We start from the raw sequence: 65,818 nt of genomic DNA, 5'->3' as shown, positions 1-65,818 counted from the left end.
AAGAGTGGAAGAAAATAACAATGTAACCTGAAGTTGTAACGGAATGGCTTCTTCTTATAGGTATATAATTATATTTGTTTCATTTAAAACGTTTTTTCGTTTAGCGACTCCTTTAGCTATAACAACCTTGAAACAAAAAAAGTAGTAAGTTACAAGGTTTTGATAGCAGTAAGATACTTTCTAAAAATTATATGTTTAAAATTTTCGTTCAAGTTTTCATTCGATAACATAAAAAGTTACATAAACCTAATAAATCCTGAAAAAAAGCAAGATAAAGCAAACTATTTATCTATCCTGTGTCCATGATCTTACCAATGGATTGTTTTGCATATAACTTACATCATGTTGAGCTTATGTCAGTACTATAAACAGGTAGTAGCTTATTTAGCATCAGTATAACTCAAGCAAAAGTTTATAACGGTATTGCAAGTTTTGTTTTGCATAAACAGAATTATGTAGCCTACCGTAAACGATTTATTGATAGCATTAAAAATGATGAGATCTATGCGTCATTCTGTGTGCCAAAAGCTGCAAATTAAAATGGCTAAATTATATTATGAAATTTTGTATTTTAAAATTAATATTTCTTATTTTCAAGCAAATGATCGAAATTGTTATTGCACAGAACTCTTATCGCGGTTGAAATGTTCACAGCGTGATGACATCATAACATAATTCAATCTGCAGTGATGTGCGTCTCAATTATTTACATTGAGCCCACTTGCGGAAAGATTTTTCCCTGCGGATGTTTCCGACTGTTGTGTTGTGCACTAAACAAACATATCTAATGTGACAAAATGAGCAATTGTGCATCATAAACAGATGAGAAACAGCGAAGTAACGTATCAGACTTCACCAATGTTATTCCAACTACAGTAAAATATTGTAAATCAAACCAAAACAAACCAATTTAAACACAAACCATTTCGGCTCGCCATTGCTCTTTTATCAATAAAAATAAACCACTACTTTTAAGAAAAAATAGTACAAGTATTGTTTTTAATACATACGTTGATCTTTACAGTACCAGTAACCGCAAAGTTTAGTTTAGTCCAAGACTTTACAGTTGGATAAGTTATCTTTTAGAAACTGTAAAAAAAATGCTCAAAAAATACTAGGCTATTTAATTCAACAGTTTTTAGTTGGCCAACTGACAACGACTAGCCTACTGGAGTGTATATTGCAAAAAACATCGAGAACAGCAGATCAAGTTAAAAAAAGAGACAAAACAAACGATAAATTTACAACCCGTAATCTCAATTGCTTCCTTACAACCTCGTCTGAAAACCAATTAAATTACCTTGCCAGCATTGTAACTTTGTAACCGGTAAAATATTTTTGTTGCTGTTTCATAAGAAAAAGGTCACTCGGAATAAGTTTGCAATAAGAACGAAGATTGAGATTCTGTGACGCAGAATGAGAGAAGTGGCGTTAGAAGAGGGTCAGGAAGATACATTTGAGCCCGATCGGTGATTACTTCAGGGGCTCGGAAACCGGAAGAAAAAAGCGTATTCTTTGTAGTCCTATTATCCTATCATAATCGAAGTACAATTATTTTGATTTTCCTTTTTGAAACATATTTTTGAATAAAACTCAAATTTTGATGAGTTAGCATCCGTTTGGAGACACGATCAGTTCATTAACAAAGCGTAGCCTACAAACGGCATGTTCGAGAATTATGACGCTAAGTCACGTTTCGAAGCACCCACTTTGTGACGATATGGAGCGAGATTTATGTAGATGTTGGAGTTAAAACGTTTGGTCCAAAATTAAACCAACTTTTAACAACGATAAAAATATTTCAATAGTTTGTTTTTAAACCAAACTAGGCTACTTTTATTTAGACTCTTTTCTTTTATGTCAGTTTGCCTATGACCCTAGCTGTTGGACCAACCATTGAACACAATATGAATAGAAATCAGCAGTGATAATAAACTTTTGTAGTATCTGCTTTGAATAATGTTCCTCTGTCTTGCTTTGTTTTAGATTTATACTAAAAGAAATTCAATGAGGTGTGAGCTTTTGATAGTCAGCTAGATTGTTATGCTGTGTAATAAAACCAATGTAGCTTAGATATGATCTTTAAATAGTCACTTTATAGTGTAAAATGTTTATTAAAATATGCTTTTATACTGCAAATTCATTGTGCTAAGCATGTTTAGACAAGCCGTTTTGATGATGAGAATATTGTCCGACTGCACCAATCCTTTGTCCGAGGATAAATGCTTTTTGTGTCTCTTTACAAAGGTGCATAGTCTACTTCTGGCACGACTGCATTATCAGTAAATATGCGCATACTCGTGTGAAATGTGTCAACAAAGTTGCAATTAATTCTAATATAAAACATGAAGTTATTTGAGATTTTTTTACATAAAAATACTGATTTTTTTTCTTGTAATCAAATTCTTTCCATCTCCCTCCAAACACGTTTCTCTTTATTTGCCGCTGGTTAAATTGATGAAATTTGATTTCAGCCAATTCGTTTTGCAAAAAACAGCAAAAAGGTTTTTGTTTTGTGGAGCCCGTCACCAAACGCCCTTGGATTATTCTCTGCCTACAGTTTCTGTAGATTTTACTGAGATATGTTTTATGTTGTTGTAACTTAATATCTTACCAAACAAGACAAGTTTAAGCATTACTGCTGCAAGCCAACTGCGCTCGTAGTGGGAAATAAAAGAGTTTAGCAATAAATATTAAATTTAATAAGTTTAGTCACGTTTTTTGTTTTTATAACTTCTAAGTTGTATTTGAATGACTGTATTTTACGATAATTCTATTACAACGGCTGCAGTTATATTTTCATATGTAAAAAGACAATCTTTATCACAACACAGTGAAACTAACAAAATACGAAAGTATAACTGAGATAAAAATAAGTCAAATCGTGCCGATTCAACTAAGAGTGATCGTTGGCTTCAATGGTAAATCGCAATGAAGAATTATACCACACTTCAATAACTGGAGCTCCTGTTATTGGCTTTTGTAAACTTTTATTTTAGTTAAAGTTTTTTTTCAGGCTTTTGATTTACTTTTTTTAATACTTGATGAATAAGTATTACAATTGTATTGATGGTGAGACACGATCAATTCGAAATAACAACATAGAACAGGCGATGCTTTCGAGAACTGTGACACAAAGTCACGTTTCCTTTTGTTTTCCAGTTTCACTCTGTTACGTCACAGACGATTTCTTGCTACATTGCTACATCAACAAGACCTCTAGTAACGTCGGTTTGCATAAAAATATAAGTGAATATGACAACAAATAAAGTAGAAGGTAGTTATTCAAAAATAAAACATTGTTGACAAAAAGCTAAAGGCATGGTATCGACCTTCCTTCTGCTTACACGCCCCTGTTGATGCAAATAAATGTAGACTAAAACCCGATTATAACGTAAACCCAATTGGAATTCAGGGTATATAAGGGGATTTCCCACTTTATTAGACCTGCAAAATACAAAACGTTCCGAATTCTTGTTGTATGCAGTTGGAAAGGAAATTTTCTTGTAAAGTTTTATTTTAAGACAATGCTTAGGCTATAATAAATATCTTCCAAAAATAAAAATATAAACTTTCCCAACATCTCAGCATAAACATCACATTTGGGAAGGTAAAGTTGCAATTATTATAGATGTTTCTCAGCTAGCAAGCCTGCAATTGATGTAAACCAGTTGTTGTGACATGTTGCAACAATTTTCGATGTAAGCTGCATTGACGAATAACTTCCCTTTCCGCTTGAATTCTACGAGATCATCTCTAAGAAAGTTTTTGACCAACAATGAGCCCTTACTTTGTTTCACTTCCTTTCAGAGATTAATAATGTTACGATATTTCAATGTTGCTTAATGTTATATAGAAGTTGGTACAATAAATCGAAAGGGTCATTTCCATCGCATTTCCGTCCTGGTAATTATTTCAAAAAACGAGAAATGAAATTTTTGGAAAAGAACTTTTCGTATAATTGGTGTGTTGTTTTTGCCTGCACGTCATAATTGGCGCAATGATGCAGTGCGTGTTGGTGACGTCACGATGGCTTCTATATTAGAAAATCTATAATCGGTGAAAACTTGTTTTTAACTGAACCACAAAAATCTTTAGATGCGGTCAAGAAGGTTTTTAGACACTTTAAATTTTTTGCATTATTATTACCTCACAATACGTTGAACTGTCAACAAACAATAGATCGTGCAGTCGTGAAAGTGTTTCATCACACGCACAATGAGATGCACTTTTCAGTCTATAGAAATATTTCTATAAATATAGACGGACATACATGGAAATTTCCTCCCCTTAGAAATGGTGTTTATTGCGTTTAATCATAATTTATGCGCAGAAGAGATTGTGGAATTGCAGGAAAAGTTTTGAAATGTCTGAGGCTACAGCACATAGAGAGAAGCTTGACAGAATTTGGACAGAAAGTCATTGTGAAAACATAGTGACCATCATGGAGTTGTTTTCAATTCTTTTGCAAATAATTTCGTTTATGTCAGGCTTCTGTTTCAAATAAAGTAAAAAAATATAAAATGGTATCGTTAGTAAAGAAATATACATGAAGTATATAATATACCGTCAACATATAAATAAAATTTATTCTTAAATAATTCTTAAATAAAATTTAAATGTTACAACTTAATCTTATAATTTACTTTGTGGAAATCAATGCTTCATCTAAATAGCCTATTTCTCCACTTGACATGACCCTGGATACGACAACAATTATGGACCAATGCATTCGCGGACAACAAAATCCGCCATTTTTACATTGATTCAAAGTCTTCAAATGTTGAATGTAAAAATGATTGGTTTTGCTGTCTGTGTTGTCGCGGCTCAAGGAACAATTCATGCAACGTAATGAAACGTCAGACCACTGCATTATGACATCGTCAGGTTGGCATTACCGAGAAAAGCAACAAGCTGGCAGACTATCAAAGGTTTTTATCCCAAGAAGACAGACGGGATTTGACAGGCCAATCACTCACTGATAAGTACAAATGTCTAAAACGTATTTCTTTTTCTTGAGTTGTCGGCGACAGTTCGCTCATTAAACAAATGCATACATACTGCATAGCCTACGTTGTTGCAAAAAAGTATGCTTGTTTTGTGGGCAATTCAGTCGGAATGAAACTACAGTAGTTGGTTTTGACAATAAAGAAGTGACTCTAGTTATGTAAACATAAAATATTTTGTGGCTAAAGGCTTTCTCACGTTATGCAAGGTGGACTTTTTCAATATTATCGATCGTCTATTGGCGCAAGAATCAAAGATATTCTGAGAGCGTAAAAAGTATTTGAGACGGCAAACAATATAAAAATTACTGCACATGAGTTTAAAGTTAAAACGTCTGATCAGTTCAGTTCAGTTTGTTTTATTTATGACCATCACAACGAAAAACAATATATAACAAACATAGCAGAGGTTCACAAAAAGGTAGAAGCGACAAAACGCGGACGTTATGACGTGTATGTTGCTAAACCAATACAGTGAGCTGCATAAGCTGCACCGAAACATGTCCAAACTTTAGAGTTTTTGAAAATACACAAGAAACAATATACAATCTGATACACCGTGAAGATAATTGCCAGGTCCTTCACGTATTGCACTGGGCTGTGTTGAATTGCCAAGAGGTTCGGTTGGCTGTAAGAATTTTTCCAGCAGAACTAAGGCATCTTCCTAAAAGCTTAATTCTGATAGAAACGCACAAATTTTCTGTTTGGTCCTTTGGACCACTAACACAAGCTCTTTCAGAATGGATTTTTTATCTCCCCATTTACTTTAATCTTCTGTAACCTATATAGTCTTATCTCTTGTGTAGATAAAACGTTTTATGACGTCATAAACAGCCCACATCAAATTTTCACATGGAGGTGAGAGTCTATTTTGCAAAAACCCGTTGCATTGTATTTGTTTTGTTTTTTATTAGAAAATTCACACTCAGCAGCATACCTGTCGTCTAAGTCCATGCATTTGCATATGCAGCAGTTCTGTAACATAAGTTCAAGTGGACTTGCCATAGGGAAAAGCAGAAGACGCATACTTGAATGAAACAACACAGCAGCAACCATGAGTTGCTTTAAAACGTTTAAAGGTGTGTGGTTGTAACGATCAATAGAGGTGGTCAGCATTTACAAAACCAAGCAGGGTATGGGCGTTGGTTGAAAAAATTATTAGTTTTTAATGACAATTAAATGCTTGTTTACATAATTAGTTTCGTCTAGAAACTGAGACGAATTTACCAAAATTATGACGAATTAAAACTTTCATCTGTTAACGCAAACTGAAGCTAAAACGTTTAAATCGACTGAAAACGTGTAGCTTTTGTCGCAGAGTTTGAGATAAGCGAGATAAACACAGTTGGTTGGAATAGATCAAATAGCCATATTTTTTATCGACGTATCGTAGCCTATTCTTTAAGCATGAACACAGGGTACTTCTGTTTCTACGGTGGACCCTGAAGTGGTTTTTCCACTGTATTTTATCGATTGCACCACCGTTAAAGCTTCCATGGGTTTCACAGCTTTCTCATTACACGATGACCAGTGCCGGTCTTAGAGTATTTCGGGCCCTGTGCGGAATATGTTTTGCGGGCCCCAATGACAATGATCCAATTCAATAGCGTAGCTAGGTATTTTGAAAGGAGAGGGGGTGGTTTGACGGACGGCGGGCGTTGCCTGATGGTGTGTTCGCCGAAGGCGACACTCAGCGGCAGGGGGTCTGGGGGACCTCTCCCGGAAATTTTGAACAATTACTTTGAATTTGGGGTATTCTGAGAGCATGTTCAACAAAAATGTGGGTATGAATATTACTGTAAAATGGTGCTGTCCGCTGTCAACAAAATCGAATTTTAACCTATTTCGTCCCCTGAAAAGATCGAGGAAATTTTGAAATGTTGGCGCCAACTCCGATCAGCGACTTCGGCTCTGTTGTTTTTTTTCTCTCGATCTTTTCAGGGTACGAAATGTTCAGGAGACGAAATAAGTTGTGTCTCTATGTTTTCTTGTTGCTAATTCTTTTGTTGAATTTTTCTATTGGAAATTACAAAAATGACTGCATTTTCTGAGTAAATTGCGGGCCCCCTAATTTGCGGGCCCTGTGCGATCGCACGGTTTGCACACCTCAAAGACCGGCACTGCGATGACAGATAACAAAAACATTTTTAGCATCTATCTGAAGCATACCTTAATTTAAAAAAAGCTTTTTTTACCGAAAGTGCGGAGTATTTCTGTTGCTTTGACTCAAACGAAACAAGAATAACGCAAAACAAATTTTTATTTATCCTCGACCCAACCGCTATCGTGCTATTCGTGGGTTAAACTGGAGCAAGTTTAGTTTCGCAACGTCATAATCCGCTTTGTATCGATCGGTCACGTGACAAGAGCACACACTCTTATACATGTGCAAGATTGCAAACTCGGTTCATTTCCGCGCTTTGGGGAAGTGCTGAGCTAAAAGATCGACTTGCAGACGCAGCGGGACTGGAATGGCTTGTTTACGCATTCAAGACATGATTGGCTGTGGCTGACCGAGGAAAAGTACCGAGGTGATTTTGTGGAAAAAAAGTGAGAAAAGTTTTTATCTCCTGAGTTTGCAGCATAGCGGTCGCCGTGGTTTGCAGTGAGCTTTGTTGAGTTGAGTTATTCACCAAGCGAACACACAATCGGCAAATCAATGACTTCTCATACTAATTCAACGCTTTTACACGTTGGATCAATGCAAAAAGGACTGATTTGTTGGTTAGGTAGAATCGCATATGAGTTTATCATGGAAATAATCTATCAGTTGAGTATTGGTTTCAACTTTCAGCAGTTCCAGGAGCCTTGAAAGAGTGTCTTGAACTACGCACTCAGCTGGGCATTTTTGGTGCTTTTCACAGTTGGTATTGATTCCCCAGGCCGCAGAGTGGTTTGAGGCGATCTCACAGAAGCTGTTTAAACCATGTAAGACAGAGTGTTCTTGTTCGTCATTTATGGATTGACTCGTACTGTAATGAATCCAACCCAGAAAGCAACGTCTGTCCTATTTACATTGATTCAACGTCTGCAGACGTTGAATTGATGTAAACAGGAAGGGCTTTGCTGTTTGGGAAGGACCAAATTGGGGAGTTAATTAGACAAGCACTAATTTAGATTAAAATTTGATTGAAGTTGACTCCATTCCATCCAGCAAATCAATCTGACTTACATTAATTTTGCGTCTGTAAAGTTTGAACCAATGCAAAAGGAACTGAATTATTGGCTGGGTTGTAGATAGCCCTCCCTAACATTGTGGCCTAACCTCAACTGCCATCCAAAGCATACTCGAATGCACACAGGAAAATGTAGGCAAGCTGAGGCAACTAAGACAGGAAATATTAAACTTATAATATAAGTCCGGAAGTCAACCAAACAATGGTTCAAAATACAGAGAAAATTCTTTCAAAACGCATTGCTAAATTGCAGTGAGAAAAAGATTAGCAGTGACAAAAATGGCAAGACCACAAATCTACACGATGACCTGATTGCAGGGCAAGGACAAAGACGATGGCTTCTTTCTTAAAGGATTAACCTATTTCTGAAGCAAATCTTAGAGGGTTTGACTTGTTGTTGAAAGAGCGCACAACCACGTGCGCGCGTGCACGCAAGCTGTGAATTGAACTTTTATCGATTCTGATTTTTTCACAATTTCCAGATGCATTAAGTGTTTCAACTCGATACAAGAAAAGTTTTTGTCATTTTGGTAACTTTGGAAATAAACTATAATTGGATTGCCTTTAGTAGCTTCAATTAGCGATTTGAAATAAAGAGCCTTAAATCTACGCATGGAGCTAACTGCAAGGTAAGGAATATGCTGTGAAGTATTCAGAAATTTGATTTTATCTGCTACTCGTTATGCATGTGTGTCTATTGCATGGTTATCATTGATAAAATACCTTATTAAAAAAAAACTCTCTAAATCTTGTGTCAAATTATAAGAAAGTGGCAACAGAAGTTGTTACGTTTTGTTTCATTGACTTGTCTCGCTGTAGATTCCAATAAAACACAAAGAATAGCGGAGTTCTTACTTTGTAGGCTATTCAATGATCAACAAATAAATGCAATTGACATTAAAAGCAGTAATAAAGGCTGCTGCTTTTTATTTTTTTCGAATGAGTTAACTGTACAAGCTACTCATAAAGAAAGTTTTTTATAAAAAAAAATTATGTTATGGATATTTGTGGGTGTCAATGTTGTGTTTCATAGGCAGATACAATGCAACATGCCTTGCAATAGACATTAATACCAAATATATTTTGTTTGTTTTCCAGAGTACGTGACGCATCTCCTTGCACCAGCCATGGTGATGACGTATATGATAGATTATACAAAATTATATTGGTCGGAGATTCGGGGACGGGAAAGTCCCAACTCGTTGCAAGATTTTCACAAAATACATTTTCCGAAGCTATCCAGCCGACTATAATTATGGAACATACTAGAAAAATATTGATAAAGCGAAAAATATGCGCACATATTTGGGATATGGCAGGACGGGAAATGTTCAAGTAAGAAACCTGAGTTATTTTGTACGATGAGATAATGTCGCAAGTATATATTGCGTATTTATGTGGTCTACTTCCACTTAAGGCTATACTGCGTTGTTGAATTGTATTAGTCAGATTGTCAATATAATCGGGATTTCCTAATTTCCCATACAAGTTTGTGAGAGCAATATTTTTCCAATGCATTTTATTTTTTGTTTGATTCTTGTAATCCGACTACCTCGCTTAGCCAACCTTATGCGACATAACAAACTAGGTTGGATTAGCAACAGCTGAATATATTTAACTTGGCTTGTGTGAAATAAATCGCAATCAGAAAGCGATTGAAATCTCACAGCTTAGTTTCGTTGGAGCTTTGTCATTTGTGACAACACAATGTAGACTGTGTTGCTCACAGTGATGCTTCGTCACAAGACCATAATGTCATATATGTGGAGAGCTAATTAATCTGCAAGTAGTTATGACATCAATATTCAAATGAGACACTGTTTTCTGATCAACCTTCGTTAAACGTAAAGGAGAGAAGTGCTTAGTCTCGCCAAAAGTGGTTACCTTCAGATTCAAGCTCTATCCAATTCTTGAGATTTATTTTGAAACTGTTTGCATTCAAATGGCGAACTCCAACATTCATATTTCCCTGTTGACTTGCCAAGAAACTGCTTGAGCTATCTTTGCTAAAACGAAAGTTGTGCCTGAAAATGTACTTTTTGAAAGATGTGCATTGTGCAAGCAATTTCCAGGCCTCACTTTGAACAAGGTTGTTGGGGCGTTGAGCATGCGTAGAGCGTACCGGCTTATGACGTTGCTAATGCATTATTGTGACGCACGAGACTGGCTGGGCATTTGTATCAAATGTAGCTAGGTCTGCACAGCCACTCAGCCAGCTGTCAAATGGACAGATTATTAAGTGAATAAGTGGTATAAGCATTGTTTGTATGAACAACAATAAAGTGTGGACATGTCTTGTTTTACTTTCGATTGTTACGTTATTTAAAGAATGGAAGTCAACGGTCTAATCGCCCAGCACGTAAATCTTTCCTTTTTTACATTGATTCAGCGTTTGCAGACGTTCAACCAATGTAAGAAAGAACTTTTTTTTCTAGTGATGTACAACAATGATCTTCTATGGTAACGTGCGGTGTCGACTGCAGAGTTTAAAATTTTTGTAATCGACATTGTTTCCTTTTGACTGCAACAGAGCGGACTTAAAGTCACCTCTAATATTAAGAAATTATTGAACCTGTAGCAATAAGGTTTTATCATAAATGTTGCTCTGTTCTTCTCCGATTAAGAGTCAAACCCCAATAGGATGAAAACGTTTTGATGAAACAAGCAAAACAAAAAGCATAAAAAAACAACAGAAACAAACAATTCTCTCAAAACATCATGTCACTGTTGTTTTGGATAGAAATGTTTCCTTCTGAGCTTGTTTTCACAAACAAACGATAGAAATATCACCCCCTGACATTCACCTCGCGTGCTGTTCGAAAACAACGCGATGTGATTGTGTTGACGTCATGACCTTCTTTAAAGGTAACTATCACTGCAACCAGGGTAAATTTCGTTAAACGCGAAACACGATTTTTTTTGTTCCAATTGCTACATTTTTGATGTCAGTTTCAATATTAACAACTGATTTTGGAAAGGAGAACTACTTTTTAAAAATCTTCATTATTTTATTACGACTACTAATATTTCAACGTGAGTTGATAAGAAATTTCTCTGAGGAAGTATTTATATAAATAATTCAAGGCTTGACAAAAAGATAGATTTGTAATCTCGTTGTCCTGAGTTCATGGTGTTGGTCGTGGGGCAAATAGAAAATAAAATCGATTTTTAGCACTGATAAATTGATTGGTTTGTTGTCTAATGTGTTCGTGATTGAAATCTGTTCGAAAAAATACAACTGAACCAAAGCCATGATTTAGTTTGAAAGATAATTTTACCAAACAAGTTGTTTTACAACTTGTAACCCTATAAAACTCCGTCAAAACTCTTTAAGCGCTTGCTAAGCAACTATTTTTTATTTTATTTAGCATCTAAATAATGGATTTGATGTCGCTGCTAAGTCTGTATGAACATGAAAGTTAAGGGAACCTCATCAACCACCTTAAAGCCCATTTTTCCAAATGATCTTGATCGGGAAGGTCCTCTACATCGCTCGGTCTCCCTTAGGAGATGCTAGAGATCGATTTAAGCAGATGAATGACTGAGTTGTCCCAACGGTTCAGAGCTGCCAGATTAACGAGCTTGTCATGCTGGACATGCTCCTGCACTGACATGAGCAAAATTTGATTGAATCGATTTTATGAAACAAAATGAGATTAAGCGTTCAAGCATAAAGTTCAATCATGTCTGCATTTTAGGAGATTCTGAAATTTTTCAGTTCAAAAACAAAATTTTGTATGCTTTTAGAGCATGCAAACCAGCCCTTTCAAATAACTCATCAACACGAGCGTTGGTCGGCTAACAAACTTTATTTTGCTATAAAGTTAAAATGAATCTTAATACACATTCAAGGTGAAATCAATTTTACATCTCTCATTGTGCCCACCCTCATGTTGGGGCTACCCAAGTATCAATAGGAACTGTAGCTTATGTAATTTGCTGCTCTTTGAATGTTAATTGTTCTGAAATGGCCGGAAGACATTGAAGCCGTAATGCTTGGTATTACAATCCTACAGCTTGTCATCATGCATCGCTTCAATGTCTGACAACGTTTGAAAGACGTGATAAGTTGTAGAAAACTGTAAAAAAAGTTTTGCAAAAAGGTTAATTATGTAACCTGGCAGTCCTCTGCAGAAGTGAAAGGCCGTTTGTTAATCACGAGTTGATACATTGCATCCAACCAAGATTTGCCAAAATCAATAAAACAGAAGGAAAATTCAAATTACATTAAGGCAACGTTGGTAGTTTGTCGTTCACACAACGCGCAAAGATGTGCAATCAACGTTAATATAAACGTCAGGTTAGCATGGAGCTAATGAGTCATTTCTCGCTTTTTGGCTACGAATACTTCAAGCTGGCTGGCAACTTTATAAACCTCTTAAACCTCTACCCAGCGTCAGTGACTTGTTTATTTAAACGTGATGATGACAAAGCTCAAAATAACTTAACCTAGCCTGATGTTACAAGCTTGCCCAGTTTGCAAATATACCCCGGGTCACTGACAAAAGTGATCAGACCATCTCTGCTTACACTAAGCGCGATATTTCCACCCTTGAGTTACGTGTTTGCATGTAAAGTTCAGAGCGTTACAGTTCATCCATTAGAAGGTTTTATATTGAATTCACTTGAAAAGGCTTGGAACTTTTTTCAAGAGTACGCCGTAGATTGCAGTGTTGGGTGCTCCAGTCTATTCTTATTGCAAGATTATAGTTTCGTTTTCCAGGTTTGCTGCTGATTCGATCGATCTGATTGCCTCGTTGTGATCAACATAGCCACGAGCTTAATCTATAACAAGATCGACACCCATCTATTTGAAAAGCAAAGTATCAAAATTGAGCTCCATACATTTGCTTAAATTTGTATTTGACCTCACAGCGAGGGGCATTGGTGTACAATCAGTGGAAACGTGTGGTCCAATGTTGCCCTATTGGGAACACAAATATCTTACGGCTCCAACCTCTAGGGTAGGCACATCTCTCTGTTTAATTAAAATGGTTAAACAGCAATTATTATAAAAATTACATTAATGCTCAGGCTAAATGATTTTAACATCGATTCTGCAAATTTTGTGGTCAACATGTTGCATAACATCTTGCGACAAGATCAGCAATACCTGCAGCGTGCAGTGGCCTTTCTGGCTATTGTGTCGTAACTATGCCATGCATGTCGTAAGACAATGGTTGGACACAGTCAGCAAAAACATGCTTGATGGGTTTGGGTCACCTCAGTCTTCATATTAATGTCTTTGCATTGATTCAATGTCTGGACATGCCGCACCAACCCGACGGATTTGCTGGTTAGAAAATTTTAACTGATAACCGCATTCAAAGAAAAAAAAAAAACATCCAATGAATTTCACAAATCAGCAAAACATTTATTTTTTCTGCTGATTGATATTTTCAAACAGTCATTCTTGTATTTATCCGCGCTTCATAATCTCTCATGTTTTGTTGTCCTTGTCCTATCATCTCTGTCTTTGCCGCCACTCCAGCTACCGCAGTCAATAAGTGCTAGAGCTCATTTTTCATAGTTGTTTGAAATTATTGCCTTGTACGAAACGAAATGACAATCCTCACAAAATTAGGTTTAAACATTTTTTGCTGAACTTTCACGAGTAATGGAGAATCGTTTTAAATGAGCGAGAAATGATTTTTCCTTTAAACAAAATTAAGACGTTTGTTTGTGATAAAATATTACAAACTTTATAAGAATTTTGTTCTAACGGTCTCAAAATGGGCACCAGTTTATTGATTGTTGCGCCATACATTTTTGTTATGCTATGTCCTGCTGCCAAGATAACGTCACAACGATTAATAATGATAAATTGATATTCGCTGCATACGTAGACTGCTACTGCGTGGTTGTTCATCCATTGTTTTCCTTATTGCGAATATGGGATGTCGAACAACTTCGATCCTGCTGGATGCGATTCCATCTCTTGGAGGATTCTCAGATCCTTGGGGTTCCCTGATCTGTCGATTGCGAAGTGATGCTCCCTCGACTATAGCCCTTGGCTTAGAACGTAATTCATGAGCAGTACTCTGCTCCAGAGAGCAATGCCAACGACCCTTCCTAGGGTTATGGCTGGCTGAACTCGACGTTAGAATCGTCGCTTTCGCAATGTTAAAAGCAAAATCAAATTGTGTAAAGTTTGTAATGAAATTATCTTATTTTCAGGTCAATCACGAGCTGTTATTACAAATCCGCAGCGGGAGCAATCGTGGTCTACAACATCGCCAAAGTGCGGACTTTTGAACACGCCACCCAGTGGCTAGAACATTTGCGTCACACTCTGGGGCCGGATTGCGTCATCATGTTAGTTGGCAACAAGCTCGACTTGCGACGTCACCGCTCAGTGACGACAGAGGAAGGTGCGAGATTGGCGAAGAGGTTCAATGCTTTGTTTATGGAAACCTCTGCTTGTGACGCAACAAATGTGCAGAAGTGCTTCTTGGATTTGATCGATTGCATCACGGAGCACATTAACCGGGCGGAACTGAAACAAAGGGTGGAATCTGGAGGAGGTCTTGAAAGTGGGTCCAAGGCTTTGTCCGAAACAGACCGAGAGAGCACTGGTGTCATTAAGGTCGTTCAAACTCAACCGACCTCAAAGTTTTCGGTACGAAGAGCAACACAACGATGCCTAGAAGGAGCCAAAGAAACTTGTTACAAGTTTCCTTGTTGTTTTGAATGAACTCTGTAGATTTTTATCTTTTTTGTCTTGTTCAAATTTTCAACGAACAATTGCAGTCTGAATTTACCTTTTTTCACTATATTGTATTATTATGTTTCATTTGAGCTTCCCCCTGAAATTTTTTCAATCACATTCCTTTCTTCACGTGGGCAGCCAACATCACATGAATTCGCGTCTTGCTGCAGCTTACGTGACAAGTCGCTTCATCATAAACTATCCAGAAAACATCTGGGCTAGAAGCGGAACAGTCGTGCTGCGGTAGAGGAACTGTTTTTCAATAGAAACGCTTTGCATCATCATTGTGGGCCGACGACATATGTTTTGTCGTGCTGGGATATGTTCAGTATTGAGTCGTGTTAGCGTAGCATCTCTGCAACTTCTGGCTTGTATTTTGTTATCTAAAGTGGGCTTCATGAAAATAATTTTTTTTTTGTGGCAAGGCGGTTTAGGACTGTGTGTTTCTGAGCTAACATCGATGTTCACAGTTTGCAATTGTGAATCCGCTCATGACGTTGTATGACAGGGTTTCCAATTTTATTTTTGGAGTTTTATGTCATGTAACAAAAAATTTCCTTTGTTAATCAGCTGCTTGTTGTGCTTCCAGCTGCCATTTTTTATGTTTCAGCAATAGTTGCATTTCGTTGTGTAGCATTGCCAAACAAGGTTAGCTGTCAAAGTGCCCCTGAGCAATGCAAGCCAGCAGGGTCGACTTGATAATGAAACTTTGGTGCTCAAGTTAGAATACAATGATAGTTTATTCTAAGTGTTGAGCGCTGTTTATGCGGAGACAGTGCAATGATACCTTGGCATACCATCTGTGAATTTAAACCTTCTTATAAACTTTGATAAAACAACGCAGAGCATATCTACAGCATAGATGAGAAGGAAGAATTCTAAACTGTTTTTATAACTGTTGCAAAATTGAAGTTGTTAGTTTGCAGTGTACAACAAGAGTACTATTTACATGTCATATATTGTTTTGACATTGTTTATATATCTTCTAACGTCGATGCGATGTAGTTATTTGATATTTCTTGTAAAAACTCATGTCATGCGCCGTGCCGTTTTTGTACCTTTTGTAAGAAGTCGATGATGTTTTCAGTCAGTTTTTTCTTGCCACTGTGTTTATAAACATAATGACGCAACAATGTGTTGCAGACGACCGTTTGTTTTTTGTCAAATACAGTAAACGTTTCTGGCTTTGAAACTATGGTGCATTTCCTGGACTTTTCCAAGTGGTTGAGAGAAATCTGCGTTGGCTACATTGTATCAATGAAGCATCAACAACGTTATTAACGTTTCTGAACTTGAGCTATTCATGTCCATCCCTACTGAGTTAAACGTAGAGCTGTTAGTTCGATATACTCTTCTGCAGTAACGTTAATAGATGTTTATTTCGCAATGTAGATACTAACGACCTGTTTTAGTCTGATTCATCAGGCTTGAACAGGTCGGTAGTATCTACATTGTGAAGTAAGCAACGATCATGCTGCTAAAAGCGAAACTCAATCTATTACTAATAGATGTGTTCGGAAGTAACAGTAGCTAACAAATAATCTAGCGTAGCAAGCTTACATCCACTTAATTTATGCTCAATATATTTTTAAGCTATTGCTTTTTTCAAATTTACTATGGTTAAGAAAGCAAACCAAAACAGTAAAATTTCAGACTTAGTGTGAAATCAAATTGTGCTATGTTGAAAACATTGGTTTGAACATAACAGCAAACCTGGTGCCGACTAAGTGCAGCACCTTGATGGCCACTTCTGGAATATGAGGAGGAATTTTGGGTCATCACAATATGTTGTTTTCTACTTTAGATTGTATGAAACTACCATTCAACGTTTTATAGGCAGAGAAAACTTTTTCTCTGCCCATAAAACGTTGAATGGTAGTTTTATCAAATGTTTCTGGAAACTTCCTTGGCTTCGTACTATCTGACTTTAGATTACGCTACAAATTTACGCGACGATTGTAAATCAAATATATTTCGATATCGTTGAAAACACATGTCATTCACAAACATCCATTGTACAATGTACAACATGGCTTTGCTGTGGGATGAAATAGGTTGGGCATGGTGTCATTACATAATACATAGTGGAATAAATAAGCGCAAAATAAACAATAAGAAACAATGAGCTGGGAAAATATTTGTGGAACTGAAAACTTTCTTTCGTTTCCATTTTGAACTTTGGCAGGAAATCAACGAAGTTTAACTTCCTGGCTGAGATAACAACGATCAGTTAAGCTATGTTCGTATAAAGAAGATGACCAGATTCTTATTGTAGGCTACCAGGCTCCCTTTGAGAAATGAAATTATTCAAAAGCGTAAGAAAGCAATTCTTAGTTGTGATTACTTATTCTGTTCATGATGGACATCAATATTGGTTCAAAACAAATTACCACCAGGCAGCATCACCTGAGATGCAATCATATTCGAGCTATCCATCGATTATATTCGGGCTACTACTCATGTTGGGGTGGATTTATAACTTTGTTTGCTTTCGCAAATATTTATGTTTTAGTGACCAGAGCCAGATATGCGAACAGATGAGAGGTCGAGCATGGTTTGTTGGATACAGTAAGGTTTTGACATTTATTGGAATAGCGTGCAAAGACATTATCAGTGAGATGCATCTTTGCCAGTGACTCAGTGTTGCTGTACATAATGAACAGAATTGTAGCGGTTTGGCAATTTTGCGCTGTAAGTGTTTTCTTCTGCCACCTTATGGACGTATCTTTTTTCTGCTTTGTTTGTTTGAGGGCAATAGTAAGTTTTGCTTCTGCTGTTCAAACGAACCCGAGTTCTGAACAAACAATAAATATTTGGAAGTTGTTCTACGTTAATTCATGTTTACAAATAAATATGACATATCGAATAAATCAGTGCTTCCCAACCTTTTTAAGTTCGCGACCAACTTTTATTGTAATTTTTTCGTACGACGCACAATGAGATGTGACCAAACGAATGAAAAATAAATTAATGAGAAAAAAATTTAAAGTGGCATCCACATGCAATTTTACTATTAATGCAAACCTTGAGCTTGCATATCGGATATCATCGGAACAAGTCGAGGCTACTGAAACTGTTAATGCGACACAAAACATAGTTCTAATTGTCACATATTTCTTACATTTGTTGCGTAATTGTTACGTATTGATAAAGCAATAATTTCCCGATCTAATAAAAAACTGTACCATTTACAAAAGCTTCGCAGCCCAACTATAACTTTGCGACCCACTGGTTGGGAAGCACTAGAATAGACCACATGCCATATGCTACGTAAAGCAACTGGAATTGCCACTCTCTTATAGAGTAGGAACAGAGTGTTAAGATTTTTGAAAAGTATCAACTACAATATAATTGCTTCAATTTCCTCTACTCGTTTGTTTGCTTGGCATTGCAAACTTTATATGAAATACAATCATTAAATATTTAAGAAACATAACAAAATAGATGCCAAAAGCGGGAAAACTACGTGTTGAAGCACTTCATGTGAAGTTTGGACCTTCCATGTCTCCTTGTGCCTCTGGGCTCTGACACATGTTCAGCTTCCAGGTCTTAATTTATTTCCAACTTAAAGTTTCAATTTCCTTTCTGTTATACAAAAATCAAATCAAAAAGCAAGAAAAAGACAATGATTACTTTCTCATCATAGAGCTGAGTGGCGATCCCGCATCTTTAGACAATTCCTCGGCCACTATCTCAATGTCGCTTTTGTTGCACGAACCTGCGACAAGTAATCGTGGAATTAGCAAACAAGTTGTAAAACACACAGCATGCCCAGTGTGAGACTCGAACCAATGGAGTTCCGTTCACAATATCATATTGCAACTCCGGTTTGTGAAACTTATAGCAAAAACATAAAGGGGAATGTGTGCTGTTGCAATTCAATTCTACAGCAACTAGTAAAGACAATGATTTCCTATCAATAGCTTTAATTTTCTAAACAATTAAAATGCATGAAACTAATATTCATAACAACTGACGAGGTGCTACTATGTAAAGTAGACGAATTTTGTACTTGGAAACAACCAACCCAGACAGCAAATAGATCACTTTTACATTGATAAAACGTATGCAGACGTTGAATCAATGTAAAAAAAGATTGATTGTGTTGTCTGAGAATCAGCATATCATGATTCATGACCCAGACAGAAAAATCCTTCATTTTTACATTGATTCAACTTCTGCAGAAGCAGACGGCATAATAGCCAACCAAATTAGATTTATCATTCGAAATGATAAAAACAATGCATTGAAGCAGTTGCGTATTTAGAAAGTTTGTTAGGGGGGGACAAGACATTGTGTCAGTCAGCCGCGTAGCAATTGACTCGGCGACTGGAGGCCAATGGGGGTCTGGCGGTAGTACATACGGGGTAGTATCGAAAGCTCAAATTTGGTAAAAATGGCTGTGAATTGATTCAAAATCTTTCCACTTGGGTCAAAATTAGACTTGTTTGACCCTTTGAATAAGGGGGTGGGGGGTAAAATGTCATATGATGCATCAGAACGGGAGAGGGGGTTAGCTGAAACCGTCAGAATACTGTCAGATAGGGGGGGAAGGGGTCCAAAATCAAGAGTGAATCCGCAGAAGTAAGTTACTGTTTCAATCAATGAACCAACAAAAGATATCAAAGACTTTAGAACGTAAACAATAAGTTAGTCCTTCCGACCTTGAATATCTTTTGAACATTCTCGGCGATTCGCAATGACAATTTAAAGTTTGATGCGATGGCTGCGCTTGGCAAATATATCGATGACTCGAGTACAATATCCTTGTTTAAATACATCTGAGCTAGACCATCCAAACGAGGCTCGGTCATGGTCGGGCGGTAATGATTTTTCAGGTACTTTAGTGAACTGAAACATCGCTCATTGGAGGCAGTTGTAACTGGAAGCGTAGCAAAGATTCGAAGTAATTTATGGATAATTGGATAAGTGCCGAGTTGTTCAGCAGCTTGACACGCATCCACAAGAGTCACAGGTCGTTTATCCACAGAAACTGCAAGCCAATTCGCTCTCCATCTTCGCAATTCAATAGTAGTTGCAAAGCAATTGCTTGGTTCAACACCCAGCATTTCATGGTAGAAGTCGAAAATCTCGTCGATCGGGCAGTCTTCATCTTCATGAATCAATGAAGGCAGAAATGTGCTGACTTTAAAAGCTAGCGAGCAGCGCTCATTGAATCTCTCCTGAATTTGTGCCATGCAATTGCTAAGAAAAGAAAGAAAACCTGTTGACAAATGACATTGCAAAAAGTATGCCACCCCCCGCGCTAAAATGAATCATCCAAGCAATTATGTCTTGCGCTACAACTTTTTTTTTGTAAAATTTGTATTTTTTTACATGATCATTAGGGGGGGGGGGGGCATCGCCCTCTATCCTCCCCCTAAATACGCTACTGCATTGTAGGAATGACATTCCATAAATACGATTATGCTCAACACTTGGGCAACTCTTATTGTAATGCTACCCCGATCCACAATTGCTAGAGAGGCGCTTTTCTGCCAAGACAAGACGCCCGATGCAACCAAAACTATTAGTATTAAAGAATAACATATCCAATGTCACTATCGCGCTATGAAACAACATTTCAACGTCAAACAAACGAGTTGCAACGTTGTACAAACGCTTACAGGTCAACAATGTAAGTAAAAACTTTGAAAGTTAGATAGGCTGCCGCTATCCAGATGACTTCTTTTACATTGATTCAACGTCTGCAATGTAAAAATTAACTGGATAGCTGGCTGAGCATAGAGAAGTTTGCAGTTTCAAACCTTTTTGTCAACAATCGATCTGTGATAATTTTTAATCAAAATCTTGTTATTCGTACAAGCTTCCATGACTTGGGTAATTGTGTTTGTCACTTTCTATGAATTAATAATAAAGAAATGAAATATCCGTTGAAAAGTGCTTCAGCTTTTAAAAAAGAATGAAAAAAAAACAACCATAAAGCACCACCAGGGTTCGAACCCGGGATCATCTGTTTACTAGACAGGCGCTTTACTGCTAAGCCATGGCGCCGCAGTTCACGTAAAGAAACTTTTAACTTAAAATTAAATGGTTAATTGAGGGATACGCAGTCAACGTCAACAATGCGTGATTTGATGTTGTATACACAGAATACTCATTGCAAATCAATGGGATAAACATACAACAAACAAATCAGTATGTATTTCATAATAAATTGGAAGACCTGGCTCAGACATCCAAGATCGACTACAAAAAGCAAACGCAAAAGTAGCAAATTCACACAACATATAGCAGCAGCAGGCTACTTTGTCATTAACTTTAAAGCTCAAGCAATATGAACACTTGTTATTCCTGTTTTTACTTATGCCTGGGAAGCATGGAAACCAACATTATAACTTCAAAATACCTTTAACACATTCCACACACAATCATTAAAAAGAATTTTCAAAATCTCATAGACTGAACAGTGAACATATTCACAATGACTCGTTATATATGGTGCTGTAGGAGAAACTCCCCTGCTTCAACAAGTCAGCAAGGGTCGACTTCTCTGGTTGGGGCATAGAATACAACATCCAATAAACTCAGTTTATAATGAAACTCTCCTAATATCAAAACTGATCAAAGGCTAACGAAATTAAGGAAGACCAGCAAAAACATTCATGCGAAGAGTTCGATCCCTCACAGCGTACAGCACTGAAGAAATGCGACAGTTGGTTGAAAATTGCCAAATATGGAGACTTTTTATTGATGCTATTTTGCACTTAATGGTGTGAAATAAATTATTATATAAACGTTACCAATCATACAAGTTACCCTTCGAATGGTGTTGATACAGCACTTCTTGAGTACAAAAATCATGCATTGGAATCAACTGTTATTTGTCAATATTTCATCCACTCAAAATTATCACTTTCATTCAACAACTTGTGGTTCCACAAGTCTATCCATAGCTCAGGTCTTGTAAACCAGGAGTCGTGAGTTCGATTCTTCCTGGAGGCTTGAATTACAAGTGTTTTGCATATAGATGATAATTCATTTCTTCAGATATTAAATTTGATAAGTGCACAAGTTAAGCCAACTTTGAAAATATCTTTATACCCTAACTTCACAGTTAGCTGTTAAATTCCAGGTAGAAAAATTGGCCTTTTGTTCATGGTTTTGACTCCGCCGTGCAACAATAGTCTTTTGAAAGAATCTCGTTTGCAGATAATATTTTATCTAAGATTCAAGTGAAAATAAAACGAAGACACCACCGGGGATCTCCTGTTTACTAGACAGGCGCTTTACCGCTAAGCCATGGAGCCAGATGCTTTAAAAAGATATAATTATTGTATTTGTTCAATAATCAATATTGTCAAGCTCTATCAGTTGTCTGCTGATGTTGCATCCATGACCAAAACATTTACCAAGAACTTTCAGCTTGTCTTCAGCATTTAGAAAGACCATTGATAAGTTAAGTGGTTGTTTTATGGTAAAGAATTTCACGGTTATTGTTTTCAGTGGATGTTAAGACGAAACAGGTCAATAAGGTTGTAGGGACGCAGTGAGCGCCATAAAATGAAACGTGCGTGATGGGCTTGTAGTGATGATGATGATTAGGCCTATGTAGGCCTACCTGATCTGATACAGACGTTGGCGATCATGGTCTTCCAAACTTCTCTGTCATTTAACATAAGCATAAAATTATTATTTTTGAGCATTTGGCTTGTAGTTATGTAGTATAAACATATTAATGTTTGAAATAATAAATGTTTGCCTCACTGGCAAACAAAGGGATTCCAGGTTTCACACGTGGCGGTGACTAGACAGTCAGGTCGGCCCCAGTTGCTCAGTGATTAAGCGCTCGACTTGCGAACACGCGGCGCCGGTACGGATTTTGGGGTGTGAGCTTGAGCAACGCATTTCAGGACTGCTCTCCATTCAGCAGCACCTAGTAAATGGAATAATTCCCCGGCAACAACACTTTAACAATCGGACACTTCACTCTGTCCATCTCGGTAACCGCCCCTGCGTCAAAAGCCTCCACAAGTAGGCTATAGGAAACTACCAGGAATAATCTATCAAAGCATTGACAGTCCGAAGATAAAGATTTAAAAGCAAACTAACGTTTATAAATAATACGTTTGATTGAATTGTTATCCTCGAGCTGAGAAAGCTTCTTACAAAGCCTAACCCTGGCAGTTTTGCATACTTGTAGAGGCTTTGAACCACTGGCGCAGGCCCGGCACCAAGATTGACTGAGTGAAGTTTTCGTTTGTTAAAGGGTCGTTGCCAGGAAATTATTCCATCTTTAGAAGCCGCTGCACGGAGAGCAGTCCTTAATGTGCGTTGCTCAAGCGCACACTCCGAGAGTCGAACCAGCGCCGCTTGATCTTGAAGCTTCTTCAATCACGAAGTTAACTGAGCTATCGTGGCGGACCTTAATGAACTCTACAAAATGTTTCTTTTTTCCTGATTGCATAATTTGTCCCAGTGCATGCCGTAATGCGTTGTTTCTTACTAAAATAAATCAAAAGTAAAACGACACCCTTAGGATGTAGTTTTCATCATTATCACCACTGTTATTCTGAAAAGTTTCAGTGACAAGAAATATCTCAGATCGTTTAGAGAAAGGTTATATCACATTTTTTTCATTTATTTTAAGGCATCACTGAGCTCCAACTCGAAACCACGTGTCGTCAATGTCTTGACGTTAAATTGAAGTATGAAAACCAATATTTGACATCAAATATTAAATGCTATTTATAGAACGAGTTGACTTCTAGTGGCTTGAATGGGGCTTCAAACATTTGTCAACAATTGATCAGAGTAATGACTTTTAGTCAACAACTCGTGTTTTTGTAAGCCTCCATAGCTCAGGGGTTAGAGCACTGGTCTTGTAAACCAGGGGTCGTGAGTTCGATTCTCACTGGAGGCTTTCTTGTTTTACTTTTTAAAATTTCAAAATAAATATCAGAGCACATTAGTCATATTCTTGAGGAGTTTAAACAAGCACGATGATTTTTATAACTGATCAGTGGCCCAAACAGCAAATCAACTGTTTTTTCCATTGATGCAACGTCTGTAAAAACGGTCGGGTAGTTATCTGGTTGTATCGGCGAAGTGAACTGATGACCAAGTGATTGATGCTGATATTTTTGGCCTACTGTAACACGAAAGCAAATGCTCCCTTTTGAACAAATTCAACCTTCAACTTTGCACTACGGCTGAAACACCAGACTTTCGCGGCACACTTGCGACCCTCCTGTGGTACACAGTTTGCGAAACTCCGATAGGCTATACGCGACCTATAGCCTGCGCTCTTTCACCGCCAGTCCACCATAGAGTCAAGAGTGGCAAAACGGAGAACTACGTGAGCTGATGAAAGGTTTTTCATTGATTTAAGTTTCCTTTAATAAGAGTGATAAAGCTTCTCTAAAGAGTTTGTCTTGTACAATTAGCACACAACTCCGAGTACGTAATTAGATTTAACATATTTAGGCTATGTTTATTTTTTAACACTACACTTCTTTAAGAGTGCTGGAAGCAAATTATTGCAAAGAAGAAATGTCGTTAATCTATAGTCTCGTCAGGTGGTGATTTATCATGGATTAGGTCGGCACTGATGAGCGATATAAGATGGCAGCTTAAATCAACGAAGACCCAACAAAAGCCTTCCAACGCCATTTTCATTATTTACACATTTACCTGTCCGTTGGCTCCGGTAAGCGTCTTCCACCTTAGTTTGTGCCTCGGACTTTGCATCCAGCACCAGCTGCTTCCTTCTGCCCTCCCAATGCATCGCAGACATGACCGATCCGGGAGGACTGTGCTACTATGACTAACAAACGACACGCGCTGCGCAAAAAAACTAAAATATTAAGGAATTACAATTTTTTGTAAATCTGAAATCTGCTATGAAAGAGTTGTTCAGAATGTTCATGGCCAGCAAACTTTACCAACATTGTCAACATTCAGTCATACATACGAATAAATAAACAAGCAAATATACAAAATAGATAAAATCAATATTAAATAAAAAAAAACCTTTACAGCTTGCGTTATTTTAAACTCCGTAAGTAGATTATTGTTTACATATATTTCAGACTAAAACTGTGTCTTAAATTCTATTTGAATAAGTATAGTCTGTAGGCTGCTGGTGATGCTAGTTAGGAAAAACATCTCGTTAGATTTAAAAAGACCTAGAATGCTGGCGGTGCAATTCATTTCACATGATGCATTTACTCTAACGTACTATCCACTTTTGTCTGTATTGTTTGTTCCTTCAAAAGATCACACATTAAAGTTCGTTTTAAAAGTTACACCGGCGTCACCACTTGAAGTGGGAAAAAAGTCAGAAGAATAACACACAAAGAGAGAGAGAGAGATGTTTGCTTATTTGTCTTTCTAATACGAGTCGAGAAAAAGAAACACAATTACATACAAATCAAAATATAGCAACAGAAAGGTCTGGCAGCACCGAACAACCTTGCAGTTGACCAGTCAAGGTGCTGCTAAAAGTTTGTTGAGTTGTGTAAACAAAAAAGTCATAGACAGCAAATAAATTATCAATTTTTTCGATAACATAATTAATTAATGCAGGTTGTAAGAGCAAGCTGAAGCTCTTAGTAAAACCTACTGCAACCTGTTCTAAAAAAAGCGTATATCTACGGTGACTACTGAGCTGTGTAAAAACACATATTTATAGCTGTATACAGTGCTGTATTCGTAAAAAAGCACAGGGCATAATGTCAGATTTGCCAAAATGATAAATAATACACAACTTGCAAAATATTATTCTTTATTCTACCATAACATGAATTATCAATATTTTTGGAAAACCAGAGGGCATAGCCTACTATAGTTGCTGGAAAAGCAGAGAGCATACTGCTTATACCGCCGTATACCCTCGAATACAGCACTGGCTGTATAGCCTTCGAAATAAAATTAAAAAATAGCCAATGACAATTAAATAATTTCTATCTCTCATTCGCCAAAATGTTTGCCAGCAGCTTTTTGAGCTTGAATTTTCAGATCATTAAATCAAAATGCTGTATGAACTGAGTTACTTTCAAAGCCTCTTAAATTTGTGGCACCAGCCGGACTTGGACTAAAAGCCGCACTTTCAATGAACAAACGCTATTTCACTAAGCCATGGCCTTAAACATAATGTATTAGGTCCCCACATCAAATCTAATGATTTGCAATGTATTGTTATGAAAATTGGTTGGCTCTGTTATATGGTGCTATCACATCAAACAATTAATCTACACGCCTACTGCAACCTGCTACCTATTGCTACCAAAAAAGTTCTGTATTCACTGGGGTGATGATGGCCTAAGTGAAGTGAATGCAAAATTTGTAATTCATTACATAAAAAACCTTGTCAGAATCTCAACCCGACTGGCTGAGCTGTCTTCGTGTTGGGAGTGTGTTCTGTGAGAACAATGGGAGCACGGCAGATAATGAAAGAAAGAGGAATTGATGATGGTGTAGAACTTCTGTAATTGTCTAGCAATGTAATTTAACAAGCGATAGAACAACAGAACATGTTTATGTATGACACGTTGTGAAAATAAAGTGACCTATTCAACTATGAGGTATCGTATGACCAAATAAATACTTTAAGCTTTTTCATTGTCGCACGTATAGGCTACAATGTTTGCTTTCCAGGGCTCAAAATCTTCTTTAGATTTGTTTTGCTTTCTGTGTGGAATGTCTTTTAGATTCAGAAAATGAAGTAGAAGTACTTGATAGTTTATGCGAGGACAATTTACTGAACCTATTGCTGATAGAATCTAAAATTCATGAATACTTAATTCAGTCACGAACATTAAAAGGCCCTAATCATAATTGTCATCGTACTCTTCACGGACGTAGCCCAGAGCATCATGTAAACGCTTGCTGTACGTCGAACTCTGCCGAGCCTTGTGCAGAGCGGTTTGCTTTTAGGACAGTGCATTCGAGCAAATTTTGCATCGTTTGCTCCTGTGCGCATTTTCTACTTGTATCTCCTTCGGAATACCCCCATCAACGATTTAGTACATCCGACCATAGCCTACCATTTAAACCTTAACTAGCTTACAGCTATAACCCAACCATGTTGCAACTGCAAAAATAATAATTGGTAATAGTATCACCACTACAAGACGTTGACATATAATTCTGTCCTCTTTCGATGAATTATCGCATCTGGTTGAACGTAGGCTCACTGTTAGTCTCTTCAAACTCAAAGCTGTCCAATGTTCAATTGTTTTCAAATCAGCGACGGTTCGAATCCGTCTCTGTTCTAGATTTTAGGCCTGGTGCTAATTAGATAGTCATGGTCCAATCCAAGACACTTATATAAAAAACGCACTATATTCAAAGAATATGCGATGGCATGTCTACGCCCCTCAGAAATGTTTGGGGCTCCTAAAATCAAGCTGGCCCGGGTCCAAAAGTACCCTTGAACCCCCATGCCGATACTAACCTACTGTGTGAAACCTTGTAGTCGAGTGTAGATTAGGTCGGCAATCTTTCGTATGCAGTGTGCCAGTTTATGAATAATATCAAAATATCAACAACTTGCGTGCCAAACATTTTTGTATGTTTGGTTTTGTATTGGCAACTATCTGATGTTAAAATTAAACAGTAAAGTTGACTGAGTTAACAGACAAGTAACAAATTTGTTTTATTAACTTTATTGGAAAACATCGAATGCAGTCATAAGAGTCACTTTCAATGAGATCCTTGTCCTTGCTTTTTCTTGCTTAGCTCTGTAGTGTTAGGATTATATTTGGACACTTTAAGTAGAACACATGCTTCCGAATGATCTTCCGTAAGTCGGCTGCAATGTGGACTGAATAAAATTCATGTGCGAAAATATTTGTTCACACAAATAAGTGGAGCCAAATGCAAATAGCAAAGCTATTGACATCTTCTTGAGACAGCTAAATTTTTCCGGCAAAGATTCCCAGCTTGTCAAAATGCTTGTTTTCAATCGTTTCCAGCGATTTCCGCAATTCGACGAATTTTGATGTCCACAATAAGAATGCTTTGAAATCGATCAGCTGCATCTGGAAGTCTTCGATGTCCAACCATTCAAATGCAGATAAGTTCAAGTCTTCGCTGCTCTCGGGCTTGATGAGAAATGAAAATACTGAACCAAAATGTTGAAAATCTTGAAATCTATTGCAAAATTGAGACGTTAGATCCCTCATGTACACATCAATTTCAACTATGTTGACTTGGTGATCTAATGAGAATTTGGCGTGCCATGAAAAATCATCTCGCGTGCCACAAGTGGCACGCGTGCCAGGGGTTGCCGACCCCTGAATTAGATGGTCATGGTCCAATCCAAGACACTTATATAAAAAACGCATTATATTCAAAGAATATGCAATGGCATGTCTACGCCCCTCAGAAATGTTTGGGGCTCCTAAAATCAAGCCGGCCCGGGTCCAAAAGTACCCTTGAACCCCCATGCCGATACTAACCTACTGTGTGAAACCTTGTAGTCGAGTGTAGATTAAAGTTGAGAAAAAAAAAACAACTCGTCTGGTTTGTGAAAACACCATCATCTCTGGCACATCATATTCAAGCGTTCATTGCTTTTATCATCATCATCATCATCATCATTTTCAGCCTGTGGTAGCCCCACTACTGAGTTCCCCTTTTCTTGTCAATCCAGTCGATGGTGTGTTTTTATGTACTAGTTTGTTGTTTTACATTCTATATCAATCTCGTCAGTCTATTTCATTTTTGGCTTTCCTCGTATGCGTTTGTTTTCCCAACTTGTTAATTTGTTAATTTTTCTTTTGTCCTGGTATCTTGCTATATGATCTGCCCATGACTATTTCAGTTTTTAATAGTTATCACAATCTCCGTAATTTTGTTTGATTTCGAATCCATTTTCTTTCTTTCCATTCTTTCTCACTCTCTCATTCAGCTTTTTTTTATCTCACCATGTTAAATTCATCATAACTGGATCATGTGCTCTTTGTATTGACCTTAGTTTAAGAATTAACCTTTTGCAAGGTTCCAAGTTCCCGTGCCATATGTAACATTGCTTTAAGTTTACTTTATTACAGTAAAAAAAGAAAAAGAAAAAGAAAAAGAAAAAGAAAAAGAAAAAGAAAAAGAAAAAGAAAAAGAAAAAGAAAAAGAAAAAGAAAAAGAAAAAGAAAAAGAAAAAGAAAAAGAAAAAGAAAAAGAAAAAGAAAAAGAAAAAGAAAAAGAAAAAGAAAAAGAAAAAGAAAAAGAAAAAGAAAAAGAAAAAGAAAAATTAGGAAATAAGGCACCACCGGGGTTCGAACCTGGGATCTCCTGTTTACTAGACAAGCGCTTTACCGCTAAGCCATGGCGTCATAAAACTTTCTTCAAAAAGCAATTCCTACAAAATTTGTTGTTAACATTTAATAATAAACTCAAGGCAAACTTCAGTATATCGCAATGGCAAAATATAGCCACTTTAACATAACATCTTTTGTACGCGCCAGTAAAGCATCAACCAATCAGAAACTGCGTTGTCTATGACGTCATGACGTAAATGAAAGTTAGATATAGAACAAGGAAAAACTCAAACAGTTCTGATAAAAAGTAAATTAAGTGAACTTTCCACCTTAGGCAGCGTGTCCGAGTGGGTTAGGGCTAAGGAATAAATTGAGATGGCGTGATTTCGATTCCCATCCCTGTAATAACTCTGGAAATTAAAGAAGAGAAAAGAGTTATGACAACACCGCTCAAAGCACTGATGAACTCTCTGGCTGAGTGCTAGAAGGGTCACAATTGGACGGTAGCCACGTAAACTTAGCTTCTGATTTGTTGGTTTGGTTTTGAATCTTTATTCTCGGACTGACAAAGCCTTGGTTGGTTATTCCTGGTAATTTTCGCATACTTGTAGAGGCTTTTGACGCACTGACACAGAGCCGGTTATTGAGATTGGCAGAGTGAAGTTTCCTATTGTTAAAGTGTTGTTTTATCCCATTCACTAGGTGTCGCTGAATGGAAAGCAGTCCTTCACGAGCGTTGCTCAAGCGCACACCTCGAGAGTCGAACTTGCACCGCGTGGTCTTGAGCCGGGCGCGTAACCACTGAGCTAATTGGTTCTTGCCTGAGAAGCTCTTACAAAGGTTGTTATGTTAAAGTGACTACTTGGCGAAAAGGCTTTCGATAAATTGTGACTACTTGTGACTACTTGGCGAAAAGGCTTTCGACGTTTCAAGGCCACCATTGTTGCAATAAAATATCTTAAACCTCTTTGGATTTATTGAACTTACCGTATACCTTGATCTTGAAATGAAAAAAATCATCAACTGAGTGTGAGACTTTATCTTCGGGCTGAGAATACTTCTATGAAAGCTTAATTCCGTCAGTTTCGAATAGTTGTGCAGGCTTTGAATCACCAATGCAGGGTTGGGGTCATATAGTATGCGTCACGCGAACATTCGTCATTCGTAAGCCGTTCGTGTTTATATGGTTTCTTCGGAAGCTTTGTGCGACTATTTTGAAACAGGAAGATTTTAATTTTAACAAAATGTTTCACGAACAGTCAAAATTTCTCTAAAATAATTGCACGAATGAAAAAAAAAATGATTCAAGTGTTTTTAACATAAAAAAATCCTCCGGTTTGTTTTTGTAAGTTTTGTTCGTGTAATTGGAGTGCAAAAGTTTGCTTACGAATAAAAAAACTTCATTGCTAACAGGTAATTATGACAATACATAACGAAAGTATTTCAACCAAGTTTAGGCTAACAATAGCTATAAATAAAGAGCAGGTTTTATGTTTTGAGACTGTATTGTAACTACCTGCTTTAGCTTATTAGTTATTTCCTTGTAGAAACACAAGCATTTCAAAACGTTTGTCTGACAATCTGCTGCGTTTGGGACGCATAATGTCCTTTCCAAGTGAGTTCATGAGTTCCACAGCAGCGCTGAATGGTATTCGTGTGTTGTATTTTAAAAACAAGTCTTGAAAACGTTTACTCGAAAAGGTATCACTGCTCCAAGCGTGTTGTGTTGGCTTAGCATATCAATTATCAATCTTTTAACGAGGTCCACTGCACCAGCATCGCTCTTTTCAAGGGCATAGAGCTCTTGAAATAAAGTATCATCAACCACCGCGATGACATTCATTGATTTTTCGCTTTCTCTCTCTGATCCCTCGTTCTCGATACTGATCACGATATGAGTATCACCTACCATTTGGCGAGCTTCTTCCGCTTGCATTCCAGGTAGCTATTCCAACCAACGCGAAATCGGGTAATTCGGATGAATGGCGCTGGCCAGAATACATTGTGAATCTCTTATTGTGAAACGAGATTTTCCATGAAAACAAAAAATGACGCATAGCGCTTGACGCTTAAAATCGGCAAAATAATTGACGGCGCTATCACTTCCGTCAACTAAAAAATAAACTGACGGCCCTAGCCTCAGCGTCAAAAAAAAGTTGACGCCGTTAAATGACGTACAACACTGATTGTCTGTAACTTATTCCATCCACTGGGTGCAGCTGGCCTAACAGCTGTCGTTCAAGTGCCCCGCACAAGCACACGCCTGAATAGTTCAATTCATGGGGATGGCTATGGTTAAACTTTTGTTTTCCAATAATCCTTATTAGTTCAGTTCTGTTTGTTTATGATCATCACAACGAGAAGTAATATATGCCAAACATAGCAGAGGTCTAGAAAAATATTATCTTCACATACGATATGCTTCTGCGATAGAGCAATCAACCGCAAGTTAGATGTCTAAGTAAAATGTGGTCCTTCTAAATCACACAAAACACATCATTCAATTCAATTCAATTTATTTTTCTTTGTCGGAAAACAACAGCAATGATAAAGTTACCAACAGTTTACGGGAATAAAACCAACAAAAGGAAACGGCGGCAAAACCAAAGAAGTTTAAAACGTGCATGCGATGTAAATTTAAAGGATACGTCGATGAAAGTAAATTTAAGCACGGCCACCAAACCTAACAGTTTAAAATAGATGAATTAGTTGAAAAAATCAGTTGGCTCCACACAGGGCCTCTGAGAAAAGTTTTCACTAAGGGTACGAAGAGTCATTCCGGGCCTCCCTCTCACTCCGGGCCCCATACGTCTTGGGCAAAGCGCGTGATGTTTGCTGTTGGCGTATTGCACACAATACAACATTTTACTGCAAAATTAGACATCTGAGCGAAATAATAGTATCAGGCTGCAATAAAACTATTACTTAATTTTAATAGGCTATGCACAATAATATTGAATATGAAAGATAAATATATCACTTGCCTCATATAATATAGGCCTACCCTGCTGCCAGATAAGATTGAGCATCATAAAATACAAGTTTATAAGAACAGAGAATGGGATTGGCCTATTCTAAATTAAATTATATTTTTATGCATCTGAATAATGACATAATATAAGGTTTAGGTTAACTTGAAATTGACCTTACACTACAGAAATGCCAAGCATGGAAAAGAAAGAATATCATAGGTTGTGAATACACACTACACAGTAAGTAACACAGTGCTGATAAAATGAGTAGAAATACCAAAACTTTGAATCAAGTGTGAAACTAGAACAACATTGCTGTGCTACACCAACTGCGAAAATTGACCTGATGTGAATTATGTTTCCTCTTACTTTCCAAAAAAAAGAAGATGCACGTGTTGAAGACAAAAGCAGAAAAATGCACTTGTATGTTATATAAAATAGCAAAAGATGAAGATCAAAACACAATATATTAAGACATTCTGCAAGTCCAACTAAACAGTGTAGAATACAGCACTAAGCTGGTAAGCAGGCAATAAAAGTTCACTGCAGTATACAAACCCTAATAGTGAAGGTGTAAACAGTTAGAAATATAATAAACAATAACAAAACAGATGTCAGGTTTCTGATATATGAAAAGACAAAAAATGCTGCCCATGAATAGTCCATTATATCCAAATTCTGCTGTACATAAAAAAATTCACTATTTATATATAGTTATTAAACTTTCAGTCCGCCATTTAACTTGAGCATGTACAAAATTTTGCTGAGAATGACAATGACCGTCCAAAAGCAAAAAAACTCAAGCACTTTCAAAAGTTCACGCTTCAGCAGGCTCAAGAGCATCAAATTAGTAGCTGTAGTATGATATGATTGCAAATCAGCCCGCAATCAAAGCTAAGACAATAGTAGGCATCCTTCCATCTTTTCAGATGATGGTAGCACTCTGGGTACGTCAGCTTCTCATATGACTCTGAAGTCCAATCCTGGCGTGGCAGTCTCGTCCACAGTTTGGACATATGAAATCAGAGGAGTTCTGAGGTTGCTGTCTCTCTTTTCTTCTTTGTCTTCTTTCCTCTAGTTGCTTCCTCCGCCTCGACTGACCCTTTGCTACACCCGCACTGACTTCGTAGCGCCATCTGTTGCGATTTGCTGCGATCAGTTCCCAGCTGGCAGGATCTATGTCAGTCTGCTTCAGGTCTCGTTTGCAAACGTCTCTGTAACGCAGTGCGGGTCGTCCTACTGGGCGTTTCCCTGTGGCAAGTTCACTGTACAGAATGTCCTTTGGAATGCGCCCATCCTTCATTCTGGATACATGCCCCAACCAGCGTAAACGTCGCTGGCAGAGGAGAAGGTGTATGCTCAGGGAGCAAGAACGTTCCAGAACAGTGGTGTTGGGTATTCTGTCCTTCCAGAAAATACCAAGAATGCGCCTCAAGCAACGAAGGTGAAAGCTTTCAAGGCGGTTTTGTTGTCTGGCGTAAGTGGTCCAGGACTCACTACCGTACAGCAGAGTACTAAGAACACACGCACGGTACACTTTGAGTTTTGTGTTAAGTGTCAAAAGATTATTGTCCCACACTCTCCTCCCGAGTTGAGTCATCACTCCTGCAGCCCTGGCTATCCGTCTGTCGATTTCCTTATCTAAGGACAGGTTGCTGGTGACCGTTGAACCAAGGTAGGTGAAGTGGTCTGTCACTTCGAGCACTTCTGGTCCTATGGTGATGGCAGGTGGCTTGGGGACATCTTGGCCCATGGCTACTGTTTTCTTGATGCTGATGGTCAGTGCGAATTCCCTACAGGCGTGTGCAAACTGGTAGAGCAACTGCTGCAGCTCGTGCTCGGCGTGTGCTGACAGTGCTGCGTCGTCGGCAAACAGCAGTTCTCTGATCAGCACTATGCGAACCTTCGTCTTGGCTCTCAGTCGGGCCAGGTTGAACAGTTTCCCATCATTGCGGGTGAACGTGTACTATAACTGTACAACTGTACACTACGTGAAAGTGGAATACTTTTACTACAATAACTTCAAGATCAGTATTTAGTTACTAGTTAGCATAACAGCTTGTTTGGACTTTTCCTTCAAAAACTTTTATAACTTGGCCAAAATAAACTTTGTCATGGCATTCTTTAACTCTTAACCAATGCTTGCATGTCAACTATATACCAAAAGCAGTATTTTGTACATCACTGACTTCATTTATTCAGCAAAACAGATTTTTCTTGCCTTTTTTCCTGCAAAAACTTTAATAACTTTATCAAAGTTAACTTGTCTGGCTAACTTTGATTCTATGCTTGGCCTTGCCAGATTGACTAAACGCTATTCACCTGTTGTTGATCTTAAATAATTTTTGATCAGCTTTAGTTTGCTGAAGGATTCTCTGAGGAAAGATATCCTATGTCAAAGCCTACTGCACCAGGCTGCCTGTCACCTTCATATGCTGAAGTAGCACTACAAATTGATATTGGTTCAAGTTCTCTATTAGATTGCATGTTTTGTGCTTCACTTGGTTCCTCATAAGCATTTGGCTGTTCTATGCCATCCTCAGGATTCTGATTTAATAGAAATTTGTGAAAATAGAAAATAGAAAAATGTGGTAATATGGAAATTTTGTGTGGAAATGTTACCAAAATGTGGAAATTATAAAATTTGACATAAAATACTATCAATAAATAAGAGCATTTAAACTTTTAAACTGTTGTCTTCCGAAATCAAACAAATATGCAAAAAAAAACTAGCCTACTTATAATAGCATGCGACTAGCATGTTCCGCTGTTTTCGGTTTGATTTTGGAATGCGTCCTGACTTTTGACTTTGAACGTAGGGTGACCATGTGATTATATTCATAGTCAAGATGTCTTTCAGATTTTAGCTGCGGTGTCAAGTACAGTACTTTGCTTACTTATTTTGGACGTTTTAATAACTGTTAATAACCGGTACTGTAAATATAGCCAAGTAATAGCGTTGACAGATAAGGAATTCTGTCCTAATTTGAGAAAAGTTTAAAGCTGTTGAAAACAAAAACTTGCATTTTGGAATTTTTTTTTAGTTCTGGATAAAGATCAAAACCCTAACTTTATTCCTAAGTCTAATCCTTACCTTAACTAACTTTAATCCTAACTCTGGCAACACCTAATTGTAACCATGGCAACAAGTGGGTAAAAATAGCCACTTTGTTAATGTAGTCAAAATATAAGTAAGTCAAAATACCGTTAAAATCGAGAGGAAAATCACAGTAAAAAATGTGGTAATCTGAGGACAAATGTGGTAATACAAGTGGTTAATCTAGCTTTGTAAAAGTGGAAGCACTATCTGGCTCCTACAACTGTTCTCCTAACTTTATTTTGAAGTGAAATAAGCGTGAAACTACCTTTTTCAAATAGTTTTTAAAAAACACAAAAAAGCCCAAAAGCACTCGGGCTTTTAAAAAAAAGTCTGGCGGGTTAGGCAATCTCAACCTTGCTTTTGCTACACTATGCCCTTCCGGACAAGAGAACAACCAACTTTTATGATTTAATTTAAGGTGCTTTTAACAGAACATTTTTAACGTAAAGCATTAAATCACCACTTTGGGCCCCTAATTTGCGCGCAATGCACTTAATTACCTTTCCGGGCCCTCTTGCTACATTACGGGCCCCGCTCAGGACTAAAGAATAACAACTTTTATGCTTGAATTTAGTCACTTAGGATGGTTTTAACCAAACATTTTTGCGCGTAAACTATAAAACCACAATTCCGGGCCCCCCAACAATCACAGACCTAGGCTCTCGGTACGCCGTACCCTCCGTACCCCCCTCTCATAGGCTCTGGCTCCACATACCTAAAGCAACTGGAGGTCCGACAGTTGATGCGGGGACGACTGAACCTTACAACCAATACAAAAAAAGAAAAATTAAAAACACGAGCATTTAAGAAAAAACCTACGGTGAGCTTATTATACAAAAAAATATGTACAGTGTTTCGCTTTTAAATAAAATGAAGTGAAGTGTTCACAGCAACGACAGTGGTGCAGTTTTAAAATGGGAATCGATAACTGATGTGTTCAGGAATATACATTAAGTTAATTATTGTTTGAACATGGTATTAAAGTGATGATCATAAATGATGAAAAATGTAGTGAAGAGCATGTGAAGATGGTCTTGATGGCATGCAGGTGACTTCGGTATCGGAGAGGGATGGAGTTTCTTGGCTTTTTCCAAAGGAATTTCCAACTCAACTAATGGAGAGTGATGCAGCTTCATTGTTGAAGTACCGTGCTCTTGACAAACAAATCTACACAACAAAGTAACAGAGAGTCAAAAGGTTCTTTGAACAAGTACAATATACGTAGTTCGGGTAATTAAGGGCGTATTGCGTTGGTAACATATTAAATTGTTGTGACATATTAGCATCTAATAGTATCACACTCAAATATCCAATCTAGACTCTGAATGCAAAGTAACCAACAATATTTATCATTTTTATGTCAACAAAGTCAAAGTAACTTTTACAACAACAAAAGAAATAGCAAAATATGGCAACCATGCATTGTTACTTTAGATTGTTTAACTGATGAAATTAGGCCAAAGTATTTCACAACAAACTTTCTTTTCTGTTTGAGTGGGCTTGATTCTTACTTTATGTGTAAGATATTTCTTTACACTGCTTAAGTCCTTTGAATTCGTGTGTTTGTGAATAGCGATATGTAGATAAATATTTTTTCAGCTGTATAGTTGTTTTCTCCCGACGATTTGTCAACCGCAAATTGATTAGCTGAACATTTTCTGGCTTCAAACAAAAGAAAATTTGTTTTGGAAAATATTTTTGATGATTTCATACGCTTTAGCAAAACAGAACGGTTTCAAGCCTTTGTGACGTAACAATTTGCTGTTATCACCGGTCTTCTGGGGTTTAGTTTATTTGCCCACTTACACGTAAAAACATTATTTTTACATCAGGGCTTACCAAACTTTTTTGCTCGCGACCCCTTTTAATCTCCTAAAATTTTCCGCGACCCTTTACGGTTAAAAGAATAAACAATGCGAATATACGTTTGTGATATTTATTGAAAGGTTTAATTTAAACGAAAACTAAAAACAAACTATCCGTACTAGAAGCCTACTACTTGTAGGCTAGCCTGCTGGAAACAAAACCAAAAAGTAAACATATTTATTTATTCAGTGTGATGGGTGCGACTGCTCTCTGCCACAAAGCAGGTCTAGCCGTCGCTCGATGTTTGTCAATAGACGGTTTCAATGTCACTTACGCTGGAACGGTATTTTATCAACGTTGAAAACACTGACACGCACATATACGTGGCAGGGCCTCTGAGAGAACTTTTCACTAGGGGTACGAAGAGTCACTCCGGGCCTCCCCTCTAACTCCGGGCCTCTTTGTCTTAGGCAAAACGAGTGATGTTTGCTTAGGCGTATTGCACACCATACAACATTTTACTGCAGAATTGGACATCTGTGCGCAATAATAGTATCAGGCGGCAAAAACTATCATTTAGTATTTTGTGTTGTGCATATCATGTGATCTGTCCCTCGCCAATTCGTGTATCCTGCATTGAATTCGTGTGTCAGCTGTTGAGAGGTGTCGCTTGTACAGCTTTAATACAAAGTATCCAAATTCATTTATTGATTTCTCTTAGATGTAGCTTATAATTATTTCTGATGAGGACACTAAGTGGTGTCGAAAACGTTGGATTTAGTAGTTTTTTTTTCTTTCTTTTTTTGTGTGTTTAATAAAAAATGTTAAATCCGTTAACGTTACAGAGTGTTACATGTATCTGGTACAAGTCAAGCTCTCTACCAAGACTTAAACATAATATCTTGTTAAAACATAATCAAATTAATCATCTGACCAATAACTTTTCTTCATTAACTTTTGCATTCACCACATGCCTAGCAGAGGTGAACGAAGTCAGTTTTTTTTACTCAGGCTCCGCTTCTGCTCCGAAAGTATTGACTTCGGCTCCTGCTTCAACTCCGAAGTTTATTTAAAGTGAAATAAGCGTGAAACTACCTTTTTCAAATAGTTTTTAAAAAACACAAAACACCCGGGCTTTTTAAAAACTGCTTTTGCTACATTATACCCCCCCATACAGGAGAATAACCAACTTTTATGATTTAATTTAAGGTGCTTTTAACAAAATATTTTTGCACGTAAAGCATTAAATCACCACTTTGGGTTCCTAATTTGCTCGCAATGCACTCAACTGCCTTTCCGGACCCTTTTGCTACATTACGGGCCCCCCAAGACTAAAGAATAACAACTTTTATACTTGCATTTAGTCGTTTAAGATGGTTTTAACCAAACATTTTTGCGCCGTACCCTTCGTACCCCCTCTCATAGGCCTTGATACGTGGAGATTAACGGCAGCAATGCGGTTCGCTCTAACGTTCGGCTAAGCCAAAAGTGTGAAACTTTTTTCTAGAAAATTTAAGCCACAACTTAAGTCAAAAGATAGATCTGCAAATTTTTCCTGAGATGTGAAAGAGAGGTGCTCGGTACTTTGTTTTTACATTGCAAATGGGTTTTGGATCCAATCTATATTGGTATTGTCCAATGTCCAATTCTAGTAGAAACTACTTTTTAAACTCTTTCAACAGTCTTGACAAGTGTCGATAACCAGAGGCTTAATAACGCTTGATTCCAAGCCATTGTTAAAACTTTTCAGTAGGCCTAAATGAGAATATTTCAAATGAAGCATTTTCAATCTTTTGTTTCTAGATGTTTAATTTTTTTGATGAGCGCTCCAACTTTATATTTTTATGTAAAAATATAGATGATTGTTTTCTCTTTGGAAGGACAAATTATATAATTCATACCTTTTTTCAAGCAAACCTGATAAATAGCATAATTTGAAAAGCCTTAACAAAAACGGCGGACAAAGTCTAAACTTTTTTTCCGCTGGAAAAATCACGACTTAATTTTTTAACACCAATAACTTTTTAAAGCATTGGCTTTAGTTTTGAAATCTACGTTTGCAATGCAGCAAAGAGGGTTTTAAACTCCTAAGCTTATTCCATATTTCACTATATAAATTTACAAAATACGGGTAGCCTATTGAGTGCACGACTCTTAATAAAGTTAGTAACTTTCACAGCATCTTGCACATGTGTTAATATGCACTGCTTTTTGTAAAATTCGTATACTTTCTGCGACCCCCGAAGTTTGTTACGCGACCCCTGAAGTTTTGGGAAGCCCTGGCCTACATCAGTGGTTCCCAACCTTTTTTTATCCGGTGGACCCTTTTAGTCGATATTTAAATTTAAATTCCCCCCTTATAAATTTAGTTTGTTAAAAACTTGTTTACATTAATATTTTAATCTAAGTCTTGGAAGAGAAACTAAACTTTCACTAGTAATAAGCTTTTTAGCCTGTAGCATTTCTTTTTATACTAAAATTATTTAGTTAATGAAGAATGTTGCTGAAAAGTATTTTATTCAAAGAATACATTCAAAATATACGAGTCAATGCATTTAACAGTCTGTGTGAAGCTTGTGATTTTTTGTTTCAATAACTCATGAATGCTGGAAGAGTATTGGAAAGAGTACAACGAATATCATTCTCCACGTCTAATCTGTTTCTCTGTTTTGTTTTTATTTGCAAAAGTTGAAAAACCTGTTTCGCATAGATAAGGAAAAGCAAACGGAAGGATACTTTTCTGTCACTTTGGGATAGAAATTACACATTAATGGCCACAATCCAGTGATTGATTTTTCTCTGAATAAGCTTCTTGCAAGAATCTGTCTTGAGTTCTAAAAATTCATCCTGCAATTTATCGGGAAGTTTTTCCATCAACAATGTGAATGAATTTCGTATTAAATCAAGATCATCGTCATAAGTTTCAGGAAAATATCGAATGAATTCCAGTTTTAATGCTGTGATATGTTGCAAAATCAATTCTTTTTCCAACTCTGGAAGAACTTGTTCTTTGCTGTGAACAACCAGCACCGATGATAATTCTTTAAACATAGTAACATGTTCATTTGTTCATTCGAACTTTTCTCTTTCAATTATCAAGCTTGCTGGAGAAAGCTTTCAAAGAATCTTTAAATGCTGAACGGTACTGGCATCTGCTCTTGGAAGGGTCACCCAAGCCAGGGTGGTCGAAAGGTAGAGGCCAGACAAAGACGTAGTCCTCCCGCGACCAGGACAGCAGAACCTTCTAGTGCCTTAAGACAATCTCCTAATGACAATGACATAAATAAATCACTCTCTTCCAACCTGTCTTGAGCCATCATGGAAGCAGTACAGTTTGTGAAATCACATGGTATCAATATGTCAATGACTCATGGATACAGATAACTCATGTTGATGCGCAATCTGCTTTGAACGGAAATGGCGATTGAATATATACCGTATATTGGTGTTTTTCCTTGCATTTTCCGATTTAGTTTATTCAATGGACCAAACATATCAACCAAATAAGCAAGAGATCTAATCCATCTGTCATCATTCAGCAATGAAACAAACTACAATTTTATTTAAAGGTCAAAAAATAATTTAAGCTCGTCTCGTCAAGCTCAAACACTCGCTTGGTTACGTTTCCTCTTGAAAGCCATCGAGTATTTGCATGAAACAGAAGTAGGTCTACGTGATGGTCTGCATCCATGTTAGTGCACAGTTGCTTAAATAATCGAGATTTAATCTAATAATAATTTCCTCTTTAACGCATTAATCTAATCTAGGCCAACTCACTAGGCTTAAATAGGTTTACAATCCTAAAACAAAATTCCCCCCCTGAAAATTGCAAAATTCCCTCCTACTGGGGAATTACCCCCCCGTTGGGAACCACTGGCCTACATCAAACTTGTTGTTAAAAAAATGTCGCTTTTTATTGTAACTTGGGAGTTTCAAAACATCTAAAAATTTATCTTAAATTAATGTACTCAGTTGCGCCTCTATATGGCTGCATTGACACTGTCTGCTTTGTAAATTGCTTGTATACAAAGCTGTATAAAAACAAGCTTTATTATTATTATTATTATGAAATAAGCGCACCTTTGCCTGAACTTGTATCGGAAAGTTTGTAGCCGAATGTTGTAGAATTGGAATAATAGCCAATATTGCTATTGAATTCGAAGATAGCCAAGTTCGTAGAATTTGAATAAGCTGAGATTACTTCATTTGAATTGTAACCGCATTAGAATCCTGTACTGTGTAAAGAAATTCAGATTTTACCACCGGGTTGCCAAAATTCAACCGGCTTGCCGTACTTGGCAAAAAAAGAAAATCTTCTCTTCTCTTATCTCCTGCTCTATTTTGGAACTCGAGCTTGCAGGATTTGTTGACAAACAACGTCAAGTGACATCTTAATTTCGTTTACTTTCAATAAACCATATATTTGACAATAAACCATATATTATTATTGAAGTAAAACAATATTCCGAAGATCCAATGGACAGATATCACTGGGTGTACGTTTCAATAATCGCATGCCTCAGATTAATATAATCATTAAATTTTTCAATCGGCATTACTGCAATAGGCTACTACAGTATAGCCTATCTTTTAATTTTTTGGAAATATATGAAAGCAACATAAGCTGCAATAGATGGGGACCAAAGTGCACGTACTGAATTAGCAGTGTACTGCACGTAGAACATAGAAAGTCTCATGTATTGGCACAAAAAGCACAGATTTTTAAATTAAACACAGTAATGATACAAAACTTCCACGAGGCCTACTGCAATCAGTTGAAACAAGCATGAGCACAAAAAAACAAATGTTTAACATTTCCAGCAAAAACGCAGCAGGTCTTAAAATGTTAAAGACATATTAAAAATTATAACTGCAGACGACAGTGCACACCGTTTTGGCCTTCCGGCCTCCTCAGTGCAGTAGGTAGGCTACACTGGGTTACATGCTGAAACGACGCATAACAAGTTAAACAAAACTATTGCAGAATGCAGAGCAATCCCTTGATTTTAACCCATTTTGATTAAAATCAAGGGATTTAAAATCAACTTTTGGGAATGGAGATTAAATTCAACTTTTGACAACGTTTATTATTTTCCGCAATATTTTGAAATTACTTTACAACGCCCTTTCGGAAAAAATTGTCATTTTTCAATTAAAGATTGGAAACCTGATTCTGCACAATTGGCTTCTACTCAGAAAAGTAGCCATGAGGGAAAGCTTAAGAAGGTAATTCTCCAATTTTTATCTTGCCCCCAAAAAATATGCTTAAATACTATTATAACGTTTCAATACCAATGTAATTCATATTAAAAGCCTTTTTCTCCCAACAGTTGCTTTTGTTTCCTTCAAAATATTTTTCCACTAAGTTACCAAGAGCATTTATTGTGACAGTCACAAAAAGATTAATGGCTTATATTGTCCTCAAAAGATGTTGTTGACACATGTTTATGCTAGAAAATGCAAACAGATTGTCGATTTATTATAAATAATACACGAAATCCCGAACAAGGCTTTCTTTTGCTTTTTAAACAAAGGAGAAACGACCACATCAATTCGTGAGGTTGCGCCGTTACTGGGGGTGATGACCTTTGGTCTTGATCAATTACATTTTAATGTACCGGCTTTCAACAGCTTTTTGAAAAGGAATAACTTTCATGAACATGAAAATACAAAGGAGCCATTCTTTAAACATAATGAATACACTTTTAGACACTTCAAATAAAAAACAATGCAAATTTAATGAAAAATATGAACAAAATAGGTGCTGCGATGGTGCTATGACGTGTTGATTAGAAAGCTTTAAAGCGAAAATAGTTAATGTAATATTTCAGAGCGACTTCCAATACTTACATATTCGTTTACTTTTGTTTTAGAGACAATCATATTTGATGGAAACTTCTTGTTTCCTAATAGTTTCCCCACTGTTGCGATATGTCTTGTGGTTTAGATGTGTCTAGTTATTTTGTTGTGGGCCACAGAGAATTAATTGGGATCGGACAAAATTATCACTAAACGGACCAAACTACGCGGCTTGGTGCAAATTAATAATAGCCTACTAACTTCAGAGTACTATAAAACTAATGCATGTTTTAAACTTCTTTAGTTTTGCCACATATTCCTTCTTCATTGCCTGATTCATGTGCAGGCTACGTCATGTTCCATACGTTTCCACCAGGAACGAACTAAATTTATTTGAGTCGTAAGAATAATTTTCTTTATAACAAACGTATTTTTCATGTAAAACGGCCAAGTTTACGTTGCCTTCACAGCTTTATGGTGTATTGACCAGCTATTTTTAAATATTTATTTTACAGTTTGCTAATAATTTACATTTAACTTTCATCTTTCGGCTTGTGTTTGAAGGTAATAAGAAAATATTCCACAATGTCACAATAATTTCTTTACTAAAACGAAACTCTTTTCAATTTATATTTTAATTATGAGTGTTAGATGCTTTTCTAAATATCTTTGTATTTGTAAATATTGGGCAATAAAACGCTGGCAACGGTTTAACAATTCGCACAAATTGTCATTGAACCTTGTTACGACACACAAGGTTGCTAGGTACTAAAGCCAGATGATTTTCAGAGGTATCCGCGTTAAAAGCGCTTGTTATTCAGGTTTTATCAAAACAAAAACGAAACCTACAGAAACGACAAAAGCAGATATGTGAATAATTTATTGCATTACCGTCTCAACTAATTGTTGTTGTTTCGAGTAGAAGCAGTTGAACTCAGCAACAAGTGAAATAAGTTTACTTTTACCCATTTCTGAAAAGTAATATTTTAAAGTGCAACACTTGGAGTACTGAATGTTAAGTTTCTGGAGTGCTTGTCACAATGAAATCACGAAGAAAAAGTTTATGGTCAGTCCTTCTTTTTATCTTCTTCCTAAATTCTGCGGTGAGTAAATGAACATCATTCGGTTTAGTTAAATTCTTTTGGTTGAAATTGCCAAAGGTGTGATTGGAAGTATATTTCAATGTTAAACAAGTGAAAAATTGTTCAAATGTGCAAACGTCGGTACAATTGCATCAGTACAGAGATTCGATTCAAATTGTTAAACACGAGACTGGTCGGTAAATTCAATTTAAATTGTCAAATTATAATCCAAACCCACAAATACAACAAAATCTCAACAGACAGGTAGTTTGCAGCAAGTAGGAGCGAGTCCAGTGAGAAAGCGCTTATTCACGTGCCTTCTCATCAAAAAAATTAAAAAAAAGAACGGAAAAAAACATGTTAACGTGTTTTGCTTTTGCAATTTTTTTTCATTAACTCAATAACATCTTACTGGTCTAATCAGTGGCATTGGAATCGTTTGTTTTGAAGAGTAGAGATCAAGAATGTGAATTTTTGTGCCCTCAAAAACTGAGAAAATTACGCAATATTTCGAAATCCACCACATTGCTTACCTTGCTAGTCAACAGTTAAATTAATTTATGTTTTTCGATAAAATGTGCCTTGTGTAGATTACTTACTATATGATGGTATATAGGTACTTACTATACTATATTATTACAAAATATTTTTGCACGTAAAGCATTAAATCACCACTTTGGGTTCCTAATTTGCTCGCAATGCACTCAACTGCCTTTCCGGACCCTTTTGCTACATTACGGGCCCCCCAAGACTAAAGAATAACAACTTTTATACTTGCATTTAGTCGTTTAAGATGGTTTTAACCAAACATTTTTGCGCCGTACCCTTCGTACCCCCTCTCATAGGCCTTGATACGTGGAGATTAACGGCAGCAATGCGGTTCGCTCTAACGTTCGGCTAAGCCAAAAGTGTGAAACTTTTTTCTAGAAAATTTAAGCCACAACTTAAGTCAAAAGATAGATCTGCAAATTTTTCCTGAGATGTGAAAGAGAGGTGCTCGGTACTTTGTTTTTACATTGCAAATGGGTTTTGGATCCAATCTATATTGGTATTGTCCAATGTCCAATTCTAGTAGAAACTACTTTTTAAACTCTTTCAACAGTCTTGACAAGTGTCGATAACCAGAGGCTTAATAACGCTTGATTCCAAGCCATTGTTAAAACTTTTCAGTAGGCCTAAATGAGAATATTTCAAATGAAGCATTTTCAATCTTTTGTTTCTAGATGTTTAATTTTTTTGATGAGCGCTCCAACTTTATATTTTTATGTAAAAATATAGATGATTGTTTTCTCTTTGGAAGGACAAATTATATAATTCATACCTTTTTTCAAGCAAACCTGATAAATAGCATAATTTGAAAAGCCTTAACAAAAACGGCGGACAAAGTCTAAACTTTTTTTCCGCTGGAAAAATCACGACTTAATTTTTTAACACCAATAACTTTTTAAAGCATTGGCTTTAGTTTTGAAATCTACGTTTGCAATGCAGCAAAGAGGGTTTTAAACTCCTAAGCTTATTCCATATTTCACTATATAAATTTACAAAATACGGGTAGCCTATTGAGTGCACGACTCTTAATAAAGTTAGTAACTTTCACAGCATCTTGCACATGTGTTAATATGCACTGCTTTTTGTAAAATTCGTATACTTTCTGCGACCCCCGAAGTTTGTTACGCGACCCCTGAAGTTTTGGGAAGCCCTGGCCTACATCAGTGGTTCCCAACCTTTTTTTATCCGGTGGACCCTTTTAGTCGATATTTAAATTTAAATTCCCCCCTTATAAATTTAGTTTGTTAAAAACTTGTTTACATTAATATTTTAATCTAAGTCTTGGAAGAGAAACTAAACTTTCACTAGTAATAAGCTTTTTAGCCTGTAGCATTTCTTTTTATACTAAAATTATTTAGTTAATGAAGAATGTTGCTGAAAAGTATTTTATTCAAAGAATACATTCAAAATATACGAGTCAATGCATTTAACAGTCTGTGTGAAGCTTGTGATTTTTTGTTTCAATAACTCATGAATGCTGGAAGAGTATTGGAAAGAGTACAACGAATATCATTCTCCACGTCTAATCTGTTTCTCTGTTTTGTTTTTATTTGCAAAAGTTGAAAAACCTGTTTCGCATAGATAAGGAAAAGCAAACGGAAGGATACTTTTCTGTCACTTTGGGATAGAAATTACACATTAATGGCCACAATCCAGTGATTGATTTTTCTCTGAATAAGCTTCTTGCAAGAATCTGTCTTGAGTTCTAAAAATTCATCCTGCAATTTATCGGGAAGTTTTTCCATCAACAATGTGAATGAATTTCGTATTAAATCAAGATCATCGTCATAAGTTTCAGGAAAATATCGAATGAATTCCAGTTTTAATGCTGTGATATGTTGCAAAATCAATTCTTTTTCCAACTCTGGAAGAACTTGTTCTTTGCTGTGAACAACCAGCACCGATGATAATTCTTTAAACATAGTAACATGTTCATTTGTTCATTCGAACTTTTCTCTTTCAATTATCAAGCTTGCTGGAGAAAGCTTTCAAAGAATCTTTAAATGCTGAACGGTACTGGCATCTGCTCTTGGAAGGGTCACCCAAGCCAGGGTGGTCGAAAGGTAGAGGCCAGACAAAGACGTAGTCCTCCCGCGACCAGGACAGCAGAACCTTCTAGTGCCTTAAGACAATCTCCTAATGACAATGACATAAATAAATCACTCTCTTCCAACCTGTCTTGAGCCATCATGGAAGCAGTACAGTTTGTGAAATCACATGGTATCAATATGTCAATGACTCATGGATACAGATAACTCATGTTGATGCGCAATCTGCTTTGAACGGAAATGGCGATTGAATATATACCGTATATTGGTGTTTTTCCTTGCATTTTCCGATTTAGTTTATTCAATGGACCAAACATATCAACCAAATAAGCAAGAGATCTAATCCATCTGTCATCATTCAGCAATGAAACAAACTACAATTTTATTTAAAGGTCAAAAAATAATTTAAGCTCGTCTCGTCAAGCTCAAACACTCGCTTGGTTACGTTTCCTCTTGAAAGCCATCGAGTATTTGCATGAAACAGAAGTAGGTCTACGTGATGGTCTGCATCCATGTTAGTGCACAGTTGCTTAAATAATCGAGATTTAATCTAATAATAATTTCCTCTTTAACGCATTAATCTAATCTAGGCCAACTCACTAGGCTTAAATAGGTTTACAATCCTAAAACAAAATTCCCCCCCTGAAAATTGCAAAATTCCCTCCTACTGGGGAATTACCCCCCCGTTGGGAACCACTGGCCTACATCAAACTTGTTGTTAAAAAAATGTCGCTTTTTATTGTAACTTGGGAGTTTCAAAACATCTAAAAATTTATCTTAAATTAATGTACTCAGTTGCGCCTCTATATGGCTGCATTGACACTGTCTGCTTTGTAAATTGCTTGTATACAAAGCTGTATAAAAACAAGCTTTATTATTATTATTATTATGAAATAAGCGCACCTTTGCCTGAACTTGTATCGGAAAGTTTGTAGCCGAATGTTGTAGAATTGGAATAATAGCCAATATTGCTATTGAATTCGAAGATAGCCAAGTTCGTAGAATTTGAATAAGCTGAGATTACTTCATTTGAATTGTAACCGCATTAGAATCCTGTACTGTGTAAAGAAATTCAGATTTTACCACCGGGTTGCCAAAATTCAACCGGCTTGCCGTACTTGGCAAAAAAAGAAAATCTTCTCTTCTCTTATCTCCTGCTCTATTTTGGAACTCGAGCTTGCAGGATTTGTTGACAAACAACGTCAAGTGACATCTTAATTTCGTTTACTTTCAATAAACCATATATTTGACAATAAACCATATATTATTATTGAAGTAAAACAATATTCCGAAGATCCAATGGACAGATATCACTGGGTGTACGTTTCAATAATCGCATGCCTCAGATTAATATAATCATTAAATTTTTCAATCGGCATTACTGCAATAGGCTACTACAGTATAGCCTATCTTTTAATTTTTTGGAAATATATGAAAGCAACATAAGCTGCAATAGATGGGGACCAAAGTGCACGTACTGAATTAGCAGTGTACTGCACGTAGAACATAGAAAGTCTCATGTATTGGCACAAAAAGCACAGATTTTTAAATTAAACACAGTAATGATACAAAACTTCCACGAGGCCTACTGCAATCAGTTGAAACAAGCATGAGCACAAAAAAACAAATGTTTAACATTTCCAGCAAAAACGCAGCAGGTCTTAAAATGTTAAAGACATATTAAAAATTATAACTGCAGACGACAGTGCACACCGTTTTGGCCTTCCGGCCTCCTCAGTGCAGTAGGTAGGCTACACTGGGTTACATGCTGAAACGACGCATAACAAGTTAAACAAAACTATTGCAGAATGCAGAGCAATCCCTTGATTTTAACCCATTTTGATTAAAATCAAGGGATTTAAAATCAACTTTTGGGAATGGAGATTAAATTCAACTTTTGACAACGTTTATTATTTTCCGCAATATTTTGAAATTACTTTACAACGCCCTTTCGGAAAAAATTGTCATTTTTCAATTAAAGATTGGAAACCTGATTCTGCACAATTGGCTTCTACTCAGAAAAGTAGCCATGAGGGAAAGCTTAAGAAGGTAATTCTCCAATTTTTATCTTGCCCCCAAAAAATATGCTTAAATACTATTATAACGTTTCAATACCAATGTAATTCATATTAAAAGCCTTTTTCTCCCAACAGTTGCTTTTGTTTCCTTCAAAATATTTTTCCACTAAGTTACCAAGAGCATTTATTGTGACAGTCACAAAAAGATTAATGGCTTATATTGTCCTCAAAAGATGTTGTTGACACATGTTTATGCTAGAAAATGCAAACAGATTGTCGATTTATTATAAATAATACACGAAATCCCGAACAAGGCTTTCTTTTGCTTTTTAAACAAAGGAGAAACGACCACATCAATTCGTGAGGTTGCGCCGTTACTGGGGGTGATGACCTTTGGTCTTGATCAATTACATTTTAATGTACCGGCTTTCAACAGCTTTTTGAAAAGGAATAACTTTCATGAACATGAAAATACAAAGGAGCCATTCTTTAAACATAATGAATACACTTTTAGACACTTCAAATAAAAAACAATGCAAATTTAATGAAAAATATGAACAAAATAGGTGCTGCGATGGTGCTATGACGTGTTGATTAGAAAGCTTTAAAGCGAAAATAGTTAATGTAATATTTCAGAGCGACTTCCAATACTTACATATTCGTTTACTTTTGTTTTAGAGACAATCATATTTGATGGAAACTTCTTGTTTCCTAATAGTTTCCCCACTGTTGCGATATGTCTTGTGGTTTAGATGTGTCTAGTTATTTTGTTGTGGGCCACAGAGAATTAATTGGGATCGGACAAAATTATCACTAAACGGACCAAACTACGCGGCTTGGTGCAAATTAATAATAGCCTACTAACTTCAGAGTACTATAAAACTAATGCATGTTTTAAACTTCTTTAGTTTTGCCACATATTCCTTCTTCATTGCCTGATTCATGTGCAGGCTACGTCATGTTCCATACGTTTCCACCAGGAACGAACTAAATTTATTTGAGTCGTAAGAATAATTTTCTTTATAACAAACGTATTTTTCATGTAAAACGGCCAAGTTTACGTTGCCTTCACAGCTTTATGGTGTATTGACCAGCTATTTTTAAATATTTATTTTACAGTTTGCTAATAATTTACATTTAACTTTCATCTTTCGGCTTGTGTTTGAAGGTAATAAGAAAATATTCCACAATGTCACAATAATTTCTTTACTAAAACGAAACTCTTTTCAATTTATATTTTAATTATGAGTGTTAGATGCTTTTCTAAATATCTTTGTATTTGTAAATATTGGGCAATAAAACGCTGGCAACGGTTTAACAATTCGCACAAATTGTCATTGAACCTTGTTACGACACACAAGGTTGCTAGGTACTAAAGCCAGATGATTTTCAGAGGTATCCGCGTTAAAAGCGCTTGTTATTCAGGTTTTATCAAAACAAAAACGAAACCTACAGAAACGACAAAAGCAGATATGTGAATAATTTATTGCATTACCGTCTCAACTAATTGTTGTTGTTTCGAGTAGAAGCAGTTGAACTCAGCAACAAGTGAAATAAGTTTACTTTTACCCATTTCTGAAAAGTAATATTTTAAAGTGCAACACTTGGAGTACTGAATGTTAAGTTTCTGGAGTGCTTGTCACAATGAAATCACGAAGAAAAAGTTTATGGTCAGTCCTTCTTTTTATCTTCTTCCTAAATTCTGCGGTGAGTAAATGAACATCATTCGGTTTAGTTAAATTCTTTTGGTTGAAATTGCCAAAGGTGTGATTGGAAGTATATTTCAATGTTAAACAAGTGAAAAATTGTTCAAATGTGCAAACGTCGGTACAATTGCATCAGTACAGAGATTCGATTCAAATTGTTAAACACGAGACTGGTCGGTAAATTCAATTTAAATTGTCAAATTATAATCCAAACCCACAAATACAACAAAATCTCAACAGACAGGTAGTTTGCAGCAAGTAGGAGCGAGTCCAGTGAGAAAGCGCTTATTCACGTGCCTTCTCATCAAAAAAATTAAAAAAAAGAACGGAAAAAAACATGTTAACGTGTTTTGCTTTTGCAATTTTTTTTCATTAACTCAATAACATCTTACTGGTCTAATCAGTGGCATTGGAATCGTTTGTTTTGAAGAGTAGAGATCAAGAATGTGAATTTTTGTGCCCTCAAAAACTGAGAAAATTACGCAATATTTCGAAATCCACCACATTGCTTACCTTGCTAGTCAACAGTTAAATTAATTTATGTTTTTCGATAAAATGTGCCTTGTGTAGATTACTTACTATATGATCAGATGAGAACAAAGCGGTCGGAAATTCCAAATTTCCTTGAAAAATAAATTGCCATGTGATATTGTACAAAATTTAGCAAAACGTAGACAAAAATTAAGTTATTGAAATCTTATTGTTGCTACAAAATCAGATTTGAATCTTGACTTAAAATTTAAACTAAATCTTGTGGCTAAAAAATTTAACTTTTTATTAGATGAATTTAATCAAACACAAAATGTAAGGAATGTAATGCGTAAGGAATGTAATGCGTGTAATGTAATAGGGAACTGTTAGAAAGTTTTTTAATCCACGTTCGTCCGCTTGAGAGTGCGTAGATCGTGAATCCAAAAACCCTCTGAGCACCCTTTTAAAAAACCATGTGGGGTAGTTGTTCGTAATAAAATGAGAATGCAATCGGTTGACTTCATTAGTAAAACTATCAAAATTAGAGCAAATATATTGTGCTCGCTTGAGCAGGCACTTAATTATTCCAGATTTGTAGGTAGAAGGACATATAGCATTAAAATTGAGAAACCAATACCAACCAATACCAACCAATACCAACCAATACCAACCAATACCAACCAATACCAACCAATACCAACTAATACCAACCAATACCAACCAATACCAACCAACACCAACCAATACCAACCAATACCAACCAATACCAACCAATACCAACCAATACCAACCAATACCAACCAATACCAACCAATACCAACCAATACCAACCAATACCAACCAATACCAACCAATACCAACCAATACCAACCAATACCAACCAATACCAACCAATACCAACCAATACCAACCAATACCAACCAATACCAACCAATACCAACCAATACCAACCAATACCAACCAATACCAACCAATACCAACCAATACCAACCAATACCAACCAATACCAACCAATACCAACCAATACCAACCAATACCAACCAATACCAACCAATACCAACCAATACCAACCAATACCAACCAATACCAACCAATACCAACCAATACCAACCAATACCAACCAATACCAACCAACCAATACCAACCAACCAATACCAACTAACCAATACCAACCAACCAATAACAACCAACCAATACCAACCAACCAATACCAACCAATCAATACCAACCAACCAATACCAACCAACCAATACCAACCAACCAATACCAACCAACCAATATCAACCAACCAATACCAACCAACCAATACCAACCAACCAATACCAACCAACCAACCAACCAACCAACCAATACCAACCAACCAATACTAGCCAACCAATACTAAATAAGTACCTGAAGATGTTATGGTTAAACTGAATTTGTTTCATTGGTTTTCGTTTGCATCCCACAGCCCTACAAAGGACAGTAGGTATTTTTTCTAGAATAGCTTACTATTCATTACAATGAGAGAAATCAAAGGCTATAGTCGTAGGAGCGCTACTACGCAATTAATGGTGTGCCAAAGTGTCATGTCTTGCCAAATACATCGTCAGATACTTTTGAGCGGCAGCGAACCAACGCCCTTACGAACATCGGATCAGAGCTGTCACCAGTTAGCTATGCAGCCTACGGGTTTCCCTTTATTAAATGTGAAATATGTATTTGCAAAACAAATGCTGGCTAGTAGACCTTTTGACGGTTATCGTTTATGATGTCGGCCTTCGGTCAAAACATCTTGGCCACCTTTGTATTTGCAGATTGAAAGCAGATCAATAAATTGTAGTTCATTTGTTTAAGTTAATTTTGTCGAACTAATGCTGTGTACTTCTTTGAGAATGTCTTCCTTTCTTGGTGAGAGTTGTGTTGTTTGCGTCGTGTATCTCAGTGATAGAGCTGCTATTACACTATTTTTCTTCGGCTTTGAAGAAGAGTTTGGATAGCTCTTCATCGCTAATCGTGGTAGTTCTGGATCTAATTTGGGATCAGATTGCTTTATAATCGTAGAAGTTGTTGATTTTCTCCAAGAATTCCGGTCGACGTTCTTCCAGGATGTGGTTTGAATGAGCGTACAGTGTGAGGAGCATATTTTTGGCCTGATTGTATTCGTCTCTTCGCTTGAGTGCGACATCATGCGAGAGTTCGATCAGTCAATGATGATGAACTTTTTATTTTGACCAACGACGCATTTTTTTTTAATTGTTTTATGTTTTGATAATTTTCAAGTGCATGTTCGTTTATGTATATTCTGTCTATCCTGGTCTTACTGTTGTGGTTTTTGTATGTGAACAGTTTTTGTATAGATATTCTTGTTTGAATATGTCTGTCAATTAGTTATGACGCATGAGTGTTCTAAGTGCTGTTTTATCCGGTCTAGTGGAGAAGTTTTGCGGCTTCGCAGTGTCCAACGGATCGAGGATCGTGTTAAAATCACCGAGTAAGACCACATGTTGATGTTCATATTCCAGCATAGCGTCAGAAAGCAGTTCAAAACAGGACTTTCTCTCCCCGCGGCTCTGCGGAAGGTATACGTTAAAGATGTTTATGCTAGTGTTGCCATTTTTGATCTTGAGGTGATGTATTCGGTTTTGTAATATGGTGTGGTGTGTGATTTCGGACCTGACATGTAAGTCTTTTTTCACTATGAACATCGTCCCCGCCCAGAAGCGGGTTCTGTCAGATTCGACGTTCGCTTATGTCATGTAGTTGTTATGTTCTCGAGTCGATCGGTTGGGGTCCTGGGTGATTCCTGTATGGCTAGTACAGAGAGTCTGTGAGATGTAAAGAATTTTTGACATCATTGAAGCTGGCGTGGGATGCATTGTAGTCTTTTGTGGTAGATGCTGGTTGGAAAACCGATCTCCGCTTGTGCGATGGCTGTTTTGGAGTCGATGTCTTGGACTCCATTGCGTTGGAAAGGTAGTTATCCAACATCTCAGCAGCTGAGGAAAGGCTGCTGCGCACAGTGGTTTTGGGGTTGGATTTCCCTCCTTTTCCCACGGTGGTAAAGCTGTCATCGCTCGTAGTAGGATTCTTTCTCTTCTTTGCCCTTTTTTCCGAACTTTGGTCGCACAGTTCTGCGATCGGGCTTGTGAAAGCCTGATAACCGATGACAGATGGTCTCGGCGCATTATTCTACCAAAATGCTGGCATTTCCTGAAACACGACATTTTGGAAATGCTTACAAATTGCTACTTGAGAAAAACAATGACTCCCTCAATGAGAGAAGCAAAAGTGAAGTTAATCTTTAAAAAAGGTGAAAAAAAAAGCTCAAAAACTGGAGATCGATCTCTCTACTCAATACAGATTACAAGATCTTGAGTAAAATCCTCTCCAACAGACTCACACCCATGATCACAAACCTGATTTGTCCACATCAGAAATGTGGATTGCCAAACCGCAGAATAGAGCATGTCACAATGAACATACAAGCCGCCCTGGAAGCATCTCAAACACAACACAGGGGCTTGTACATCATGATAACTGACTTTGAAAAAACATTCGATTGAGTTAGTCACTCCTTTCTCTATGGAATCTTGAAGAAACTCGGCGTAAAACCAATAAAGATGAATTACCTGTCTTTGGTTTATAACAAAACAAAAAGCAAGATAGAAATAAATGGAGCCTTAACAAAACGAATTAATGTCAAAAGGGGCATTCGACAGGGTTGCCCGATCAGCATGCTCTATTTCATAATCTGTGCTGACGTGCTCACTCGTCGCATAGAGAAAAACCATCTTATAAACGGTTTTCGCTTTTCCAAGCTGACAATCAAAATTCAGCAATATGCGGACGACACAACATCAATAACAAGAGACATGCCATCTCTCAAAGAAATCAACAGAGAACTAGCTATCTACCAGACGATGTCCGGCCAGAAAGTGAACCAGGAAAAGACTCAGATCCTGGCGTCCAAACCTGATCTGGCCCAAAAAGCTCAGCAGCTCTTTCCTGGAGCTGCGATTTTGAACAACATCAAGATCCTGGGCATTTGGCTAGGAACAAACAAAACAGAACTTCATAAAATGAACTGGCAGACCACCATCAGAAAAACTCAGACAATCGCCAACATCCACAAACCACAAAGACTCTCCCTCTACGGAAGATCTCTATCATCAACATTGTCATGGTACCCGTCACTTTTCAACTTTTCATCTGAGTAGAATGCTGATGCCAACACAACAACACCTCAAAGAACTCAAAAAAATCCTATTCAACATCCTCAGGCATCCTTCGCCATTTGAACAACTCCAGAGAAGCAAAATAATTCCTCCTGTCAAAGATGGAGGCATCAACATGGTAGACATCCAATCAAAATTCCAAACAAGTCTCACCGCCAGAATTCGCGACCTCTTCCCACTAGAAGACGCCACCGCAATCTGGCACGAATGGGCCATGTTTAATTTGAGTTGCAGAATGAGGCACATTAATCCTTTTTTGTTCTCATACAGCATTCCGCATGCCCCAAATCCAAACGAAGTGTATGCGGACATCTTCAAGTCCTTTTGCAAACTTAAAGGCTTGAAACACGACTGGGAAAATACTTCCTATAAAAACATCTACCACAATCTGAAAGCGCAAAATGAAAAGAAGACCAACAAGATTGACCAACACGGAAAAAAAGATCTCTTGGAATGAGTTTCTTTTGAAAAACAAGGAAATCAAATTCCTCCTTCCACTTCACCTATCCTCCATGTTTTTTCGGATTGCTCATGGAGGATACAAATGGGAAGAATTTGAAAGATCACTACAATCTGGCAGAATAACAAATTGCAAATTCTGCAGAAAATCTGATGACAACGTGACCCACGTCCTGACCGGGTGCTCCTTTGCGCTAGGAATATGGGAACGCCTGAAACAACAATTGTCAGACTTAACCAACGAAGACATCGAAATAACAAAGGATATGATCCTCTACAATCAATTTCCCGGCGGACAAAAATCACCCGATACTTTTGACCATGATGAATGTCGCCAAACATACCAGCATCCAAAAGAAGATATCTCTGGATATAGGCGACTTATACATACGGAACACAAAACGGTCCACCATACAAGCCATGTAGGTGATCATGACAAAAACAAAAGACATAACACAAAAGCATAACATTCCTTTGTCATCTGACCTTTCCACTCGTTCCAAACCTCCTCCTACGGTCAGAAGAAAGAAGAACCAGCCGAGACTCTCTCTTCAACCGCCCCTCTCAGCCGTCCTCGATGGTAGGGACGACTGATTGCAGCGGTGGGTCTCGCTAGCTCAGTCCGGTCGTAGAACATCTTTGAAGAAGCGGAGACAGCCAAGGGCGTAACAACCCATCTTTAACCCGTTTCTCTCACTCATCAGAAACGGCCCGATGCCGGAAGAGTGATTTCAGCGGGAAATCTTTAACCGTCCCTCTCCGTTGTCCCACTCGCCCTGGGATGACAGGATTACAGCGGCTCATCCCAAGAAAACTCTGGGGTCAGCGAAAGCTACCCTTCCTCTGGCCGCTCCTCTCTAGAATCGCCGCCAAAAGAGATGTCAGACTGCAGTGACCCGTTTTCCACAAACAGGTGCCTACTTCAAGCGGGCAACAAGAAGAAACACACACACAAACAAACTCAAATTAAATCAAACTCAACTCTCAACCAAAACGCGCTAGTTCTCGAGCTTGACTCGCCATCTCTTAGACTGCTCCACGATCAGCAAGAGGAAATTCGAGACAGGCTGATCAGCTTGAGGCAGCCAATACCCAAACTTATACATCCTTTGATTACCATCTACCGCGGTGGGTCCCTTCGGCCGTAGCAAGTCCCTCGACTCCCTTGTAGGTATCTTCCATGTAAGTATGGTGTGCCTGCTGAGTGTTTGTGTGTGTGGACGGCTCCCGGAGCAGACGCACTAATGATGAGACCAGGAGTAAATCCATTTCATATGGAAAATTGAACTCCGAGCGTTGCGCGAAAAAAAAAGCCCAGCCTCATGGGCGAAGCACGTGTCTATCGCTATCAATTCTTGCTACAAATCGGCTGCCGAGAAACATTTTGTAGCGTCTTTGTTATTGATTGATCTCATAAAATGAGAAACAAATCAATTTGTTTCAAGCTACTAGAAGACACAATACATTCCTGTTTTTTTACTTTTAAGTTTAAATAAACCGTTTCTATGTGCATTCATTTCGTCACTAATTGCGTTGAATGGTAAACTTAGGTAGAGCATGACGTATAATGATCATGTGAACTCAAGTAACGTTTTTTACACTTCTGCGGTTTATGTTTCCAGAACTTTCAACAACCAGATAAGCCAGCTGGTGCTAAAATACCTGAGATATATTCCATATCTATAGTGGTAACATGGAACGTAGAAGTTGGTGAAACGTACATTGTCAAAGCAATTCTAAACAATGATAATTTTGTAACGGATTGTTATGGAGGAAAGGAAGACGCTGTTTCTCCAGTAAGTATGCTGTAAAGCTAAAAATGGTCTCCTACTCACTAAGATTCAGATACTGAAAAGGTAAGGCTCTCCTTGCATGCCTTCAGCACTAAAGAGAGTAAGGTTGGCCACTTCCTTTATTTCGGTCATCTTTCCTCCAGCAACTACACACACCCAATTTATTACACCCTAGGTAGAGGTAAGGGGTGTTAATTAACAACCAGCTTTAGCCAGGTGACTAACCAGGATCGCACGATTACAAAGACTGTTGATATTAAAATGTCAAAAAAATAAAAATTGTTTTAATTTTTTTTAATTTAACAGGTATTTTAGATCAGACGTGGACTGTCATTGCACAGTTCTTATCTTGAAATTAAATTACCAAATTAATCTTTTTTTTAAATTTAAACAACATTATTGTTTATCTGTGCATATTGTCATTTACCAATGTTTGCAATGATTTACTCAGGGACAGTATACAAGAGATGGAGAATCGATAAAGCATCGCCATTTTCCTGACTATTCCTACTTGAGGATAGCATTAAAATTAAAAATACTTTCACTCTGATTAATGTTGTTATAGATATAGAGCAAAATAGATTTAATTGCCATCGTTTAAAGATTTTTTCCAATAATAAAAATTATAATTTAATTTATTCATATTAGTTCAAAGATGTCAATACAATTTTTAGTTCACATTGATGAATGTTGAAGATGGGTCACCATTACAGCCTAGAACCAAGTACGACATCGGTATATGCTCTGGTTCGATTCCCAACCCTGTCCCATCTGATCCTAATTCACAAACCTCCATGAGTGATCCCATAACATTGAACGCTGTTGAGACAGGTAACTCATCAAAACGTGTTTCACGCAAGATAATAGTTTGAAACCTTAAGTGTTATTTGAAAATTCAATGTGAAGGTTTACTCCAAGTAACATCCGCCTATTAGACAGGGAGATTGGCGATCACATCTACAAGATAATTAATGTCGATGACCTCAAATTTCAATCGATTAATTACGACACACAGTTTTACTATTGCAGTGATTGTTAACATCCAATAGCACTGAAAATAAAACCAACTTATTTTTCGAAATGTTTGCTGAAATGAGTTTAGTGTCTATTTTATGAGCCTTTTATATTTTGATTGAATTGACCAGGAGTTTCAGCTGTTTTGCTGCTATTTAATTATTTAAATGTAAATCAAATTATAAGTTTGATATCGTTTTCAAATTAAGAAGAAAATATAAGAGTTTGCTGTATTACATTAACCGGGTCTAAAAGTTTTCAAATTCTTTATATGAAATGCTAAGAAATCAATAATATAAATATAACAGCATTAGTGTCCCAGTAAAAAAATAAAAGATTAAAACAAACAACGTTACCGAGTAACTTGTTGAGCAATCTTAATCATAAATTTAACACACTTGACTGCTTCTTACAAGTGAGGTTCAAAATAATACTACCACTTTTTTCCGCCTACAAAAAGATCTTTTACCACTAATTTGTTTTGACCAAAGCTTTGTCAAGGCAAAAGTGGTTGGAATTGTCCGCTATTGAAAGATTGTGACCCGTCTTGGAACGTAGCAGGGTGTGTCACATGCAACATGGTGTGCCACTGATTCCCAACTCCATCATTTTATACCTCACCCGATGGCGCGGCCTCCTGGTATTGACCTGCCCCGACCAACTTAAATCAAGCCCAATAGAATTCGATCAAGATTCGACCGCTTTCATTTAAATATGCACAAGCGGGGTTAGCATGTCGCTCTTGAATGTGCATTTACAAAACACTAAATCCAATGCAAAATAGGTTATAGTAGCACTGGGTGAAACTAAACTAATTTGGATTTTCATCACCTGCCCTGAAATTTAAACAATCATGTCTCTTACGAAAGAAGACGATTGTCGTTCGGTGCAGTTACCATGCTGGTTGAAAACTACCTTCATTATCTATCCTGATTGTTGGTGGTTAACTTTAGAGCAGCATGCAAACTACGCGTTTGTGACATGCATACCATAGGCTATGAATTTTTCTGCTGTTTTCATACAAATATTTTTTCATTTTCTTGCTATTTTGCGCTTTTTTTGCATGGACACAAAGCCATGGTGCAGCACAATCCACATCGCTATTCTGACTCAGCTATTCTTTGTCTCTCGGTCGACGGACATTGGAGCCCAACTATCTTCTTCACTGCAATGTCTCTGCTCCTTCAAGCGAGCACTCTCGTCGACTGAAATCAAAACACCCAACAGCTCGTCTTCTATTCAACAAAGCTGATGGACAAAATATATCTGCAGCTAATCGTGCGGACCATAAATGAAATTGTGAATGAAAGTCAAGTACCCCCGCACTCCACTAGTTCATTCCCAACGCCAATAATCCGTACTGGCGTCGGATATTTTTGCTCAACCATGCGCCAATGGGAAATGGTCTCTTCCTCCTCCTGTGAATATGGTGCCAAGGAACATGCCGCAGATTACATCATCAACGATTGTACCATCTTCAAGCCACTTATCGAAGTGAGTCTGCGCGTCGGACAGTGAAATCAAAGACTGGTTGCTCTCAAGAAGCCTTCCAGTGTAGTCAGGGAACATCGTGAATCTGGGGTGGTAAAAAGGTAGTCTTTCCTGTACCAATTGGACATTCGAAGCTCGCAAGATCACGAGTATTTCTTAAACAGTTTTCCTCAGTGAATTGGTGAAAACACTGCACAAAATGCTTTCTTAACCGATGCGCCATGAAAGGTCGCCAAGTACGCCGCAAGGTAAAAAAAAAACTGAATAATTTTTAGAATTAGGGCTAGAAAATATATGTTCTCTGAATCTGAGGCAATGAAATAAACAGTTCCATTTAATAATATAATGGTTAATGTTTCTTAGTTAACCGTATCTGTTACTGCTTCCTTTTGGCGGCAAGAGTTACTGGCCGAGACCATCAGGTCTACGTCTCTCTTATTGCTAATTACTCGGTCGGCTTATATCAAATAACAACAGGAAAAAGTATGCCGTTGGTCAAAAGCCTTATCTATCACTTCAATCAGTTTATTTCGCAAAATATATTCGTGATTGTGTATTTTAGGTAGAAAAGATGATAAAAACTCGGTTTTTGACCTATTTTCGCCATTTCTTGGTCAAATTTCTCAGTTCACATTTTATTTTGAAAGTCTTCTTGCATTGAACACAGAATTTCATCAATTTTGTTTTTCCATTTCTGTGCAAACAGTATTCCTTGCGCTTTTTGCACTACAAAGCAATTTGCGCAAATAACTAATTACTTTCCTAATTATTGTCTGCCAGCAAAGAATGACTCATATCGTGTCAGATCGTGACTCCCTACCCAGACAGCAAAATCGACGTTGAATCAATGTAAAAATGATGGATTTTGCTGCCTGGGTACAAAATGGAGTTTTAGCGCTGTCGCGTTATGAGTGACAAATAGTAAACTGTCAATCAAGCTATTGAATATCAGCAAAATACTTGCATTTTATAACTGGCTGTGGCAAAAGGTTTATTGTGAACTTCACAATTATCCGATACTAACATAATCGGGATTAAAAGTTGGGGTAAGAAAAAAAAGTAAAAGTCAAGAAATCTCAGGTTTCTAGCGTCACTGCTTCTATGCGAAATTGCTGAATTAACAGAAGGCGAGACCATAGGGTCTTCGCCAGTAACAGGTACGGTTAATGATATTTGTTTGGTCAGAATCAAAATTTTTTCAACCAAGAGTTGTTCTGTATGTTTTTATAATATGAAATCATGACAATATAAAAGAAATGAGCAAAACGGAGGGCAAACAACACAAAGGTAAATTACGCGATGCACCTTTCTCCTTGCTCATGTTGATGCACGCAGCAACCATGGGGTTGTGGCGTTTCAGCATTATATAATCAAATTGGTTGGTCTTGAATCTTTATCCTCGGACTGACAATACCTTGGTAGGTTATTCCTGGTAGTTTCGCATACTTGTAGAGGCTCTTGATGCAGGCCCGGTTACTGAGATTGGTAGAATGAAGTTTTCGATTGTTGAAGTGTTGTTCCCGGGAAATTATTTCATTCACTAGTGCCGCTGATGGACAGCAATCCTGAAATGTATTGCTCAAGCGCACACTCCGAGAGTCGAACCACCGCCACTTGATCTTGAAGATTTTTTATTTGCAAAGTCACGCACTAACTAATTGAGCTATCCGGAGGACTTGGTAGAAGTTGACCAGTAATAGCAACATTTCATCAAGGAGTTACCAACTCAATGGCTGAGTGGCTTTCAAGTTCAGATCTGGTGCCTACCGATAGAACTGAAATCGCTATCAGGTCGAGTGATATCGAAGACTTTCAAAACGGTCCTGAATGTCTTGTTTCATAAGAAGGGGAGATAAGTCGGATAACAATGTGATGACATTCTAAATATGATACAGTAAAAATAAGCCCTGTCGCTAAAACACCTTAGGTGTTGTAGAGCGACAATAAATAAACCATAATATTAATATTATTATCATGAAAAATTTAGGTTTGCAAAAACTACTCAACTTTTAATTTTAACATTGCATCATACTCATCTCTCAATTGTTTAACCACGTCTGCCTTGCAATTTTTGGAAGAAAAAACAAGAAACAGCTAAGTGCAAGGCAATACTGAACCTATACTAATCTAACCAAATGTGACAAGGCGGCCATATGTCGCTCTCAGAGTGAAGGGTTCATCGTCCATGTGCACTTCTTTTTACGACAAGCGTCAATTCAATAACGACGTTTGTTTTATTTTTATTATTTATAGACAATCGATAACACTGGTCAACATTTTATTCCTTTGAATGCTCACCATAATTACTTTAAACTTGAAGCATCTTTTATGAATCTTGATATTATCATAACAACTTAACAACCACAAAGCAGGTGGATTAGTTTCACAAGAAAGATTTTATGTTGTACAGCGAATAGCTTACTTACATGTCAAATGTTTGCAAAGTACACTAAAACAATAATTGTATTAATGTACATTATTGTACAGTATATCTTAGCAGTGGCGGCTGGTGAGTTCTAGAAATGGAAGTGCAGCGTGTTCGCCGAAGGCGAATTCAACAGAGGGGGGTCTAGGGGCTTCCCCCAGAAAATTTTGAAAATCACATTTGACTAGGTGCATTCTGAGCGTATTTTCAGCTCTAAATTGTGATAAAAGTTTAAGATAAAACTGGCTTATTTAAGAGTTTCGCAAATGTGTAATATTTTGAAGGGGACAATCAACAAGCAAATGTGAGTAACACGTTCTAGCTATTGTGTTGTCACAGCATCTGAGCACGACGGGGTAATGTAACTCACTTGGTAAAACAATGTTAGTATTAGTAAAATATTAATATTCATTACAGTAGCCTAACAGGCGGCAGGCCTGGCTGGCCAGTCATAAACAACACCTGCAAAGCTTAAAACCAAACAAGTGATCAGTCATGTGAACAATGTTTAAAAGGCCACATTAAAAAATACCAAACAAAAGGTTTTGGGCAAAAAACAACAAAAAAGGTCAAACAACTGCCAAATTTTGAAAAAAAAAACGGGATTTTTTTCATGCCAAACAACATAAAAATGCCAACCTGGCAACCTTGAATGTGCTGCTTGTAACACAGCACAAGCGTTTGCTATTCGTTTGTATAGGCACCTCAAGAAAACACGCGGCTCGTTGACGTCACGATCGAGTGTTTGTTTTATTGTAACCTTGCGCAAAATATTTCACAGCACGCAGAGTTGCCAAATATAATTTACAAGTCAGCAATTGTGTGAACAGAAAACATAAGCTACAATTTAGGCAGAAGAAACGCTAAGATATTTGAGAAACATTTCGTGAAAACTTTTGTGGGAGTGCTGCAGCACCGCAGCACTCCCACAAATATATTTCAAACCAAACTAAAATGACTAATCAATTAGGAAGTTAATCAGTAATTTTTTAAACTCAATGTTACGTTTTCATTTAACAAACTAACAGTCATTCGACCGAGCGATTAGCAATTAGGCCTACATCTAGAAGGTGAATTATTTCAATATCTTGAAATTAACTCAATCAATTTCAATTCAATGTTTTACTGATTTTATAATTTCTTTGGTTGCTGGTTAGGTGAATAAACGTGGTTGACCGAGAAAGCAAGTGAAAATTTTTTGCAAAATGGTTAAAAATACATATCCATTGTTGCATGTAAAATTACAATCCGTAAAACGCTACAAACATGCCTAGGTCACTAAATGGAGATGGGCCCCAACCGGGGGTTTGGGAAGCAGTAAATAGGCTTTGCATGGTTTTAGTTATGGATCAGTATCGAGTCTATGTAGACTTTTTTTGCTTTACAGCTTTTACATTACATTACAGCTTTTTTTTCTATTAAACTGTAAATAAAACCATTAAACAGACAAAAATATTTGGGCTTCTAAACAGCGGTGGGAAGTAAACATGATCCTGTATATAAATGTTGATCTTAACATTTTGCGTTTTGGTAGGACCTTCGCCACCAACAAACTTGAAAGCATCAAGCATTGAATACTCAAATGACATAATTGTTGAATGGGATGATGATGATGCAGCTGATGTTCAACCTGTCATACAATATGTTGTATATTATAATCCAACTGGTAACATTGATGATGAACTGAACATAACAACTGACGCTGTAACTGAGGATGACTCTGCCAACCGAGACAAGTTTATAACAATCACTGGACTCCAATCCAACACTGACTATACAATCAGTGTTGCTTCTATTACAAGCAATACGAATAGGAAGAAAGTGAGCGATCGAAGTTCTTCAATAGTTGGAACAACAACGCGTAAGTCGTTATTGCATTTATTTTATTATTTCTTTGTTGTGTTGTTATTGTATTTGCATTAATAATACAATATTAATTTACTACAATATTAATAACAATATACAATCATCATCAACAGTATCATAGCCGATGCGGCCTTTGATGAACTAGATGCTCAGTTCGTAAACTTTTCCAATGTTCCCTTTGTCGCGCAGTGTCCTAAAGTGTTCTTGGTTGGCTGATTGATGTATTGAAATTAGATATAAATGTTGTTCGTTGTCTGCCACGAGCACGTTTCCTGAGAAGACGACCGCTTAGGCAGAGATTTTCGAAATCTTCTTTTCTGGTAATGTGACCGAGAAATTTGAGTTGCCTTTGAGTTATGTTGTTCAATAGTTCCTTATCTTGATGTACCTGGTTTAAAACTTCTGCATTTGTGATATGATCAGTATATGAAATCCGAAGCATTCTTTTGCAAACCCACATTTCAGCTGCTTCAATGATACGCCTAGTTTCTGTGTTGAAGGTCCATGTTTCACAACCATACTGGAGAACAGACCACACTAACACTTTGAGAAGTCACACCTTCAGAAGAATGGAAAGCTTACGATCCAATAGAATAGGTCGTAGTCTATTAAAGCATCTTTAGCTAGCCCTATTCTTCTTCGTATCTCTTTCTTACATCGTGCGTCCGCTGTTAAGAGAGAACCAAGATAGTCAAAAGAAGACACTTGTTCTATTGTGTTGCCTCCCTGATGAAGTACAAAGTGGGGTTCAGGACTTTGTTTGGAGAAAGTCATGCATTTTGTTTGTTTGTCATTAATTTGAATTGCATATTTTGCACTGATGTCTGAAGTTTTGTTCATTAGTGCTTGTAAACTATCCGGGGATGTCGCTATGAGCACAGAGTCATCAGCATAGCGAATATTGTTTAATGAGATGCCGTTCACTAAAACTCCCTCATTAATGCCTTCTATTTCTCTGAGAATCATTTCACTATACAAGTTAAACATATCTGGTGACATCACACAGCCTTGTCAGACCCCACGTTGAATTTCAAAATATCTAGACAGACCTTCCGGAAGGCGAACTGCACCTTGTTGTGGGTAATACACATTCTTAATTATGCGCAGGTCCTTGTGATCAACGTTAATGTTGTTCAGCATCTCAAAAAGCTGTTCGTGACGAACTTTATCGAAGGCTATTTTAAAATCTACAAATGCTAGATATAGGTTTTGTTGGACCTCGATTGCTATTTCACCAAGCATTTTCATCGTGAAGATTGCGTTGGTTGTTCCTCTGTCTTTCATGAAGCCAAATTGATTGCCCTCTATTTCTCGAAGCAACTGCTTTCTTAAGCGTTGGAGGATGATCTTTAGTAGCAATTTCACAGTGTGTGAGATCAGACTAATAGTGCGATGTTTGTCGCATTCAAGTGTTCCTGGAATTTTGGGTAGTGCAATGAATACTGATTTTAACATGTCCTCAGGAATCACACCACTTTCATAAATTTTGTCTAAGAGCTTCCATATAATGTCTATTTCTTCTTCGTCCAAGGCTTTAAGCATTTTCACACACCTGGGCCAGCTGCTTTTCCTGTTTTCATTTGATGCAGAGCCCATTTAACTTAGGCTTTCAAGATCGCTGGACCTGTTACATCTCGAGACGCATCTTCAGTAAGCTTGCTTCTGCTAGCATCCCGAAAGAGATCCTGTATATATTCTTTCCATCTCTGAGTTACATCTTTTGAGTCATGAAGGATGTGTTCATTTGCCGCTCTGATACACTTCGATGTTGGTGCTGATTTTTTGCCTACAAGCTCGTTCATTTTTTTGAACATGTTTTTCCCATCAAGTCGAAGTTTCTCAATTTCTAGACATTTTTCTTCAAGCCATTTTTCTTTAGCTTTATGACACTC

The 65,818-nt window shown here is 37.2% G+C and overlaps 2 protein-coding genes and 3 non-coding genes across 5 annotated transcripts; 2 read left to right on the top strand and 3 right to left on the bottom strand.

Annotated features, from left to right (window-relative positions):
* Nucleotides 1–8,668: 8,668 nt before the first annotated feature.
* On the top strand, nucleotides 8,669–16,102 carry LOC145770385 (uncharacterized). Its single transcript, XM_082582021.1, has 3 exons — nucleotides 8,669–8,811; nucleotides 9,281–9,517; nucleotides 14,360–16,102. Exons 1-3 carry the CDS (start codon nucleotides 8,795–8,797, stop codon nucleotides 14,874–14,876), a joined length of 771 nt encoding a protein of 256 aa, XP_082438147.1. The 5' UTR covers nucleotides 8,669–8,794; the 3' UTR covers nucleotides 14,877–16,102.
* A 673-nt stretch (nucleotides 16,103–16,775) lies between these two features.
* LOC145771275 (uncharacterized) lies at nucleotides 16,776–24,741 on the bottom strand. The gene is made up of 3 exons (XM_082583011.1): nucleotides 24,546–24,741; nucleotides 18,525–18,609; nucleotides 16,776–17,685 (listed from the first exon to the last, which is right to left on the bottom strand). The coding sequence occupies exons 1-3, from the start codon at nucleotides 24,646–24,648 to the stop codon at nucleotides 17,529–17,531; spliced, it is 345 nt and encodes a 114-aa protein (XP_082439137.1). The 5' UTR covers nucleotides 24,649–24,741; the 3' UTR covers nucleotides 16,776–17,528.
* Nucleotides 20,835–20,906, bottom strand: Trnat-agu (transfer RNA threonine (anticodon AGU)). Its single transcript has one exon. It is a non-coding gene; the product is annotated as a tRNA-Thr (tRNA).
* Nucleotides 23,703–23,775, top strand: Trnat-ugu (transfer RNA threonine (anticodon UGU)). The gene has a single exon. It is a non-coding gene; the product is annotated as a tRNA-Thr (tRNA).
* A 4,372-nt stretch (nucleotides 24,742–29,113) lies between the features above and the next one.
* Nucleotides 29,114–29,185, bottom strand: Trnat-agu (transfer RNA threonine (anticodon AGU)). The gene has a single exon. It is a non-coding gene; the product is annotated as a tRNA-Thr (tRNA).
* Nucleotides 29,186–65,818: the final 36,633 nt, after the last annotated feature.

The sequence above is a fragment of the Aplidium turbinatum genome, chromosome 5 (assembly GCF_918807975.1).
Source record: "Aplidium turbinatum chromosome 5, kaAplTurb1.1, whole genome shotgun sequence".
NCBI lineage: Eukaryota > Metazoa > Chordata > Ascidiacea > Aplousobranchia > Polyclinidae > Aplidium > Aplidium turbinatum.
The sequence above is the reverse complement of the archived record's forward strand: the minus strand, read 5'-3'. Positions and strand labels throughout refer to the sequence as shown.

Coding starts and splice junctions, on each gene's coding strand:
- LOC145770385 (XM_082582021.1), top strand. Junction 9,518..14,359: donor GCAGGACGGGAAATGTTCAA/GTAAGAAACCTG, acceptor TCTTATTTTCAG/GTCAATCACGAGCTGTTATT.
- LOC145771275 (XM_082583011.1), bottom strand. CDS start 24,648: ATGTCTGCGATGCATTGGGAGGGCAGAAGGAAGCAGCTGGTGCTGGAT. Junction 18,610..24,545: donor TTACCGGAGCCAACGGACAG/GTAAATGTGTAA, acceptor TACTTGTCGCAG/GTTCGTGCAACAAAAGCGAC. Junction 17,686..18,524: donor CTCAGCTCTATGATGAGAAA/GTAATCATTGTC, acceptor TTGTTTGTTCAG/AACTCGGGTTCGTTTGAACA.